Source organism: Psittacula echo, assembly GCF_963264785.1.
Source record: "Psittacula echo genome assembly, chromosome: 7".
Classification (NCBI taxonomy): Eukaryota; Metazoa; Chordata; class Aves; order Psittaciformes; family Psittacidae; genus Psittacula; species Psittacula echo.
This window is the reverse complement of record NC_137740.1, coordinates 51,072,479-51,143,739: the sequence shown is the minus strand read 5'-3', so window position 1 is coordinate 51,143,739 and position 71,261 is coordinate 51,072,479. Positions and strand designations below refer to the sequence as shown.

The 71,261-nt window shown below is 45.7% G+C and overlaps 3 protein-coding genes across 3 annotated transcripts; 1 reads left to right on the top strand and 2 right to left on the bottom strand.

Moving 5' to 3' along the window:
* Positions 1-23,297: 23,297 nt before the first annotated feature.
* Positions 23,298-30,037, top strand: CLDN18 (claudin 18; the record flags this gene model as incomplete). Its single annotated transcript, XM_080624316.1, has 5 exons — positions 23,298-23,517; positions 27,261-27,425; positions 28,664-28,772; positions 29,139-29,249; positions 29,860-30,037. 5 exons carry the CDS (start codon positions 23,298-23,300, stop codon positions 30,035-30,037), a joined length of 783 nt encoding a protein of 260 aa, XP_080480442.1.
* A 5,277-nt stretch (positions 30,038-35,314) lies between these two features.
* DZIP1L (DAZ interacting zinc finger protein 1 like) lies at positions 35,315-53,948 on the bottom strand (the record flags this gene model as incomplete). The annotated part of the gene is made up of 17 exons (XM_080624034.1): positions 35,315-35,478; positions 36,257-36,308; positions 38,254-38,393; positions 39,532-39,600; positions 40,424-40,507; positions 41,003-41,195; positions 42,355-42,491; positions 42,950-42,994; positions 43,772-43,802; positions 44,330-44,464; positions 45,519-45,635; positions 45,853-46,014; positions 46,387-46,511; positions 47,158-47,242; positions 48,072-48,605; positions 53,822-53,872; positions 53,943-53,948. 17 exons carry the CDS (start codon positions 53,946-53,948, stop codon positions 35,315-35,317), a joined length of 2,130 nt encoding a protein of 709 aa, XP_080480160.1.
* A 150-nt stretch (positions 53,949-54,098) lies between these two features.
* A4GNT (alpha-1,4-N-acetylglucosaminyltransferase) lies at positions 54,099-56,988 on the bottom strand (the record flags this gene model as incomplete). The annotated part of the gene is made up of 3 exons (XM_080624033.1): positions 54,099-54,716; positions 55,662-56,111; positions 56,872-56,988. 3 exons carry the CDS (start codon positions 56,986-56,988, stop codon positions 54,099-54,101), a joined length of 1,185 nt encoding a protein of 394 aa, XP_080480159.1.
* Positions 56,989-71,261: the final 14,273 nt, after the last annotated feature.

Below are 71,261 nucleotides of genomic sequence, written 5' to 3'. Positions count from 1 at the left end.
ATGATGATTAACCCATCTGCACCACAAATAGGGTACAATGAGGTGCTAGAGGTGGAAACTGCTTGGTGTAAAGGAGAGGAATGCGCAAGGGTTATTCTCTTATCTGAGATCTGTATCCTTCAAGGCTCAAATTGCCCGGGATCATTAGTGTGACTTTGTGATTAGCAAGAGACAGTAAAGGGCTGGGGGGTGATGGCGTGGGGAGGTGGAGAAGGAATAGCTTGGGCTTGATTTTAATGTGGCTGCCTATTTTCTGTATTGAGTTTTGCATTTAGTGCCTATCTGGTGGGTGTGTGGAGCCAGGCAAGGGAAGCTTTGTTTCAGTACTTGCTGTGACCCATTGCAAGCATGACTCTGTGAAAGCAATGTATCTTTGAAATCACTGCCTAGCTTATTACTGACACAAGAATTTTAGCAAGTCTTTACATCCAGGATGTAGAGATGGCTGAAGTGGAACTGAGGTTGATGAGAAGTTAAGCCCCAGGACCCTGGTCCTTGGACTCCAACACATGACAAAGGCTGGAGTTGTTCTTCCATACTTGAACACTTGGGTAATAGCTCAGATGTCAGCTGGGAATCCCCAGGCAAGCATCTTCTCTAGGCTTCTTTCCAGTGCAACCCCCAAGCCCTGATGTTCTCCCCTGCAGTAATTGTGTTTTTCATCAGGGCCTGCTCAAAATCTATGGGCTCTTTTCACTTCTGCTTTCAGCACCAATTAGAATATGCATTAGCAGGTCCAGGTTTTATATACTAATTATTGAGCTTTGTACATGTACAGTATTGGATAGCATCTATCTGAATGCGAATTATCTACTCTATACTAGGCTCTGAAGTTATAAACAACAAAGGAAAGCGCAATGAAATAGGAGAAGTAAGCGTGATCCACAAATTAATGACACACAAGATCCCCAAAGTAATAGACAGGTGTTTTCCTATCGACCATTACAAGGCCCTGAGGATAATTACACTTGGAATGCCAGGGTAAAGACATTGCCACAGCAGCCTCTAGGTATGTGAGCAGTTATAGCACTGCAAGTGAAAGGCAAACATCAAAACTGCACAGGGGAGATGCCTTCAGTGCCACCCATGTTTACAGCACACTGCACCATCTCCTGTTTTCTCTCACCCTTTTCTGTCTCTTACAGTGGGGAGGGACTAAAACAGGGTCTGTAGCTCTGGATGTCTTTTATCTGTGTCTCAGCAGCAGCAGCATATTGCTCTTTGGTTTACATTTGCATAGCTATCCCTCCTGGTGTTGTAACTCTTGAAAGTAATGCCCAGCTTGAGTTTTGGACTTATACTGAGCTAGTGTATACAGAACTGGTTTTATCACTAATTAACATGTCTTGACACTTTGCTATGCAAATGCATTTAAAAAAATCTAGTGAAGATCCTTGTTTCAAAATAGTTAAAAGCACTTGAGCCTCTAGTTCTATGCTCCTGACTGCATTTGGTTTATGTTGCATTGCAGTCACCTGGATGCTTGTTTATTGAATATTGTATTTCAGAAGCAGTTGCATTCATTGCACTTTTGATGCAGTGCTCTGGATACTTGGTCTATTCTTAGTTTGTTTGGTTTTTTTTTAATCTCTGGCATTGGTATTAGCAACCATCTTTTGTAATGCTGTGACAGGTCTCTCTGGGAGATGCTCCCACTGTGATCCTTGAGGAGTTAATTCCAGCTAACACCTTCTGGACCATTTCACCATTGCTCTTGCTTTTCCCCAGAGCACAAGCCCGAGAATGCACTAATGCCAGGCATGGGAGAAGCGTGGACATCATGGCTTGGAATCTGGACGAGGAGGTCTTCCGAGTGGAAGAGCCAACATTTTGGGCCACCAAGGTAGAGGGACAACTACCTGCTGGTTCCTTCTTCATGACATAATTCCTGCTCTTCCACCCTTCTCACATCATTCCCCTTTCTAGGTAAGCAAACTTCTTCCAGAATGGAGCCATAGAGGCACAAACAATTTTTTCCGCCTCTTAAAAAATAGCCACTGGGCAATATCACCTTTCTCATAAGAGACTTAATGGATTCTCTGTTCTTGTGTGGTTTCAAGGCAAAGGAAGAAATGGAGCTAGAAAAGTGGGCTGATGTAAAGAAGTGAGCTAATGAAGTGAGATCACAAAGTGTGCAACCCCAGCCAGTTGTATCTTTCTCTCCAGTTACCTTGGTAACTGTGTAGTGATATGATGTTGCTTGGTTTTGTATCCTGCAAATGAAAGAAGCTCAAAGTACCCACCACTGGCAAAAATATTGGTAAGATATCATATTCATCTACAAACTAGAACGATTAAGTTACAGACTCACTAGATACTCTATTGAAAGGGGAAATACATCTCCCCCAAAGCCTGGGTAAAACAACTTCTATTTTATTATTTATTTATTTTTTTTTTTAATGAGCCAGCAATTTAGTGCATCTTTTGATGGGATTTCTTAAGACCAAATCAAAGGGATCACAATAGGGCCGCTTTTTTCAGTGACATAGTTAGCTGAATCTCTACATCCTTTCAGTATTAGGTCTTTCTGTTGGTTATAATGTTGGTTAAAGAGGGATATGGACTGCTGTTCAATAGAAACAGACTTTCTTAAAGGGGAGTTGAAAAAAACGTCAGCTCACAGTGGTGCAGAAACCTCTTTGACAAATGATAGATGTTGATTTGCATCAACAGTGAGTCTGGGCAGGTTCAGAACCGTTGGCTGCCTGTCATGCCATTGGTAAGGGGATGTCATGGATTCTCTGGTGGGAGCTTTAGTGGTAGAGGGGAATGGTTGCCGTAAGCTCATTCTTTCCCCCATATGTCAAATATTGAGGCATTTCTTCTCTCTCAGGGTGGCAGGGGTTACTACTGCATCCCGGTTACTTTCCCCATCACTTCTCCAGCTCTATGGCTACTCAACACCACAGAGTAAGATAGTTTAGGGTGGTCATGTGGGGAAATAGACCTTTATTTGGTCACCTTACCTGGCCACCACCAGCTTTTTTTCCTATATACCTCCTTTCCAGCCACATTTGTGGCCCTCAGCCCTGAGGTCTGTGGTAATGGTGTCATGCAGGCACAGTGTCTGTGGGGCTACTGTTTATATGGCCTAGAGAAAACTGTGGCCTGCTTCAGACTTCCTTGGTCTTCTCTGTCCAAGAGTTTCTTTGGTTTCTTTACAAAACCTGCAGTAAGCTATTAAAATGAAAGGCTCTATGTAAGTTGAGGACTTGAACAGGAAAAGGAGATGGGAGTAACTCATCTGGGAAGAGTGAAGCAGCACTCCTCCACTTGAGGGATGGGGGTGAATGCTCAAATAGCTTATTAAACATTGAATGTATCTCCTTTCTATCCTCTGCACCTGCAGGCATTGGAATAGCACAATGAAAGTTGGGCTGTGGGAGTATTGTCAGCTCTTGATGCAAAATCTGAATGGCCAGGATTTTGCAGGTGAATCTGGAGCCTCTCTGGGGGAAATGTGAACTTTATCTTTGCTCTGGCCTCTTCCCATGCTGTTTTCAGTGCAGTTCTGCAAAGCCCTGGGAGTTGACCTGGAGAGTTGAATGCTCAGAGCTGGAGGAGAGGTGACTGGATTTAAGAGCAGATGTCATGGAGAAGAGCAGGGCTGGATACAGAGCATTGTCTCCTTGTGCCTCCAGGTAGTGTCAGGAGCCCCAGTAGGGCTGGTGAAGGTCTTTAACCACAAAGTCCAAATCTGGCTTCAGAAAAAGCACCTGGCTTGCCTTTGTCAGTACTGTGAAGCAGCTAAACTAGAACAAACAAACCAGTTCTCTGTCTGGTTATTAGTCTAGTGGCTGATCAGGGGAGACCTGTATACGTAACTTCTGTTTTAGTTCACTGGCTGAACACTGACAGTGAGGCTCATCAAAACATGGAAAAATTGTCCTAGGGTTACCAACCTTAATTGCCTGCATAAACATGTAATATTTGCCTTTTAAAGGAAGAAACATACCCACGTTGGTACAGAGAGAACAGATAGAAAGATCAGGGCAGAGGTGGTAGCACTGGTTTGAAGTTTATGAAGTCCCTTCATTCACTGCTCAGACCTAGCTCTTCCTGTGTGGTGAAGCACATGTAAAGGAGGAAATGCAAATCAGGCATGAATAGAATGCTATGGCTGAAAACTGGTCCCTGCCCTTAAGAGGAAAGTTGGAGGATTACAGATAGATGGACAGGCAGAGGAGTGGAAGGGTGTTTTTCTTTTCCAGTGCCCTGAGCAGGCACCTGGCTGTGAGTTTCAGGGCTGTACAGACAACAGGATGCTATGAACAGCACTGCCTGACGAGTCAATAAAAAGGAGGGAAGACTAACAGCAGCAACAACGCACCTGAAATGGGCTGGAAAGACTGAAAAGCCTAAGTATGTAAAGGTTGACTAAACAGCATCCTGGAGGGAGGGAAGAGTGAGGAGGAGGATGAAGGTGGAGGAACTGCCTTTACTGTTTTATATATATATATATATATGTGTGTGTGTGTGTGTGTATTCTATGTTCAGTGATTCTGCAATGTCTCCGATAAAGTAGTAGAGTCCTCCTATCAATCAACCCACCAGCCCTTTGTGCTATGCCCTTGAGAGGTACCAGCATCCCACTGGAGGAAACCTGTATGCTGCGGGCCATAGGACACATGTGCTGGGCACCGTGGCCCTTTATCTTTGTACCATCTCCTTGAACCACCTGGATCTCTGGATAGAAAACTGCAGAAAATTCCTCCAGACAATAACGTGATTGAATTTACTGCCTATAACATAGAAAGTCCATCATGGTAGGGTGAGAATACAGGCCAGAACCGGATCGACGAGTTTCTGCTGCCATCCTGTGGCCACGGTCCGTGTTACTTTGCTAGAGCACGATATCTCTTTTTGAGAGATTCCTAGTTTGAGGAAGGTGGAAGCAGATATCCTTCATGTCCCACAGGCAGCTGACTGCACTTACAGCAGCATGTACTGGGACTGCTCCTTTTCACAGTGCTGCTGCCATCTCTTTGCCGTGTGCATTCAACAGTCGGTGCCTTTCCCCTGCCAGCCTGACACTTTTGCAAAGATATTTTGTTGTGAATGTTTCCCTCCAGGTTTAGATCTGCAGGGTTAATCTGTGCATTCTTCTCCACCATAATAGGTCCATTCTTTATAAGTTGAGTAGGTGTGTTCCCATCACTCCTGCAGAATCATGAAACCTCTGGAGATTGTATAACCTCCAACAAGACAAAGTAATTATGAATCTTTGTATATTCAAGTCACAGCTCAGAGATTTCTTTTATTCAGATCAATGAAGTTTTACCCTGGTTTGCCCAATGAAGAGGAGAAAGGTAATTTGGAAGAGAGCAGACTAATGCTGTGCACAACACTTGAAATTCCCGTTCAAGAGGTGAAGCTTGGTCAATACAAATGCAAAAATTTGGCACTCTTATATATATATATATATATATATAAAATTTCTTTTTTTTTTTCCCCTGAAAAATCGACTTCTGATATGCATTAGACACCCTATGAATCTGAAGTGTGGTTCATGCAGCCTTACATTAAACGGCATTGCACAGAAACATCTACCCTCTGCATACTAGAATTATGTGCAAGCTCTGCTTTGGTTGCTTTTCTAACAAAGTTTATCTAAAAAAATAAGTCGCAGTTTTTAAATAGAAAACTGAGCTTTTTATTATAAAAAAGAGAATATCTGCTCTGTTGTTTCTTGAAAGAACAAGAGATAGCAAAGGATACAGACATGACAAAAGTAAGTAAAGTGTGTTTTTCTAGAGTGAAACTGCACTTTTCTTTGTTACTTTCTTGTGTAGCCTCATTTAATGTCAATGGGTAAATCTGAATGCTTTTGAGTTAAATCATTCATGATGAATTTCAAGTACAAATACACAATGTGAAGAATCTGCAAGCACATCCCTTAATGGGCTGGTGACTTCTTTCCTTATAAGGGTGTTCCCTTGCAGCACTGGTGGTTGTGCCACTGTCAAGCACACCTTCTGGACAATGTGAAAAGCTTTCCTAGAGAGGGAAAATAAACCCTGACTCTAAATAGTTATGCTGAGGATGGTGGAAGTGTTTATTCCTCACCCTTGTCCCCAGTGGGCTCTGCTGGAGCCTTGCAGGGATATCTGCCCTCATTTCTTACATGCTGTGTCTTCACTCTTTCATTCATCCTAAAATCAGAGACTTGTGAAAACCCCTCCTTGTTTCCTTTCTTCTACTTAGAGCACTGTAAAACAGGCTGAAAGGCACCTTGAGAGGTCTTCTAGTCTGGTCCACACAGGCTTTCTTGGAAGTAAGCCTTAAGCACAAGAAAAAAAAAATGAAACAGAAGATGATTTAGACAAGTGTCTTAGGCTCTTAATGCCCACCAATGCGAAAGAGCGCTGCCAAAGTAAATTTTGTCTTTCCAAAGAAACTGAAGGCAGACACAATTGTTCTCTTTAATGCCAGGCTTTAGGTCTTGAGAAAGCTGGGGCTGTATTATTTGCAAGCACAATTCCTAAATTTCCAGAGGGAATCTGCTGATGTCAAAGCAGTAAGAAGGAAACAAAGGCTTGGAGAAGAAAGACTTGAAATGGTGTTTGTGACAGATGCATCTGAGCCTTTAGATTCTGGCCACAAAACCTGAAATAGGAATTTGCCATCTGTTTGGGCTTTAGATGTTAAAAATCACCCTCCCCACTTCCCCCAAAATTAATTGCTGTTCGTGGAGAAGGTTTAATATAGTTTTCCTACATAGGAAAAATGATGTGGTTGGCACATGTACTGATGATATTTCAGTAACTCACCTGCTTGTGCCTTGGGGACCCAATGGCTGTGAGTGCATCATTTCAGTAGGTGGGATGGAGCTTCATGGGGTCATGCCTCCTCTAATACAATGTGGGAGCACACAAAGGTGATGTTCTTGGCTCAGAGGGAACGCTTATCCCTGTTGGGGTTCTTGCAGATATGTAAGAGGTGCTGAGGTGTAGTTGTGTTCCCCTCTGGTTTCCCTCCAGTTACCTTGGGTCACTTCCCAGGTAACCTTGCCACCCCTCCAGACTTCTTGTTTTGGTGGGCATCCATGCTGCAAGGGGAGATCTGGGAATAGAGAGAGTTTGCCAAGAAGGCTTAAGATTGGGATTCGAGCCTGGGATACACAGATGGCTTGTAAGGGTGAAGTACAGCTTTTCTGGTGATCAAGAGGTTGAAAAAACACCACGCTTTTGGTAAACCACAGAAGCAGGACACCAGAGCATGCTGATGAGAACTGATACCACAAAACACTAAGTTATGCATTCTGTGAGCAGTGGATTTTGCACCATGAAACCACTGAATGAGAATATCATCCTTGTGATAACATTCAGCGTTAGCTATATTTGTGTCTTGGATACAGCAACTAGAACATGCCTGCTCTGGTTTCCCTGCAGCCTGTGTGCAATCTGGTGCTCGCTCGGTTAAGTGCAACATTGACTTCCAGAGCCAGTTACTGAGAAATCTGATTGGTGAAGTGAATGAAGTTTACCATTGCACATGCAATTTATATAGTATATAAATACTTCCTGTCTACCTCTCACAAGCAGGAAACTTTTTCATGGATTGCTTCCAGTATAGGAATAAATGAAACCAGCAGGATTCAGTAGAGCACATTGCTTTGAAATGTTTGAGCAGCAGCATGTCACCACCTCTGAAGTCCTTATGCTTGTCAAACACCCTGACCTTTCAGGCAAGCACTCATTAATCGAAGACGGTAGGGGCTGAGTGTGTCACAACATGCATACAAGATATTGCAGTTTTATTGTACTTTTAACCTCAGTTTCTGCTTTACTAGGCTTTTAAGTAGTTAAATATGCAACCTCAGTGTTGTATAAGCACAAAAGGGTTTGTAGCTAGTTGTAAAAATAATAAAAACCCATTGAGACACTGGAGGGGTCTGAAGTTGTACAGGAAATACAAAACAAGATTAGAGAATATGATTCATGTAGTGAGATGAAGGGGTAACTCCCATGCCACCTAGAAGGAAGATAACCAAAGTGGCACACATGACATTTGTATACAAATGCATGTGTGGAAACAACACAAAGTGATCAAGAAATTATTTAAGGTGGGAAAAGAAGGCCTATTGATCCAAATCTGGAAAAGAAAAAAAAACTAGGCTGGCTTGTCAGCAAGAGCATCGATTTATGGACAAGTGCATTATGAAAAGACACTGCATGCTCATAGGAGCTTGTCCTTGGGGACCACTCCTACCTGCCTCATTGAGAATACCTGTGCCTTTTGGCTCACACTCCTTCACAGTACAAGTTTTTGTTGTCACTCAAGGCTGCCAAGTCAAAGCTAAATACATTCATTAGTCTGAGCAGTATTCAGATTCTTCCTTGCAAAACTCTAATCCAGGAAAATATCCACTGTTCAGGAACGTATTTAATTGCACAGTTAATTGTCCATGTGCTTAGCTTGTATTAGTGTCAGTGAGACAAGATCCTGTACCAGCAGCCTATTGCTTGTTCTTTCTTGCTTGCAAAAGTCTCTGGCTGGGGTCCCAGGCTGAGCTTTTACTGGGTCATGTCCCTCCAGGGACTTGATTTAAACAACCTGCTCCCAAACATTAATAAATCTAGAGAAGGTGTATTTGCAAAAACCCTGCCAACTGGGCTCATAGAGGTGTCTAGGTGACAATAAAGGGTACTGCAGCCCCTGTAATACGGGGTAATGTCATTCACTTGTACTCTAGACCCACTTGAAGGTCCCAGCTCCTGTGCACTCGTCTGGTCTTTCTGCTTCCTTTGACAATAAGCTTCTCTGAGGATGCTTTGGTGGAGGCTGGTTTTAAGACCAAGAGGTTAATGGTATAAAAAAGGAAGGCTGTTGAAGTAAATTGAGATTCTGTAGCCCAGAAGGCTACGAACACCCTTTCTTATCCTGCTCCTCTGAGTCACCATCTCCACCCAGCCCTCTCTGGCTAATTGCAAAATGTACTCTATATGAAGTTTCCTGCTGTGCCCGGCATTTCTGGACCAAAGCTTACTATGCCATTCTGCGATAGAGGCAACTGTCTGATGGAAGGAGTGACTTCATGTTGTGGCTTGGCAATTTTGGTGGTAGCTGTCTTTCTTACCTGATGACTAACACTCCTTAGTCAAACATGGCAATAGAACTCATGGGCAAGTAACACTGTGAGGGGCCTCTAACTTCATATAGGTAATAAAAAGCATAAATATTTTTGGGTGGCATGTGGTTAAAGAAAAAGAACCAAATCAAAGGAAAATGTATTTTGGCTGGACCAAAACGTTTCTCCATTTTGCATCTTTTCTTTTTTTGAATCTTTTTATGTTCTTGTAAGTAAAGTTAGAATCAGGAATGTCATTTTGAAATGAAAATTTTTTGCTTTGCTCAATTTGCATAGGAAGAGCTCAGCTTTTTCTCTCCAGGTTAGTTTTTAAAACCTGGAAGAAACCTGACCTGAGCTCATCTGTTGCCACACTCCAGTTCTGTGCGTTCACTCTGCAAAAATCCCTGACAAACTGAGTCCTCTCAAGCTCTTCCACCTCTTTGTAAGTAACAATTACAGCACTGCAATGCCTAGCCTTGAAAATGGCTAGCCCACTGTTTCACTTGGCCATACCTTGTTTCAGAGAAGCAGCTGAGGCCCGTACCACTTTGCAAGTTCATTTTCATTAACCTCTGGCAGGTACTGCAAGCGCTGTGCTTGGCAGTTTATCTCCTTCACCATGTAGGAGTTCAGTGAGGCCGGGAAGGAGGGATGCAAACAAAAGTGTTATTAGTCTGTTATTTGGCTCTTAATGGGTAGAAAAGATGTAAGATTCTTTTGGCACAGTGGTACTTTTTTTCTTCAGAAAAAAAAAAAGGGGGGGGGGAGGAAAAAGGACTTTAATTGAAGCCTGCAATGTTGTATAAATGGAAGATCTAAGTTTTAATTGAAAAATAATTATAACCACTTAATCATTTTAAATGAGGGCTGTAATTGCAGTCAGTTCATAATAGCCAAATACAGACACTTAGATTCCTGCAATAAAGCAGGGATGGTACAGCTTGATTTGCTAATAGCTCTTCCACTTCTCTCCTCTTTTGTCTCAAAGATTAATTCAGGCAAGGGCTATTAGTGCCGTTAATTGGTTCTGCAATTTAGACCTTGTGCTTGTGAATGAGTGACTGATGCAGACCTATCAGCCAATAATGTGAACACTTTGTCAATGTGTTTCTCATTGTCCAGCTGCACATAACTCCCCGGCAGCTCCTCTGCCACCCAACCCTGGCTCCCTGGAGGGATCAAGAACAGTGGGTCTCCTCTGGGGTGAGGGATTCACTTAGCTTTAGATAGGTCACCTAGATGTCTTTGAAATTATGGCTGGCTTATGAATAAAATAATTAGACAGTCAAGGCGTCCTCATTGGGAGGGACAAATCCTGTATTCAGGAGAAATCTTCTCCACTGTGCAGGCAGAAGGAGGTTCAATGGGGTTATAAAGTTGGTGAGGAGATGTGCTAGATGGAAAGCAAACATTGCTGATCAGAAGGGGCTGATGGCTCCGATCAGGGTGTTATGAGGGTCCCCTTCCTAGGGGCAGTAGCAATGACTACAGCCAGTCTAAATCAGCAAAATCACAAAGAACACCACAAACTCTACTCTCTGACAGAGAGTTTGTCATTGTTTTTTTCTTTCACTTACGCAGTGACAGCATTGGTGGTGGGGATTGGGCACATCTGGTGGGACTTCAGCCAGAAGGAACAACTGGTGGCATCCTCCCTGATGAGGTCCTTAAAACCACACCCAGGGAAGACTTTGCCCTTGCTATGTCTAATCTGTGGGAGAGAACTGAGAAGAGACTTAGTCTTTACTAGAAGTAACTGTCATTTTAGGCCCAGCACAAGTGAAACTGCAGGTCCATATTCCTTGCTCCATCCTTTTTTTCTGTTCTGTTTATTTCAAAGTTAGTCTTCTCACAGAAGTTTTTGTTTCTAAGTTATGTGTATTTTATTGGTTTTTATTATAATAATATATTGTTATATTGCAGTACACTAATACAAATCCACGATATTTATGTACTCCATTATTTATTATCTTTAACAGTTTATCTCTCTTTTTTCCATAGCTATTCTGAGGCTATTTCACAGAAAAAGCTAAACCCTCCACCAGCACTAGCTGAAAATCACACTGGTACGAACAGTGTTTGCAGGTTGCTTTCCTCCAGGGCTGTTTTATCAGCATGAGGAAGCTTTTCCTGGTTCCACTTCAATCTGGAAGAAAACATGAGGAAGAAACAGAGCCAGCAAGTGGCTTGGCCAGCATGGGCAAGCATCACTCAGCAAGCATTAGGATGTCTATCTCAAAATCTATCTATGGGTATTGCCCTGAAAAGAGGTAAGAAGTCCTCTCTTCCTTTAAACGTCAGTTCACGTGACATCTCACATAGTATAAAAGCCATTAACCCCTGTAAGACAGACAAACTCCAGGTCATCTGCCCAGTGTAACATCTCCCTCACCTTCAGCATCACTTTTCCTTCCTCCTAAGCTGTAAGTTTGAAAAATTCATATGGGTTGGAAAGAGTATGAAAGCAGGGAAAGAATATGAAAATGGGGTGTACTGGCATGAGTGTTGCCTTCCAGTCGCACCACCTCTCTGCAGGACCATCTGATCTATTTGAGGTGGAGGCTGGGGAAAAGCGTCAACTTATTGCTGGGGTTTAGTGATGCATGCTAGGCACGTGAATATTCACAGGAACATCTCTATGCTTTAATCTTATTTGTAGCATCAAGAACACATTTACAATTATGCTTCTGTAGAGTTCAGCTCTGGTGCAGTTCTTTTTATCCTGTGAGGAGAAACTGTACTATCTTTGACGCTATGGAGATATTTTCATCTCCTACTGTTTTGGTTTTTGTTGTGTTTTTTTTCTTCATATCAGAGGTGGTAGCTGTTCAGAAGGGGTTTTTTTCAGGGTTTTAGAAATTAAAAACAGAAATTTAACAGACCTAAGGATGAGACTGGGGAGAGTTTAATTTTTCTGTTTAAGATATTAAACTAAGTAACATAAGATGAAGGAAAGCCACCCTTCACCTGTCTTTTTTGCCCCCCTTTTTTTTCCTTTTGGTTGTTTAAATCTACTCCCTTACAATGAACAAATCCTGCTGATTAAAAGCACCTGTATTTCCTACCGAAGCTTATTCTGACATTTTTCGCTGGAGAGTGAACAAGTTCTTGCTCTGAGGAAAACCCCAGTGTAGAAATAAGCTTTTACAGAAAACCTAAATGGGGCAGGATGCATTTTATTTCAATTCTGGGAAATCAAGGAGGAATTGCTCACATGAGAGGCACTGCAAAAGGCAGGCAGACAATGGGAAACAGCAAAGGCAAGAGCCCAGGACGGTGGCTGATCCTCCCAGGTGACCTGGGTGAGAGTCGCAGATTGCACATCAATGAAAGAAACAGCTGCTAAAGGTGAGTTTTGAATAAGGGAAGTAAGTGGTACTCTCACATCCAGTTGGTAAGTTATGGTGGTTGAAGGAGTTAAGTCCTTGATTATTTTCACTGTGAAATGTCAGTAGGTAAAACTGTCCTTTTGGTTACAGCTAAGAAATTTTTGTGAATGATACTACTTGTATACCAGGACCTTACTCTTCTGGCGGCTGTTACATTGGCAGAACCACTGAAATACACACAGTGATGATGTGGCTGAGATCATGAATCCCAGACTGGTTTGGGTTGTAAAGGACCTTAAAGATCCTCTGGTCCCAACCCCGCTGCCATGAGCAGGGAGACCTTCCATTAGACCAGGTTGCTCCAAGCCCCGTCCAACCTGCCAGGGATGGAGCTTCTCTGGGCAACCTGTCCCAGGGCCTCATCAAACTTACAGGGAAGATCTGTTCCTTTGCACAAATAGAGCACTTCCTACCCAGGGATCATGATATACCAAATGGAGATGCCTTTTCCAGGCCTCTCAGGTTGATTGAATGCAAGATGAATTTACCCTTTCAGTTAATTCAGTGAAAACAGTCCTGGGTTGTCATGAGTCTTTGCTGTTCCCAGGTGATCCTGGTTGTGACAAACAGAGGGAGTGTATTTGCACTCTAGTCTTAGGCTCTATATTTAGCTATGTGATACTGGGAAAGCTTTTTGTGATTAAGGGATGTTGACCGATACTGAAAGTAATTACAGCCGTGACATGCAGAAAGTGAGGTGTGTCACTGGGACTGGGCATTGCTGTGTCCAAAAAAGGGTCTGTGAGAAAGAGTGAATTATGGAAGTGTACATGAATCACTCATATTGTTCTTTTGGAGAAAATGGGGGAAAGATATGTTTAAACCAGAAGGCTGTTGGTGAGGCACATGGAGTTATTTTTTCCTTGTTTGGTGTTTACTTCTAGGCGCTACTTTCCAAATGAGGCATAACAAACTTCAGTATCAGGCATAAAATTTTTAGAATTGATTTTTGAAACTCTGGGATTAATTTATCTTGAGTGAGGGCAACATCTCCCTCATGGATGCTCTCTTATAGCAGGTCAGAGCTTTACGAGAAGTAGAGTTGCTCTGCTTTGGGTGTGGACATGGACTGGATGACTTTCCAAGGTCCCTTCCAACTTGCTTGGTTCTTTCAGAAAGATGCAGAAACCAAATAATCTCTAGGAGACGACTGCTGTGTTCTCACAGCAGGTTGGATCTTCTTAAGAAGCAGCTTCACAGGCAAGTCTGTCTACACATGAGACCAAGCATCTGGGAGAGACCCAAAGGTCCTTCAGGATGGGTGAATTTAGCCAGATGAGAGTGGTCCACTTCTTTGTGCTCCCTGATGTCCTTCCACTTCCACCACCTCAATGCCACCCCACTGGGCTTCTTCTGAGAGTTCTTTCCTGGACCCTCCATATGCCCTGCATGAGTGTGGTACTGCCGAAACAGGGTTCATCATCCTTGATGATGATGGAGGTCCACTTGGAGGTCCACTCTCCAGCAACATCCATGTTTACTTTCCAACTGCAAACAGGTTAGCACCAGTGGAAAACTGGGCTAGAAAGGAAGTGGTGAGGGATGTAGCGGAATGGGCAAAAAAAGACATTACCCAAAAAAGAGATTTTCTGTGACAAGTTCAGGTCTTTTAGGTGCTCTTGCCTTACAGCAATAAATAGCAACATGTCTGCTTTGCTGTCACTCTTTGTCCATCTAAACAAGTCCAAATTCGTATTTGGATGAGGGGTATAAAGTAATATCAAATGAGAATGTACCTTTGCTTCTATTCATTTTTCTTTTTTTTTTCCATGATTTGCCTGCCAGACTTGGTCCTCCCACAGCAAACTGGAGGTTCACACCTTTCACTCTTCAGCAACTGTTGGCTTTCTTATGGGCTGCCAGCCTGACCTCACCAAGCAGCAAGGTAAGCAGCAAGGTCTATCTGAACATTGGTGCACTGTCCTTTGCTATACACTATCCTCTTTTATGCACTATCCTTTCCTTAAATGTTTTGGTTGAGCAAACAACCTCAGATAGAGATATGCTAATAAATGCCTCTCCATTTGGCTCAAAAGTGTCATCCCTGCTAGGAAAGGATTAGGGTCCCTGTAAGTTCTGTTTCATTCAATCGAAGCATGTCTATGCTTGGTCTCCCAGAGCGTGCAGTCACTTCTGCAGGAGCTCTCCCCACGCTGTTTCAGAGGGACCTGCTGGTCCCCATCTGACCTGTGCCAGCTGCACCTCTGCCTGGAGGGAGAAGGTAAACAGAGAGCGAGGCGTTCACGCTGTGTGTAACAAACGGCTCTTGGTACCGAGAGAGGAAAATTATCTCACTGAAACGGATAAAGGGAAAGGGTAGGTTTGTACGGTGCAGACCAGACCTCTCCTAACTCCCATCTGTGACGTAGGCTGCGCCTCCAGCTAAAAGTCCCTTCTACCCTGGCTGCCTACCCCAGACCTGGCTTGTAGAGGCTTGTGCGCACCGAGGATCTGCCTACCGATTGCTTGGCACCATGTCGGTGACAATATGCCAGTCCATGGGCTTTGTGGTGTCTGCTTTAGGAATAGGAGGCATCATTGCATCAACATGCATGGACCAGTGGAGCACCCAAGACCTGTACAATAACCCGGTGACCGCAGTGTTCAACTACCAGGGCCTCTGGCGCACTTGTGTCCGGGAGAGCTCCGGCTTCACCGAATGCCGTGGCTACTTCACCATCCTGGGGCTACCAGGTAGGGCTTGCTGGCCACAAGGGCAGAGAGTTGGGAGGGCAGAGCCACGGGCATGTGCCAGAAGCCGTGCATGAGTGGTGGTGATGGGTGGTTTTCGGTGCAGGGTGGGAACTCAAATTTTAGCCAAAAGGGACCTCACCCTGTTTGGATGACAGATCCCTTGAAGGTATCTCAACCTGAAACCCCCCTTTTGCCGAGGTTCAGCAAAACTCGTTACATCCGATTATGCATCGTGTTCCTGAGGTGTTGTCCAGGTAATACATTGGAGCAGTGGCTGCTCTGCAGGGTGATCTTCCACTGTGCTCTGGATGACTTGGGCACATACTCCTACCTCAGCTGCATGGCTGTGCGTGGCTTCCCACCAGAAACCACTAATATTCTTGGCATCAGAGAAGATCCTTTTCTAAGAGGATATGTCACAGTTCAGCTCACTGTATTTCTTGTATAGGCTAATACCACCAGGCTGGATTTCTTCCTAATTCTCCTTTGGTTCCACTTTTTACTTCCATGAGTATCATTCCTGTCCTGGCTGTGTACAGACTATCTAGGGGTGCAAACAATTAGGTTACAACAGGATTATCTGGGTTTTCTTCTCGCCTTAATACAGTAAGAGAAAAAAGGCACTTAGACTATTATACCCATCCAGCCTCTGAGCTTTGGCACAGCAAGAATGGAGGGAAGAAGCCAATTATATCAGCAAATCATTGCAGAAATCCTGCAAAATGGCATTTCCAAAGTACACAGAAAAAAGCATTGTATGCAAAACCTTCTTCTTTCACCAGTAGCCTGTCTCTGCACAAATCAAAATGGTATAACCTGGCCTCAGACACCACCAGGGAAAGTGATTAATCTCCTGAGCTGTATCTGCATGTCACTCATCTCTGGACCGTTGATCCCAGCTGGTGTCTGGCATTAGCTGTACTGCAGCATTGTCATGCATGTGCCAGGGATGCCTGTGAGCATCTCCTTGTTGGAGATACTCGTAGGCCTTTGAATGGCCTCATTTGTTCACACAGACTCCTGGTTGCAGACTTATATCCTGTTCTAGAAGGAGCCTGATTCTGCCTGGGCATCCAGTTGTGCAGCCCCTGACTAAAAGCTGTGTGCTGTATGAGTGAAGAAAGGATGACATCCAAGGAAGGATGTTTGTTCAGGGCTTGTATTCATGCATTGCTGCTAAAGTCAGAAAAGCTGAGCAGTTTCACCAAGGGGAAATGTATGCAGCAAGGGGCAGAACGGGTTGGTAAAACTTGACTCCAGCAGGCTAATTGCTTACAAGGAGAGAGATTAGTGTTGCCATATGAGGAACAAATAGGGGTGTAAAAAGCAAACCTTCTCCACGGACACATACACCCATAACACAGTGCAGAACTCCCTCAGTTCTTCAGCTCTAAAAGCTTAAAATTACAGAATATGTAACTCTGTAGAAGAAGCAATTAAACTTTTCAAGGCTTCAGCTCTGGGGGCTACTTTAATATTTGAAGAAACCAGAATGCTTGAGATCTTGGAGTTTTTTTGTTCTCTCAAAATACCTCCACCACTAACCTCAGCATCACAGGAATAAAAAAGGGCAATTGCAGTTCCCAAACCTCCAGATTGGTGTCTGTCAAGCAGGCATCTGTTTCCTAAAATGGAAATAGACAGCAATCTGGGGGGGATTAATTTCCTTCATTTAGCAAGTGGGCTGGGGGAATTGGGTTTACCCTCTTCTGCTACACCCAGCAAACTCTGTGTCTCCCTCCCAGTTGCAGACAGAGAAAAGCATCCTATCCTAAATGATAGGATTTCTAATGGACCCATCACCTTGGAGTGGAATTAACATGAGTGTTTGCTGGGTTTCTTGCTGTCTCCTACGCACCAAAAAGAAAAAAAAAAAAAAGGATTAAAAAAAAAGCCCAAAGAATAAAGCATAACTTTTAAAAATAAAAGCGGGTGGGATGCTGACCCCTCGAAGTTGCTGCTCTTATCCTCAGTGGTGTTGGAGAGTTGGTGCCTTCCCTGCCAGTGTGTAGGTATATGAATATTTACATACTTTTTTCCTAGTGAGATGCTCTTTGTGACTGGTGCTATGAGCGCTGCCCTACAAAGTAAAGTGGATTTTCTTTCCCTTTCTTTTTAATGAACAGGGCTTGCTCTTCTGAAGTCACTCCTTTGTTCTCCCCCCTGCTTTTCACTCCTGTTATATATTGTCTGACACTTCCACTCTCTGGAGAAGCTGGTGCAAAACCAAGTGCCCCGCTGCTGTGCTTTATAGATGGGCCCTGTCTCCTGAATTCATCTGCTCCTATGGGCATTTCTTCCCACCCACCACCAGCAAAAGGCAACTGTATCCCTATCGAGGGGAGGAACAATGCTAAAAAAAATATCAAATTATTAATTTGCTAAAGGTATTATTAAAGTGGATCATCCCAGTGTTTATTTCAAGGGTGCTGCCCCTTGATCTCCATTAAACCCCACCTTGCTAACCACACTAAAGTTAATGGTTTGTCAGCATTTCCATTATAAACCCCTATTTATTATTCTGACAATGGCAATTTATATTGGGAACAATAGTGCCGGAGTGAATAAAAATAATAAGACTCTAGCAAAGCAGAGAGGTGACCTGAGTGCATCAATGGAGTTCTGGTTTCTGAGGACTTTTTTTCTCAATCCCTTGCTCCCATAGCAAAGATTAAACTTGTCTTGCCCATCATCGATCTTCAATTTAGTTGTAAATTTTAATTTCAAATAGATTGAGGAAAAATCAAGATAACAGATGAAAATGGGAAATAATACAGGTAGCTTATGGCTCTTGCCCTCGCTGTTCAGCTATAAACAGCCAGTCTCCGGTGAAATATGCCACTTGAGAACTAAGGCTGTTTGTTCTGATTTTGCTTTCTCTTATTATTTTTTGCTACTTGCTTTGGTGTCTTGGCACACTTTACTGTGATTGTCTGGAGGACGCAATCTGAATTTGAACACACAAATAATAGACAAATAGCAGTAGCTGAGGTCTGACAAGGCTGGTAGTTTCACCTAGTGCGGAAGTCACAAGGCACTTTATGCTAAAAGAAACATTTTTCTGTTGCCTTATAAGTTTGCTAAACTACAATAACATGGGCAGTAATTTTCTTGTTGTCTGTATTGGTCTTTATTTCCGGCCCTCTTCAGCCATTTTTTGAAAGGACATTTTGTTCTCAAGTCAAACCCTTTTTTGACCCTTTCGGAAAGGCTGAGGCATCTCTCTGCTCTGGAACAAAAGGCTGGTAGCTTGAAATATAGGAATATTGTTGCTTTTCCAACAGCAAACTTTGAAAGTCTGAGAGCACCCTGTTAACCTTCTACAACTATTAAAAGGTTGTATGTTGCTAGAGGGGTCAGACTAAATATAGCCCATGGGAATGTAATCATGACTGTCCAGCCTTTTGCATAAAGCCAACTGCTTTCAGTTTTGTTGGTGCAGGGTAGCAGAGATGCATACATTTTCCCTGAGGGAAATCTTAGTTTGGGAAGTCTTAATGTTGGCATATCTGGATTTTTTTTTCCTCTTCTGTATCAATTCTGACCAAGGTTTTCTTTTATTTCATACAATCAACATGTGTTTTGTGGCATAACTCTAGTAAAACCCTTGCTTTGAGGATTTTGGAGACAGGGCAGCCCACTGGCTGAGGAAGAAGCATTTCTGTTCCCTGGAACAGTTTCGTGCCTGAAGCTTGCAAGGGGACTGCTAACTGCCATTTCACGATCCTCCACTGGTGATGGACATGGCAAAGTCTCTCTCTTCCAAGTTCTGCTTGCTACTTGAAATCCTTTAACCCAGTCAGTTCAGCTCCACATTTTGAAACATCTGCAGGCAACCGCTGTAACCTGCTTAAAACTTTTGTGCATAGAAGGATTTAGGTGGCCCATGTGGCTGGAGACCTGATAAGCTACCAAGAGCATATGTGAGGTAGGGATAGAGCTAATGTGAGGCTCTTAGAGTGGTCTTGGGCACCCCACTCCCAGTGACACTCAAGGTGGAGAGAGGTGTCAGAGAGCCGAGCAGGAGATGTCAGGAATTGTATCCCTGCTGCTGTCTTGTGCCTTTACAACATAAAAGGGTGAGGGACAAGGAAATATTCCTAAAGGATCTGGGCTGGGGGCCATAGGAGAAGCAAGGCAAGGGAAATGACAAGAGGCTGTGAAGATTTGGGGCTGGGCTACAGCTCATACACACGTAGGGAAGGATGCAGCTTCATGCACCCCAGCTTCGCTGAGGGACCTTGAAGGCCCCTCTGGACCATCTGAAGACCAATGGAGTAGAGTGAGTCTGAGCAGATTCTGTGCTTCTCATGCTGTGGACTAGTGGGCCACACTCCTGGAGGCTGTGGTCATCACAGCGATAGAGGGACAGAAAGAGAAGGGTGGGTTTGCTTTGTTTCAGTCTGAACAAGCTGGGACTGGCTGGCAGGGTGTGAGCTATATTTGCAAATTTTAAAGTAAATATGAGCTGTAGGTGATTTTTTCTGGGAGAGGTGGTGATAACATTCAGGAATTGCAATGGGCCCAGTGAACCGTTTTGAGATAATATAGAGTCAACGCCTGAGTAGATAAAGCATGTATGAACTGAAATACAGGTTGCAGAGGGGAGCGGTCACGAAGTACCCTTCCTTTTCCCAGTGGGGTGAACTGCTAGAGACGTCCCAATACTCAGAATGGGATACCTGTTCTCTGCTCCTTGGTAAGGAAGCTTGGCCTTTTCAAGAGCTGTCTCCCCACTGAATCCCTTCCTTAGATACTGCTTAGCCCTCTGGCCCCAGCATTCAGCCACCTTGCTGGAGACTGACCAACAGAAATGTGCTTGGAGAAAGATTGCCATCCTTCAACCAATCCTGGCTCTAGGCGTCTCCCAGGGGTGGTTGGAGATGAGCATCAGGTTGTGGCAAAGATGCTTAGGCGTGTTCTACAGCTATTTTATCACCCAAACGCTTTCCAGGTTGTGTTCTGAGCCAACAGTTCAGCTAAAAACTCCCAGGTGATCTTGTGCTGGGAAAATGAGGTGATGAGGTGTTTTGCAAAGGGAAACATGTTTTCCCCTATCATGAGTGGCTCAGAAACAACCATTAAAAATAAGAACATTTGAGAAAGGCAGAGAAAATGGGCTAGGGGAAGGGTTGGGATGGAAGCAAGTTTGGTTTTTTTCTCCAGAACTTCTCTTTGACAAACCACAAAGTAAGGTATCTGTGGAAGCTTTGAGTTTTAAGGGTTTACTAGTGTGATACTAATCAGAGTATGATAAATGGCAAGCAGCTAGTGCTGGGGTGCCTGCATAGCACCTTAGGAGATATTCTTAGGGCTGAGCAAATGGAATCCTCCAAAACATAATAATCTGTCAAAGATGACAACATCTGGAGTGCAGAGCATGGTTGAGTGTTTGTTTGTCTCTTATCCAAGGACTGCAGCATGACCTCATCACTGAAATGGCTTTCTCAGCTCCATTTAGGGGGGAGCATGCATAAGGTTTCAGGGGGTAATATGCAACCCTGTGCTGATTTATCCCTTTTCAGAGATATGATTTAATCTGTCCCCCAAAATCAAAGACAGACCGATTCAACTGAGCTTTCTTGCGTACCTGGAGGCTATCAATGATGTTTTATGATTTCTCCATCATTGCTCTGAAGTTTTGATGCCCCTGAGTAAGAGGGTTGATGATGAGAACTGACATCCCCCATCAGCAGAAGAAAATTATATCCCCAAGGAAAGGTTAGCGAGGCAGCACTACCCTGCTGGTGGACTCCGGCTCAGGGTACAGCTAAGAGCAATCCAGGGGTTAGCCTTCTTTCCAATAGATGTGTGAGGAAGAACAATGGGGCTTTGGGGTGTGAAATGGTGGAAGAGGAGAAGAGAAGGTCCCTATTGGCTTAAAGAGCTGCTTTTGCCGCTTTGTAGCTGAAACCAGCAGAAAGGGTTAGAGGAAAGAGTGCTGGCTCCCCTCCTGGCAAAGCAAACACATGAGCATGGTGCATAGGACGGCCACCTTCACTGGTATTCATGAACCACACAATTAGCAGGAAAAAAAACCCCGTAATTTAAATAGTGATAAAGTTTTTTGGGAAAAAAAATAGGAAAAAAATGTTTTCCCTCTGTATTCTCCACCTTCCTTTTCTTTTTCCTCCCCAGGGCTTATTTTTAGCCCTGCAAGTTGTTATACACTAATGAAGGGCCACACAACCCTTTGGCGTAGGGGTTATGTCCCAGAGGAATTGTGTTCCTGGGAAATGGTTTGAAGTGGTCTAGCCTAGAAAAAGTGATGTGATTTCTTACCACTAGATGGCAAGAAGGCAGCAAGTCTTGGGCATGAAACACAGGAGTTCTGGAGAGCTGCAGAAGAGCAACACGGCTTGAGTGCAATCAGCTTTTCAGGACTGGGGCACAGTTCTGGCTGTGGGACAGTGAAGGTTAGGATGGAGAGCTGGCCACGTTACTTGTTTCAGCACTTATTGTCCTCCCAGCTTCTAGGTCCTCTCCAGCCTTGATTTATCACAAAGAATTTTCCAAGTTGAAGGATGTTAGTCAGCATGCCCTTTCCTTCACTGAGGATGAGCAGCTCTTACCACCTCTGGTTCCAGAAGGCTTCATTCTGTGGTTTTCACTCATGCTATTATTATTGCCAGAAACTTGTGACCTTTAGATGTGTTGGAGATGTGTTGTTTTTTGATATAAACTTGTCAAAGTCAGTGGAAATTACTAAATTAGAGTAAAATTTATGGAAGCAAAAACGTCTTGTGCCTCCCTCAGGAGGGCTTTGGTGGCTGTGTTTTCTGGCCACTAAACATAGGATTGTGCTCTGGCTGCTACAGCAGGGTCCAGTGCAAAAGCGAATCTGTCTGCTGCCGAACAGCTTGCTGGCATAGCTGCAAAAGCAGAAGAGGCATCCTGAGTGGTCGTTCTCCAGAAGCCAGGAGCCCACTGTAACTCATCCAGACACAGAAATCAGCCTCTCTTCTCTTCCTGGTGGCTTTCACACTGTTCACAACCAGGCAATGATTTGATAGTGGTTGTGGTGCAGAATGTATGGGGACTGGTTAAAGCAGGAACTTGCTTCTAGATCATGGCTGAAGTAAACCAGTCGGAGCAGGGTACTAGATGAGAACAGATGAGCATTAAGTCTGGAAGACCCTTGTAACTCACTGCACTCCATCAGCAGAGTGGCACAGTGAATTTATGTTGCTCCCCTGAGTCCAGCACTTCTCCTCTGCGCAAAGAGATAATTAATTTCCTTATTTTTATATTCTCCACCCCTTTTTCCAGGACCATTCCCCCAACCAATACAGACAAGCATCTGTAAAAAGACACTTTCCAAATAGCTCCTGAGCCCTCTCTCTCCTTGTCTCCACACAGGTTTCAGTGGGGCCACATGACAGATGATTGGGATGTGGGCAAGGGAAGAACAAGGTTGCAGGAGCTTTGCTGGATCAGTATGGGGCTCTTGGCTTGGTGTCCTGGGTTGTGCCATGGTCAACATCTGAGGCAACCTCAGTGATGCTTGGAGTGACTGCAAGGTGTGGCCATGTCCTATGTTTCTTTTTGTTCCCTGGGTGGAGCTGGTGGCCCCATATAGCTCACCACTGCCATCCTTATCTGTCTCTGTGCCTCTTGTGAGGATACCTGCAAGGGTGGCCAGGTGCAGAAGTTTCACTACGTTGATCTGATGGTAGATCTACTCTCCTTTGCATAAGCAGAGGGCCATGGAGGTGGTGACCTGGGCTAAGTGCTGAGTTCACCTGGGAAACATGGTCCTTCCCTTTGCCCCTGTTAGCATGTTTGCAGTGTGCCACGCACGTAGGAGAAGCCCAAGAGATGGCAAAAGGTTTCGGTGTAGGGACGGCGCATGTTCCAAGTGGGTTGCCCAACACTCCACGAGCATGGCTGCTTAGCTGGGGAAGGACAAGCACTTCTAAAGGACAAAAGCTAATACCATGGGCCCTGCCAGCACAAACCTACCTGGCGAGAGTGAAACTGGACTATCTTGCAAAAACACTTTGAGTAAACATGCTGCTCAATGGAAAGCATCTGATAAGAGCTGCAGTGTTTCTGGTGGCTCAGTCAGGAGGACTTGGTGCTCCCATTAGGTCTGTGGCTTCATCAGGGAGGTCTCATCTCCTCTCTCTGAGGGACCCACCATGTCCACAACCATCTGCCAGGTGATGGGGTTCATCATTTCGTCGCTGGGTGTTGCGGGGTGCATGGTGGCCACTGCCATGGATATGTGGAGCACGCAGGACTTGTACGACAACCCGGTCACGGCCGTCTTCCAATATCAGGGACTGTGGAGGAGCTGCGTGCGGCAGAGCTCCGGCTTTACAGAGTGCCGACCGTATTTCACCATTCTTGGGCTGCCAGGTAGGGGCAAAAGATGCACCAGGTTTAACCGAGCTATCCTGTAGCTCTACACAGTTTTCATCCAAAAGTAGGGGCAGATATCTTAAAGCACTTTGCAAGGAATAAAATTTCCTAGCTTCCCAGCTTATGAGTGTAAAGATATGTGCATATTTTGTACCAAAATAATACCTTTATTCAGTGGAGTTTACCACTTGGGAGTGTGTGTAGGTGAGCTCTGGATGAGCATCATGGATTCGGCCCCCTTGCATGATAAGAGCATGATGGGGGCTTTCAGCCCTGGATCCTTAGGGATGCCAGCGTTGCTTCCTAACTGTGAGGTAGGAGGGAGAGTTTTGCTGAAGACCACTGTGTTGTTTGCAGTGGTTCCTTTTTGACTGTCCCGAGTGCTGTGATAGAACAAATGTGTTTCTGTGTAGCCAGCTTTAAGATTGCTAGGTGAGTTCTGTTTCATTTGGAAGAGCAAAACTGATGGTTGAGGTACTTCTTCTATGGGACCACTTGTTTTGAATAGAAAATATATTTATTAAACTATATATACAAATGTTGATCAACATATATATACATGTCTGTGTAATGCCATATGTAAGTGATTGTGTTTTAAAAGAGCAATGAGGCAATGGTAACCATATTTTGATGCCAATTTATTATAATCAAGATTTTACTTTTAATGTTATTTTTAGATAATATAGCAATAAGGAAATGTTTAAAGCAGTCACAGTCATTTTCTGTTGTGTCTGAGAGATCGTCTTTCAGTTTTGTTCTCTTTATGTGTCTGTTTAGTTGATGAGTACCTTAAAACATAAAGATGGAATGCCCCTGCTTGAATCTGGCTAATTTTAAACCCTCATTTTCTACCTAAACTTTTTATATTCCATAAATCATAACTAGTCATAAAGTTTGATTTCCACTTTTGTATTTTGTATTACTAACAGAAATGCATATGATGACTTTAAATTGTTTTACTTTGCCCATCTCTCACTACTCACATCAACAGTGAGAAAAATACAGCTTTTCAGTTTCACTTAGATCAGACAAAACACAGTGATGCAAACTGTGGTTTCAGATCACTGACATTTATTTTGGTGAATAAGCTTGCATTTTTATGAATTTCTGTGCACATCATCTGTTTGTATGGAAATCAGTTGTGCAAAAGAGCAATCGGATGTGTGCAGGTAGAAGCAAAGCTATCCTACAGCATGCAAAGTGTGTATGCAACAACAGCAAGTAGTTTCTATGCTTGCTTTTAACTATAGGGCTGTTTGTTACCTAGTGCTCCTGATTCCTGACGCATTTTTTTTCCCTTAGTCTCCTATTTTGTTTGTCTAAGCCCTTCCACTCCTTCCTTCTAGGGGAGGTCATTCACCTCTGGAAAGCTGCTCTATTCAGAGGACTTTTGATGGATGCCAAAATTCACTTGAAACTGCAGTGCTCTCTTTCCAAACAGCTCTCACTTTCATTCCCATGAGCCAAGTGAAGAGGCCTTTTATCACAGCAGACCTGGGAGCAGTTTCTTTTCCTTTCTGTCCCTTTGTGGACATGGTGCATAAGTCAGCTTCATGGAGAGAGGAATTGCTGATGATAGCTATTTTGTGTCTTTTCTATTGTGTCCTGTTGAGTTCCTCCCTTTCTCCTTCCCAACGGCATTGTTCCTTTTCACTGGAGATTCACTACACTGGGACTTCAGTGCTCCAGGAGAAGAGCAATGTCCTAGGAGCTGTTTGGCTTGGCCTGCTTGTTTTGTCCTTCCACAGGTGCTTAAGGCACTGGGAACATCTCTCCTGGGAACCCACAATATCTCTGTGAGGTCTTAGCTTAGGGTCACTTCTTGATTGTTTGAGACCACCACAGTGATGTCTGTAGGAAATATCTCAAAAATGAAGGACTGTCTTGGGGACAAGGACCTTCCATCGTGATCTGTAGTGTCATATGCTGCCTTGGAGTATCTGCCTCTCCTGACTGCCTGAAACAAAAGCAATTGCAAAGAAAACTTAAGTGACTGTAAAGACGAATGTTGTGATTATGTTTTCTTTGCAGCTTTCTGCTTTGCATCGGGTGCTGTGTGAACAACCTTTGAGGGCTGATAAGACATATCCACCAGCTTCTTGTTCTCTGATGAATAACTAATGAGCTTGCACCTGGGGGCTGATGAATGGGAGATTGAAAACCCCAGGCTCGTTAGCACTTGTTATCAGCTGATAAGGACAAATTGAGTCATAAGAGCAGCAGCCCCAGTGGGACTGCCAGATGGGAGAAGGTGGTATATTCCCAGCCTGTGGGATGGCAGACTGCCTTCTTCCTTGTGCATCAAGGTGCCAGCATGGTTCTGCTCAAGTTTGTGGTACCCCACAGGCAAGGAGACCCACATGGGCACCCCAGTACCCACACTCGCCCTCCTGGAAGGGTTTATAGACTATTCTCCCAATCTGTAGAAGGTCAGAGGGGTCTGCTCCCTGCTCTACAGCTCCAGTGCCTCCTGCTGCAGTTGGGCTATTATATGGGACTCTTGGGCACCATGATGATCCTGGCCATCCCATAAAAACAGGTGACAGGCAGGTTGAATGAAGTCCCTGGGGCTGTAGAGTATGTTGCCTGACCTTCTCAGTTGGACATGAGCCCACATTATCTTCCCTGAAGATGGTCAGTCATGTGGGGAGCATCAAAGCCAAACTCAGGGCTGCTAGTGCTCATGGAACAGCAAGAAGAGGCTGCAAAGTATCCCAGCCAACTTGCAACAGCCCTTGAAATACTTTTGACCATCCTCTCCTTGTGTTCTGCCAACACTGGTGCCTTCTGTCTCTGCCAGGTACACGTGCACAGGCAGGGAGGAGAAATGTCTGGGTCCAGCACTGAATTTCAGGCAAGATGGGACGTGTGCCATCTTATTAGAAAATCACCTTGGTATTCAAGTGCATGGCCTTCTCCCTTCACTTCTCCATTTCAAAAGGTGCAAGTTTCCCCTTGCTTTTCCCTCTACTTTTCTCTATCCAAGGGGAGTCTGGAGGATTTTTGCCACCTTCTGCTGACTGACAGCAGCACTCAGCTCCCATGGATATGACCCATCAACATCACAGCCTGCCTCCAACAAAGCATTCCCGCCTTGATGGCAGGCTACTAAACAAACTCGGGGCTAGAGCATTTGTATATTGTACTAATGAATGTAGACAGATTTATACAGGACTGAGATTACAAACTACATGGAAGTGATATGCTGGGGCAGGTCATTGCCAAAGCTTTGTTGCTATTTCTTGATGTATGTGTAATGTTTGTCAAGGTGATATTCCTCTTCCTCTGTGCCATGTGCTTTACTGTAAAGCAGGAACTTACAGAACTCCATTTTGAGTCAAACGTTAGTTGAAATATCATGGATAGCTGGGTGGAGCTGCCTGCTTTCATCACTGCTTGGGGAGAATAAAAAAAGAAAGCTTTCTCAATCAATTTGGTTATGAAACCATTCTTATCCCAAATGTACACGAACTCCCCTCCATGAATTTCAGCTGAATAAATCACAACTGTTGCCAATGAACATTTACAAAAATTTATGTCTAAGCCATCAAACTCTTGACAAACAGCCACATTTCCAGAGATGCCCCAGATAACCCAAAGAATAAATCCAGTGCCCATTTCCCAAGGTTTTCTTCTTTAATATTTTCAATTTTAGACAGAAACAATGTTTTAAAACCTCCTAGGCTCTGACAAATGTAATTTCAGACACTCAGTGTGACCCTTGTTAATTTGTTTTGCAGCAATGTTCCAGGCTGTGAGGGCCCTCATGATCGTGGGTATTGTCCTGGGCATCCTTGGCCTCCTTGTGTGCATTTTTGCTCTGAAATGCATCCGTATTGGCAACATGGAGGATTCTGCAAAAGCCAACATGACTCTGACCTCTGGCATCATGTTTATTGTTGCTGGTAAGTGGGTGGTGGTGTGTCCTTCATGTGTGAGGCATTGCAGTTGCCCAATACTGAGGATTGGCCAAGTCTTTATGCATTTCTGGTCATAGGCAGCAGATGCTCTGGAGCAACCCAGAGCACTGGTGCTTGCACGAAGTTATTGGTATTTGTCTTCCAGCCTGACCTCCTGGGGTCAAGTGGTTTCTACCTCTGTTTAGTAAAAGAAAACCAGAAGTTTCTATGTGACAGAATGCAGAAGGTTGAAAAAGCAGCCTACAGATAAAAAAGAAAATCTGTCTCATTTTTTTGTTGTATGTGTACTTTTGTCATGTGCTAATATATCCTTTATTTATATATAATGTTTTTTTGAAGAGTTTCAAGCTTTATACATAGCAATTTTATGAAGACTCTCAGAGTTGCAGTAGCTTAACTTGCAATTTTTAAATACCTTGGGTTATCAGGAGGGCTACAGGAACGTCCAGTGTTGCCCAGATACCTTGAAATTGCAAAATGCTTAATACATCACTTACAGGTTTTCCCACAATTTTTTGCAGATGAGTAATCAAATCCATATCCTAGTTCAGGGAAGGAGAAAGTCCCTATTTGAAATCCTTATAGTTGAATGGCTCTTAACATTCGTTGGGATATGAGACAATGCAACTTTAAGATGTGCAGTAAGCACAAGTTTGAAAGAGGAAACTAAAATAATAAAATATATAATATATATATTATATATGTATTATATATAATAAAAAAATAAAATAATAATAAAAAAAAAGAATAGTGAAATAGCAAATAATAATGCCATTGCTGCCAGGCTGGGCATCACAATGATCACCTTTGCAGATGAGTGAAAGAAGTTCCTGCTTCTTCATTCTGGTCTTTCAGGCTGCCTGCTGCCTGCAGACATCACTACCTAGTGATGAAATAAATGTATCTCCTCTTCCATGTGAGAGAGGGGAGGGTGTTTTCCCAAGCAAAATCCAATTTCTGTTATGGAATCTTTTGGCCATATTTTTCACTGTAAAACAATTTTCTAGAACTGAACTAATGGGTATTTTCAGCAGCTAAAATCATCAGTTTGTTTAACTCATTTTATGTGAGAAAACACATTGTGGGTCTCCACTTATGCTGAACATGCTGGGACACAAAGCAACGTCTCAACTACCCTGCCAGAGCTTTAAGCAATTTCTTCAAGGCCAAAAGTGACTGCTTTAACTACGTGGGTCTCAGTCTGTCTTTCTGTCTGATCTCAGGTCTTTGCGCCATCACTGGAGTGTCAGTGTTTGCCAATATGCTGGTCACGAACTTCTGGATGTCCACAGCCAGCATGTACCAAGGAATGTATCAGAATGTCCAGAACAGGTAGGTGGTCAACTAGCTCAGGGTGCTTCACAGTGCAGATTTCCCTCAGGGCCAGGGTGGGCTGCAGCTTAAGAAAAAGCAAACTCTGGTTGCATATTAGTCTGGTCCCAGGACTTCGAAGATTTATTGAGTTTCTTTCTTATCTGCACTGGAGATAATTTGTCCCAGCAAATTGGCTGGGATTTCTCTGTTCACACAGCTCAAGAAGGAGGTAGAGAGTCCACTGAGGATGAGCTGGCAAGCGAGATGGTGCTCACAGGAACTTCTGCAAGGCCAAAGGGAGAATGATAATGTTCAGTGCATTTCAGAAGCAGCAGACTAGACCACTGTCACAGTCCTCATCAGCAACATCTCTGTGTTTTGCAGGTATACCTTTGGCTCAGCCCTCTTTGTTGGCTGGGTGGCAGGTGGTTTGGCCCTCGTAGGAGGCATCATGATGTGCCTGGCTTGTAGAGGGCTGATTCCAGAAGAATCCCGGTAAGCTTATTTGTGGCAGACATGGGAAGGCACTGCAGGAAACCTTGGGTGTTCAGATCACACACAGCCAGCATGCCACAGGATATAGCTATGCATAATACCCCTGCTGCAAGAGTCATCATGATGATGGTCCTGTATCATGGGCCAAAAGTAACCGTTTCCTTTCCCTGACTACATGACTTGTAAACAAATAGAGAGGGCAGGAGAGATCAACCTTAAAATCAAAATGTGCAGTGTGCTGGCTTATTCATGCCCATTAATTGCAGCTTTGATTGTAAATTGCATAGCATGTCACCAGCAGGTGTAGATCGCATCTGCTGAGCTATGATTTACATCAGGTAGGCCTTTGTATGCCTATGTAGCTGGTTATTGTGGGTGGGTACTTCAATCAAGGACTTACTCATGAGAAAGAAAGCATAAGTTTATTAAAAAACTTAAAAGAGACTTGCAGACTGCCATGGATGGTTTGCTTTGAGCTCATGGAGTGTCTCCAAGTTACGACACAGTACAAAGTTGCCTAAAATCCAGTGGCAAACAGGAACAGAGGATGCAACACTGGGTAGTCACAGACCTTCCAGATGGCTGATCCCATCCTTTGTGTCTCTTTTAGTTACAAAGCAGTATCCTACAATGCTTCGGGACGGAATATCTCCTACAGAACAGGGCCGTATAAGGTTGCTTCAGGGTATGAACCTGAAACGAAGACTAAGAAAGGTGCAGGATATGAAGAAGTTGCTCGAAGTGAGGATGGAAGACGCTCGTACCCTTCAAAATATGACTATGTCTAGTAGACATTCTGGGCTTGATTTGCGCTATCTTTTATAAAATATTTTTAACTTCAGAAGCAAAATGTACACGCAAACAAAGCAGTTTGTAAATACGATTGTGTTTTTTATTGTTTTCACTACTCTGAGGTTTTATCCTAACTTGTTATGAACATCAGTTTTATTTGACTGCCTACTAGTTTCCCTACTATAAGGAGGTCTATAAAAAAAGTAATGCCTTTTAATGCTCTCAGAGTAGAACCGTTTGCTTGTATTTTATGTGTAAACTCTGATATCCAGGATGAGGATTATCCCTTGTGCTCTTCTCTAATTCTTCTAATAGGTTGAAATTCCCATTTAATAATAGCCCAGATGTAAAAGTGATGCTACCCCTTTGATCAGGCTTTCATGCAATTTTGCAATGTCATCCCCTACTTCCTCAGAGTCTAGAGACATGAACAGTATCCTGTGACCTCAGTGTTCTCCAATCATCAGAAAAAACTGTTTTGTTGAAATGATAGAGTACTCTAATCTGGTTTTGATACTTGAGGTTTTGGCTTTTGTTTGGGTTTTTTTTTTAGCAGGTTGAAAAGCAAAAATTATAATGTAGTAGTCTCCTATATTATTCTGCTGCATATTTATATTCAGTTGTATCCCTCTGGTTGTGGTGAATGCATGCAGACCCCATAGTCATAGCATTTTCCTCCCCAGTGACTCTTTCTACTCAGACACACCTTTGCTTTGCTGCTTGTACTACAATGCTGATCTGCTGTGATATTTAATCTGATTTATGTTACTTAGATGTTTGCTAAAACCTGTGATACCAAAGTGTATTTATTTCTTCTGATCTCTCCAGGGAATATGTATAATCCATTGTTATTCTCATGCTAGATATTTGCTGTAATAGCTGAAAACCTCTGTGTGTGACTGGTGTTCCTGCAGATGTCATCTTTAATGAAGCCAGAAGAATTTCTCATTTAGAATTAATTACAGTTACATTTGGAGCAGAAATCCCAGGGAGCATTAGATGTGTAACTCCACACTGACATCACAACTTTCTTGCGTTAATTCTTCCCCCAGTGATGTGAAGATTAACTCTTTAGTGGGACATTGACTTTTCTAGCCAATCCATCAGAGAGGAAGTTAATTTGAAGAGGTCAGAGGAAGAAACACAAGAGCTTACGTGGGAAGGGAGAACTGTGTGCCTTTAGCATGTCCTCCCACATAGCTCCCAAGTAGTTCTTAGTGAAGTTCTGAAAAGTGCCTATGAGCAGAGCAAAAGGTACTGAGGGATAAGATGGAGAGAAAGAAGAGGTCCAAAACCTCCAAAGCAGCCATTTTTGATAGCTATCTGCAATAGGTTTTAGTCCTAGTTGTAATAATTATATGTTCTCTGCAGGAGTTCATTGGCAGAATTGTTTTGGTGAAATGCTGATAATCCCTTGAGTGGTTTCATGTTCTGAAGGAATCAGAGGTAGAGCTGAACATTTCTTCAGAGCTGAACCTTTGGTAGGTCAAGCTACCACTCTAGCTGGCATCTCTGGTGGCTTGTATGAATAAAGGGAGCAGGCTGTCTCACTGAACATCAGTGCTCTTGATGAGGGTGAACACAAACCATACCAGCTCTCCATAACCGTCAGCTCTCCTGATCCACTAAGATGCACATTTCCAGCGCAGGTCCAGGAGATGTGGATTGACTGCACTTTGGGCAGGTCAGTGAGAGAAGAAGGTAATGCCTGGTAAGGTGCAGCACCAGGGGCTGATAGCTGGAGGAGATGGCCACCATGGTGAGAAGAGTTTCCATTCAACAGAAACTCTTGGTCCCATCTCAGCCTGGATGTTTGCTCCTGCTGCCAACATGGGGAAATCTCTGCTGAATATCAGTGCTGACTCTCCCTTTCATATTAGCGAAAGACTTGTCTTAAGGATCTGTTTTTAAAGGAGAACAGTTTAGTTTTGCAGAGGTAAATCCTGTCTTTTTTTAAAAACACTGGTATTCTGTACAATGGTTTTGTCCCCATCTCTCAGTGCAGATGTAGCTTTTTTGTCCTTTTTGCATGCTGGATTTATTTTTTGTTTGTTTTTAAGTATTTTTTTTCTTTTTTACATTAATATTAAAACCAAAAAAGTCTTTAAGACCAAAACCACTGTTTTCTCTTGTTCTTTCCTTGTCACAAGCAGCAGCTACTGACTCCGCTCAGCTAAACTGACTCCAGCTTTGGGTTCTGCAGGTTCTTGGGAGCAGTTTAGGCAAGTATGTGTGGTTGAGATAAAAAATAGAAGACATTTTTTCTTCTTTGTGAGACATAGTTAGGTATATGCTGAGACAAGACATCAGACAAGCAGATGAATAAGCATCAGGGGACCCCAACCTACTGATGCAATGAAATCAGAAGTCCTTGCTTGAGACCCTGGGCTTGCTGAGGAATACAGTTCAGCAAGTGCATGGCTCTTTTTGGGTTTGAGGCCACTTTGGTCAGGCCAGCTTCCACCTGACTTTCAAGGTAGCAATTAAACACTTGTAAATACTTCTTTGTTCTTAGGAGAGCAGAAAAATTGCTGGTATGCTCTCACTCCTGCCAGCCTCCACTGAAAAGGGGCTGAAAAGCACAGGATTGTTTAATTTAGATAGGAAACACGTAAGTGGTTGTTAGGTAAAGGTACACAGCGTAATGAAAAATACAGAAAAACACCCAGAAAAACTTGAAATCAGGTTTCCAACTGCATTAGAACAAAAAAAGGTGCATGCACAAAGTCACAAGTAAGCACCTTTGAAAGTTACATTTGTTTTATATGCAACACAAATACTCTGACAAACTCATCTAGTCAGCTGTCTCTCGGTTTCACTTTGATGTGTGCAAGTGTGTAGATGACAAGATTGGAGGCAGGAGCATTATGGAGGGCGGCAGAGAGCTGAAACAGAGCTGTAGCAGGAATTCTTCCCCTCAGTTGATTTCTGATCTTCCAGCATCAGTTTTCATTTCCTTACCTCTGCCGAAATCCTGCAGTATTAAAAATATAATGCAGTGAACTTTACTGAAAATAATAAATCAGATTCCAAAGCAGAGAATAATTTATGAGCCTGTTTGCAGTGTAACAACACCTGATATTGCAGCTGCTCCCCCCTGTTTGTTGCCATAATGGACCTTATCTTGTGGTGAGTAGTACTATGAGTGGTGAGCATCGTGCACTGGGGGAATGACAGGGTGAGGAGAACCAGCATCTGCAGCCACTGAGCTATGATTCCTGCTGCAGAAAGCACGTGGTGTTTCCCTATCTTGGGACATGGGCCCAAATATCCCCTTATCAACTGCACTGATCTGTGATCTGAAAGCCCTGCAGCTGAAACCATCAGCTTAGGGAAAGCTCTGGGTCTTTACTGAGAGCAAAGTTCCCTTTTCCAGGCTTTCTTCTGCAGCCCTGCAGGCCAAAGAAGTATGCAGATACCCTAATAGTTTATTGGACTTCAGGAAAAAAGAAGCTCCAAAAGTCCCACAGGATGACTCAGCATTGTCTTGGAGACAGCTCATTGTGTCTCAGTGCTGTTATGTCCTAATGCCCACATGCAACGGACACAAAACCCCATGCCACATCCACAGCCCACGGTGCTAAGGGCGAGCTGCATAGGGAGACAGGATATACTCAGTCTATATGCTGGCTTGGGGAGCACCCTGGGGTCACCCACCCAAAACACAGCCTCTGCACCCTACGCTGTGCACTGCAGGGAGGCATTTAGGGATGAAATTAGGCTCAGAAACTCAGCATCACATACGTAAGTGAGCTGCTCAAAGGAGAAGCATGCAAGGCATGCAAAGGAATGCCATCTTGCTTTGCTGCCTAGCTGGAGTTTTGGTGGAGCAATTCAATATTTGCTATGCTGGACTGGGCTTGCTGGCTTGACCCATCACACAGCAACAGGAGGTTTGTGCCTCTAGAATTCTTCAGCTGAGTAAAACCTGGAAATAATTATTGGAAGCCAGATATGGAGATCTCTTGGCCCCATGAATAAATCCAGTATTTCCTCCTGCTGTTGCTGATGGTGAGGAAGGAAAGCTGGGCAAAGGGTGCGTTTGATAGCTCTTACAGAGCCAAGGAGGATGAGTCAGGGAAACTGTGACTGGTGATGTGTGTGGGTGCATGTGTGCCCGCACTCAGAAATAGGTTTGTTTCCATAAATTTGATTGTCTTCTGAAAAAATGTATATCCTGTTTCAGAGGAGCTTATTAAATATAGGCTTGTCTACTAGAGCAAGTTCTGAAAAGGCTGTATTATCTGCCAGAAGAGCTCTATATAGATTCTTTCTGAGCTTCTGCAACATTTATAAGTATGTAAGAGAACGGTAGACTTATGTGGACTTTGACCAAGTGAAGCAAAGACACGTATCTGAAGCTACAAATTGGACTAGGAGATAAGAACTCTCCTGAAATCTATATGCAATTAAAAGCCCAATCTTCCTTCCTATAGTGACAAGGTTATTGCTTTTATATAGCTGAACAGAGATGAATGAGTCTACGGATTAATAGCACTAAGATTTATGACACTGTGCTTGCCCCAGATATTATGGGAGAATAACTCTCTGGGTGAGGTATTCTAGCTGAATAAATTTGACATGATTTTTCTTTTATTTTTTTTCAGCTTGTCATTATTTGGGAGAGTTGCACTGCATTCAGAGATCGTTAGTGCTATGGTTTGAATATCTACTAATTGTCCAATATATATCCATGCTTTATAGAACTATTACCAATAACTACAGCCCCACAAAGACAAATGTCTTTGATAAAGACAAAACACAAAGTATGGTATTTTAAAGACCATGACACTCTAATGGCATTAAACTCTTGGTAAGGGCCTGACCTTGCAGCATGGATGAGCATGTGTGCTCCAGCCCATGGACCAAGCCTGCGTCACCACCCTCTTCACTACCCATGAGCAAACGGCAGGCTGGTGGGCTGGATTTGACCCGAGGAACAGGCGTGAAGACTTGAGAGGTAAGGGGATGTGCTATCAGGCTCTGAGAAGCACTGGCAGCATGAGGGCAGGGTGCCTGTGGTTTGCCTGCTTTCACTGCTAACAAAGCCGTGCTGTCTTGTGGCATTGCAGCATCCTCACAGATTGAGGGAAATGAATTTTGGAGGCGGCTCTTGTTCCATTGTTGTTTTCCTGCAGGAGAAGTCAAGTTTGTTTCCTTAATTCAGTCACAAAGAAATCTTTGTGCAAAGGAAACATCAGGACACCCATCTGCCTATTTAACCTCGACTGCAAGTGAGAGTCCCCGCTTGCACTTCTGACTACTTTTTTCCACTATGTGCTTTCTGTTGGTTTCATTTTATTCTGCTTTGTTTTGCATTCAGGATGCAGTAATCCACCTGATTGGGGAGCATCTCTGCTGCTCTCCACTGGTTCGGTATCGTGCAGCCCAGCAGTGACAGCAATGTGGTCCAATTTGATGTCATCAAAAAAATATCCTAAGAAGGGGTATACAAGCAGTTGCTTTATCTCAGAAGGAGTCCATGAGGCAACAGGGGAAAAAAAATCAGAAAATTTAAAAAATTGAAAAAATATTGAAAAAAAATTACTTCTTTGCTGGACAAGGCACAGTGATGATGGAGCTCATCTCAGAGTTGCTTCTCCCTTTCTTCTTCTCTTCTCAGAGCCCATCACCTGTGATAACCCAAGGTGAATCTTCAGGCTCTCCCATGTCCACTGCGCATTCTCTGCCACGTGGCTTTGTCTATGTCTGTATTTACTTATTTGCAAGAGTATGAGTGTCACCTTTCCTTTAGCACAAGGCTCTCAGCTATTTTTGGAGTTTCCCAAACACAAGGGACACTTTTCCCCCACCATTCTGTCACTATATGGGCTTGGTGTTGAGTGCATGAAGCTCATTGCAATGACTCAAAAGCACCTCAGGTGTGAAAACTGTTGGTAAAACAAAAGTAAGAGCAATTCATGCGCTGGTCAGCAGGAGAATACGTGCAGGAATAGCAAAAGCAGTCAGACCTGGGGCTGGCAGGGTTTGATCAGCAGCTGGGAGGATGGGTGTGATTTAGATTTTAGTGCTGGGCAGGGTACCTGCCTTGGCACCGAGTTTGCCACGTAGTCAAGGCAAAAGAGCTTCTGCTTTCTGCCTTTTCACTACCTGTTTGCTGGTTTGAGCAGAAACTTCTTTCCCCATTGGTTTGGGAAAACATCCCTCCTTTATTTAATTCATTAAAAGCAGTGTTTGTTATGATCAACACTCACCAAAAAGAACAGCCGTTAAATTAAGCATGAAGTAACACATCTGGCAATAACACTGTAAGCAACAAAAAACACAAGCCAGGTATTGTTCTTAAAACTTGAGTTATTAAAATGGAAAATAACTATTTTCAAGGTATGAAGCTAAAGAGCCAGCCCTGTGGGCATGTATAAGCACATACCAGGAGACATGGGGATTTGTAAAATATGGGGAGGAAATGGGGTCTGGATGTTTGTGAACAGTTTGCTGAAATCATATTAATACACAGTGCCCTGCTTAGCTCTGGTTGCGCTTTCTGCTCCCTAGCATTAAAACCCACATGCAAATGTTAGAAATAGGGAATAGCAGAAGTCTGAGCCAGCAGTGGAATGGGTTAGAAAAGAGAAGATAAATTGAGAAGTGATAGTTTTTCCTGTTGCCTTTTCCAAAATGTCATACTTTTAAGGGATCAGGATCATAAATCCACTGCTCCAAACGTACAAAATACGGAGAGGATTAGGAAAATGAACTAAATCTACACAGATGAGCACTATCAGCAGAGTTTAGCGTATGTGGTCATTTTTAGAGTGCAAAAAATTATCCTTTGAGTTGGAGTTTCCATCTATTCAAGAAGGAAAGGAAGAAGGAATTGGCAACTTGTGGCTTGCTACTCTGTCTGTCCAAGTGCATTCAGGCCAGGTTCCTCCTAGAGCAGGAAACAAGACCCTTTTTATCACCCTCAAAGAGCACCAGCAGAGAGAGGCAGCAAGAAGGAAACCTGCTTTCTCCCTTTCCTGTATCTGTTTTCTGGGCTGCTTTAAAGAATAAAAAAGCCACACACAAGTGCTAGGATGTGTCTGGTGCAGAGAGTTAGACTCAGCCTGTGGGAGGCAAAAGTCATGGCTTTTGGGGCTCCAAAAACCTCATGGCACTGTCAAACATTGTGTTACTGCTTAACGTGCATGATGAAGGGAGAGCAGAAATCACTGGTTTTCAGACCACGCAGCGTTTGCCCTCCCTGCTATGATGCACAGTGGCTCTCCAGGGACCACACAACTCCCTGTGCTGTCTAGGAAAGCCCCAGTATTGGGATATTCCCCGAAAGAGGGACAGCCCTGGGAAGGCTGCAAAGCAGCTCCTGTTTCTTTTCTGGTCTTGTGGCACCATCCAGTGGCTGCTGGCAAAGCATTGCCACTTGCCACTTCCCTGTCACCTCGTGTTGTTCCCTTGCAGCCTGGCTCTGCGGGGCCCTGGGCACCGAGGTGGTTCCCAAAATAGCAGTGATGGCTTGGCTGGGCCTTTTTTCCTTCCTGAAAAAAGCAATATGATTCTGATACTGCCACCAATTTAATTACATCAGCTCTGCCTCATAAATTGAGGTTATGTTTAAGTCTCGTTTTAGTAATTTAATCATTTTGCCATTGCATCATTCCAATTATCACTAGATTTGTTCCAGAGACCTTCTCTCAGTTTGATTCTCTGGCTCTTACTGTTTTGCTCCCAATTATGTGAATCCTGATTTCCCCCCCACAAAGAGGGTGAGTGAACAAACATGTGCCAAGGTGAGTAGCACCAGAAAGGATGCCTTCAACATCAGAGCTAGAGGAAACACAGTGTCCAGGAGCCTCAATTCTGAGCAGCAAGAGCCACCAAGGGAGCCTCAACCAAGCCAAGTGCAAGGTCCTACACCTGGGTCGGAGCAATCCCAGGCACAGCTACAGGTTGGGCAGAGAAGAGATTCAGAGCAGCCCTGCAGAGAAGGACTTGGGGGTGTTGGTCAATGAGAAACCGGACATGAGCTGGCTTCAATGTACGCTCGCAGCCCAGAAAGCCAACCGTATCCTGGGCTGCATCAAGAGGAGCGTGACCAGCAGGTCGAAGGAGGTGATCCTGCCCCTCTACTCTGCTCTTGTGAGACCTCACTTGAAGAATTGTGTGCAGTTCAGGTGTCCTCAGCATAAGAAGAACACGGAGCTGTCGAAGGTGATAAGAAATTGTCCCCATGGCCATTTGCACAAGATACCTGGAGTTTCTTGGTGGGCTGGCCAGTGCTGGGGGATGCCGAGCTCCCATCTGGGAAGAGTTTCACACTGCTGGGCGGTCCCTGTGCCACTGCATCCAGGCGTCTCTCCAAAAGCCTCACCATCCTGGACATGGTTGCCCCTATGCAGGGCACAGCTGGTTTAACAGGGAGCACCAAGGCAAGGTAATGGTACGGGTGGGTGAGAAGGGAGGGGACCACCAAGTACTCCAGGGTGAGCTGCTTTCTAAACAGCTTAAACTCACTAGCACTGCCTGGACCCATCCCAACGGAGCTGTTTCAGGAAGCAAATGTTTTGTGCATAGGATAAACCATGGGGGTTTCCCTCCTTGAGCAAGCACTGGGTGAATAACACCCCTGTGTGAGAGGGGATGCTGGATGAAACCTCTGCACACGCAGCCCAGGTTAGTGGTGTGTGACACAGTACCATTTCTTTTTTGGCCTAGGACACACCAGAGCCATGTGCAAGGAATACTTGCTGATGCCTGTGGTTAATGCATAGGTGAGAGGTGCCTGCCACTGCTCCTCGATTCCCTGAGGGGCCACAGGACAGTCCCCACATCATCTCTTGGCACACAGTTCACAACAGGTTTTACAGCATACAGCCAACTGTTAGAACAAGCTTTCCTTCTTATGTTTGTCAGCCCTTCAGGTCTTGTGGGGTTCCCTGCATCCTCTAGACAGTTCAGTTTCCCCCTGTGGCAAAGGAAGAGCTGCAGATTTACTGTGCTCTAGGAAAAAAGGGCAAATGCCAATATCTGAAGTGGGCTTTTGTCACTACAAGGGCACTACAGGAAAAGGGGTAATGGCTTTAAGCTGAAAGAGGGGAGATTTAGATTAGATATTAGGAAGAAGTTCTTCCCTGTGAGGGTGCTGAGGCGCTGGCACAGGGTGCCCAGAGAAGCTGTGGCTGCCCCATCCCTGGCAGTGTTCAAGGCCAGGTTGGACGGGGCTTGGAGCAACCTGGTCTAGTGGAAGGTGTCCCTGACCGTGGCAGGGGGTTGGAACTGGATGAGCTTTAAGGTCCCTTCCAACCCAAACCATTATAGGATCCTATAAAATACCCTGGCAGGGTTGGGCACAAAAGTTGCTGATAGATAAAGCCATCAGTGCCCTATTGACTGGCTGGGTATGGGTGGGGTACAACTTGTTCCACTTTAGCCTCAGGAAGAAGGTGACGTGGTGGCACTGATGGTACTAACCTGGGCTGTTCCCACCCCTTCATTGACCCACAGCAGTTGCTAAAAGAACAGGCGGTACCTGAACCAGCCGTTTCCTCCAGCGAGTCCAGGTCTGACCCATCGGAGTCAGCCTCATCACCCGGCATCACTGCAGAGAGTCCCCACTTCACGGGGGACAGCTGCTTCCCTCTCAGCATCACTTCTGAGCTGGAACACAGACGGATGGGTCAGATGTGGAGTTGCTTTGACGTCCCTCTTTCCCACTCCTGAAGCAGAGGCAAGGAAGCTCTGTGATGTTCTGGACTACAATCCAGCCCTGAGGAGGGCACTCCATGGAGAAACCTCATGGTCCCCGTGGACTTGGACAAGTCCATCACAACCACCGACTGCAAACACATTGCTGCTAGCATCTCAACAAATACACCCATACCTTGCCTGTGTTTGCTATTGTTTTGCTTGAGTTTAAAACCTCAATCTGGCTTTCTCTTGCTCTTGAAGCAAATAAGTAATTTCTTTTCCTCACCTGCTCTTGGTCACAGATGACCTCCTCTTCTCTGCTGCCAACTCATACTCTCTTACAGTGTTTCTTCTGTGCATTGTCTGGAAGCTTTTATTTTACAACTTTACTGGTTTTGCTCCAAAACCCCAAGAGAATTTGTTCATCCCCTTGCACAGGTTCTGGGAGGGGAAGAAGGAGCCAAACACCAGAGGGAAATGCCCCGTCTGTCTCTAGCACCACATGGTGGGTACAAGCCCTCAGATCTGACTTTGCTGAGTTGTTTGAGTCAGTCCAAACAAGCAGGGAGACTCCAGTTTGTTTCCAAACAAAACCCTCTGTGGTGCCACATTGCCCATCACTTGGCATTTTCCAAAGGTGCTGCTGTTTGGGAAGCATGCAGCATACTTAGGGCCAGATTTAGGGTCCTTAGGCACTGCCTGCCTGGGCATCAAAAGGAGATGGTGGGACTCACCTCTGTCGTGGGACAACTCGGTGGGGTCTTCTGGTCCCCATAATGCCCCAAGGAGTCCTTGAGGGGCTATGCATGGAGAGGGCTCTGCTCCAAGACACAGGGTGAGAGATCACTGTGGCTTCAGGCTCTACTGCAGCTGGTATACTCATGGGCTTTGACCCACGAAGGGACCTGGGGGTCTTCAGGCTTTGAGCTGGAAAGCAATATTAAGAGCAGGGAGAATCACCACCCATCTCCTGGTAGTCCTGTAGGCTGGCCTTGGAGGAGCCATGCAGCCCACCCAGCATGGGGCTGTGTAGAAAAAGAGGGCAAAAGGGACTTGCAAGCACTGCCAGACCTGTGTTTCACTCTGCTGGGGCTTTTGGGGACAGCTGATGTTTTTTCCTGAATATGTCAGGACAACCCACATTGGTCAATATGCAGAGAGCAATTGCAGAGACTTGCATCACCCAGAATGCCTTTTCCTGCCCTTCTCTGTCTTGTTGCCCCACTGGGTAAGAAGACAGCATCCCATGGCCATCGGTGGGTGGCCACAGGTCCCCACGGTTGGTACCTAGAGGGGACAGGAGGTCACTGTACCTGGGATGGCAGAGAGCTGCCGAGGCAAAGCACTGCTGGACTTCTTGCATCGCCTGACTTTCCCTGTCAGTGCTCGGACCAACTCATCCCTCAGGTGGAGGAGACCAGGAAATTTTGCAGCCTTCTGTTGCTGCTGAAGCCTCACCAGAGCCTGGAGCCTTTTGTAGGTCCGAGTGGAGATTCCCTTTGCAACCTAAAGCAGAGGGCAGCTGAGGAGCTCGGCATTGTCCTCCCATAGCACCGGGGGGGGGGGGGGGGGGGGGGGAGGGAACAAGCCCTTGGCAGAATTACCCATATCTCAAGAGCATCCTGCAAGCTCCAAGCCCTGTCCAAAGCCCAAGGAAGCTCTCACCAGGCCTGACACCTGTCATTTCACTGGCACAATGTGTCCTATGCAAGCAGCCCACACTTGCAAAGCCCTCATCTGCTTTAGTAAAAGACTGCTGAAGAGTAAATCTCAGTTATTTTGGGCAATTTCTAGGCTACAGGGTAAGTAAGTGCAGCATGTTCTCTTGGCATGTATTTACAGGAGGTTTTGTGACCATGAATGTCCTGGGCTTCTAGAGTTGTAAAATGATGAGAAGTAAAGGGTGAAGGGGGGTGTTAGTTTGTGAGTCTGGCTTTGGGCACCTATGCTGCTTTAGATGCCACTGCATCTGTTCTCCCAGATAACATGCTGGGGAAATGGGGGACATGCCAGTGCTTCAGCCTATGTGAAATGAACCCAGGAGTGCTCCTTAAAAGCACCTCCAGAAAACAATCACACAGGAAGTCATTCAATCACTGCTTTGTCTTTGTGCCTTCAGGACCTAAACCCAGAAATGCTGCCTTGCTCAGAAACATGGGCTGATGGATTAATGTGGATCTCTGCTGCCTGCCTGCTCCCTGCCCTTGCACCTGCTCTGCAAGGTGCTAGGTGGTGGTGTTGCATTGCCAGGAGCTCGGGAAGGAGGTACTATTTAATATGCTTGGCATGAAAAGGACTTGGACAGTGAAAGTCCCCTTGAAATCCCCATGACAGGGGCTGCTGTGCCCTCAAACACCCTCCTTCCCTAGAAGAGAGGGAGGCCTGGGTAATTTAGCATATGAAAGGCTGCTTGTGAGAAAGATTTGCTGGGGAGATACTAATAACCAGCCTCAGAGATGGGAGCACGGTGGTTTATTCCCTGTGCTACTGTGTGATTCTGCCTCCACCTTCCCATTTGCCTCTCAGGGGACTACTGCTTTTTGTTTTACAGTCTGTTAATGTTTCAGTTCCTCTCCTTCAAAAAATATTAATCAGTTCAGAGCAGTTTTTGTGTTCCTGCACTGGGCTGGCACTGCAAACGCTGGCACTGAAAGGGCAGACTTACCCTCTTGACCCCCATGCCCTCCAGCTTTTCCTCCAGCACTTCTTCCAGGATGTGGCGAAATTGCTTCAGGAGGTTTGGGTTTCTCCGCAGAGCTTCCAGCAGCCTCTGCTTCCCGCCCTGGGCGGCCTCCTCCCTGCCTGGAGTAAAGGTAGGTGGTGCTGGTACCAGTGCAATGGTGCACTGGCTGTGCCCTGGGAATCGGGTTGGTGGGATCCTTCTCCTCCTTGCAGACATAGGCCCCATCAGTCCCAGAGCAAGCAACTGATTGCTCTCAGCAAACTACATCCCTCTGAAAAGGGGCAACTTTCTCCCCTAATTTGATTAATCCCTGTCCACAACTTCTCTAAAATCCCACCTGTGGCCAAATAGCTGCCTGGGACAGTTTTCCCATTGGCAGCAGGGCTGGTCACGGTGCTGTTATAGTCTGTACAACTGAGAGGGGAACAGTAAGCTCACCCCTCTGCCTCCAGCCCACCACCTCATCACAGCCAGCTTTGCACAGCACTGCTTGTCCTCCCTGCACAACACCTGAAGCCAAACACTGGTTTCATCCTGATGCTCTCAGGATAGGGATGGTTCAAACTTTGGTACTCACCTGCTGACTCTTCATCAGCTTCCACTTTGGTCACCTCCTGGGTCACTGCAGAGAAGAAAGGAAACTGAGAGTCAAAGAGGAGCTGAGGTCCCAGCACAGAAGCAAGTGTTGATTGCCACCCGCTTTTCCTATACAGAAAGTATGGACACAAGTGTTCCTTTCGCTCAGGTCTGGCACCATTTCTTGGATACCATCTCCAAGGGAAAACCCGGGGCACTTTCCCACCAAGGCTGCTGACTGGATTATGTCAGTGGGCAAATAGCCATCTTCAGGACTGGGGTCAGTGATGTACCTCTTGGGTATTTGCTAACAGCCATCCTGGTTTATGTTTTCTGAGTAGCAGCACCTGGCCAGGTTTGCAGCTGTGCTGCAGGCATGAGGAAGCGGAGAAGTCCCCGCTTTCTTTCCCTGGCACTTGATTATAGAAAACCCAGACTGTAAAGAAGAAACCACAACATGCCTCAGCTCCTTGTTTTTATGCAAATAACGACCGGCTTAATTTTGGAGGAGGCAAGGTCATCTGCTGTGAGTACTTGATAGAAATCTCATTCCTTTGGGGTATAGCTATAATGCAAAACCCACCCAAGAGACAAGTTAGTTTTGTGCAAGCAACCAGAGCTGTGGTGTATGCTGTTGCAGCAAATCGTCAAGGGACTGAAAGGTGTCCACTCCATGACAGGACATACAGCCAGCTCCCTGGAGAAGACTTCATGGCACACTTTCGTAGAGAGAAATAGAGAAGCAATTGTGATCTGAAGGGTTGTTAGCTATGAAAAGTTCAGCTAGACACAAATTGATTCACTTTAAAAGTGCAGTCATTACCTTCAGGTTTTCCTGCAGAGAGCAGCTTGATCTGTAAAGAAATAGACTGGGCATCATTCAAAGATAATTTCTTTGTCTATAATTTTTGGGTAATTTTTCTTCTCTCTGCAAAGTATTATCATTAGATGCATTCAGAAAAGCAGCAGAAAATAGCAAAAGCCTAAAACGGGCACGTACACTCCCCAAGAGCTATTCCCCTTAAGGAGACCACACCTGTAAGAGGTCAGCTTAGGGGCTTTCCCTTCCATAATACGATCACTAGCGCATCAGATGCCATTCTGTTATATATATGCACTATCCGCAGATCTGATGCAGTTGTGATTCAAAGTGTTGCTCTGGTGACCTACACCCTGGTGGGCATGATTTGTGCCAATGATACTCATGTCATGCTTCGCGTTTAATGAGTGCAGAAATAGCCGAATGTATTAAGCATTACAGAATGGGGTTGAAATTAGGCTTATTCTTGATTCAGCAAACGTTTTAAGGTTGCTTAGAGTTAAATACCTGCTTAAATCTTCCTGAAGAACCAAGACCTTGTTCTTTTTTATTTCCACTTGCCTTCTTCTCCTGGGACTTGGTGAGTATGGGCTGCTCCTTGAGATGGGTGCTGAAGGCATCCATCTGCTGATGGACGTGGTCCATAACTGCCCACTGGTCCTGGGATGGGGCGTCACGGTGTGCCTTGTTCTTTTTCTTCAATTAAAAGGGGCAAAAAATTAACAAGAAGATTTGAACATGGTAAAAATGGGTCTGGAGCCACCTCTTCCCTTCTCCACCAAGGGCAGCTCTCTGGATTTTTCATTCATAATTAAGATGCCTTCCAAAAGACAGATCCGGCTTTGCAGAAGAGGAACGGCCACCTTCAAAGTCTGCTGGTGGCAAGCTTGTGTCTTCTCACCAGCTGGGACAGGATGTGGCTTTGGTCACTGCATTTCTTTTATTCTTTCCCCTTCCTAACATGGCTTTGAAGTCCAGCCAAGACTCACTGGAAGTGTGTAGCCCTGCTTTTTCTTCCTACCACTTACTGGGGTGATCTGCAGAGAGAGCATCTCCAGTTCTTCCAAAAAGACCAAAAATTCTCTGGATTTGAACCATAAAGGAAATGAAGCCTTTTCTGAGTGAGGTGCTTGGGAGCTGCCAAAGACATTTGGCACCTGTCTGGACTTCCTGTGTGCTGTTCTTCCTGTGCAAGTCCTTCAGTGCCTACCTCTGCTCTGCACTCTGCCAAATTAAATACATTGGCTTTTCTCTCCTTGGCTTGTGGACAGGGGGCATCCATGCTCAGAGAAATTCAGCTTCCCTTTGGGTACTGAAAGAAGGCTGGCACCATAACAGCGGTGCCGTTCCTAACTCACTCCATGCTCAGGGGTACCATGCACAGTAAAGGCTTCTTCAGATCTTTCTAGACATCGAGAAGGAGGCTCATTGCTCCTATTTATGTAAATAAATGTATTTTGTTTATTTAAGTGCTTTTCCATATGGTGAACTTCTGCAGTGCTCTGGTGAAGATGGGTTTCCCTGCAATAAGCAGGGCTGACCTGGGACTGTGACATGCCATCTGCACCCTTCAGGACCCATTTCTGAACTCAGACTGTCCATGCTTTACACATGTGGGAGGCCTTTGCTACCTGAACCTGAGCTAAGACCGGACAAAGCAGACATACACAGGTGCATGGATGTGGGTCCCCCTCCATCCAAATGCACCTCTTGGGATGTGCAGTAAGGACACAGGTACAGAACTACTCACCTGCACCGTCATCCTCTCCTGTTCTGCCCGGCCTGATGCCTGCCACCATGCCTCCTTGGTGTCATCATCCCGCAGGGTTCCCAGGTTGGACTTTCTGGCATGAAGCTCCTGCAGTTTCTGGAGTGGGGAGAGGAAGGAGCTGTGTGTTGCACAGGAGGCTTCTCTTTCCTCCTGGGGAACCCAGCCTTGGTCAGCCACTGCTTCTGACCCCAAAATGCTTGCGTACCCCAGGAACTAAGAAATGAGGCCTCTTTGGGTTGTGAACCTGTGATGCCACCTAGACCAGATGAAGCAGAAGGCTTGGATGTCCCCTAGCCTGCTTGTGCTTGCTTACCCCCTCCATGGCACTGCTCCTGCTGGCCATGTCTTTGAATGCTGTGAGGAAGAGCTGCTTCAGGCCATCTATCTCTTCATGGAGCTTTGTCCTCTCCTCCTCTTTCCACCTTTGCAAATATTTCCTGCCTTCCTCTTCTCGCTGGCGAGCTCTCTCTGTTTCCTAAATGGAGTGGAAAAATCAGGGTAGGACATGTCCTGGCTGCAGAGCAGAAGTACCAAAGGCTGGAGCTTTTGCCCTGGTGCCAGTAGGATGAGTCCCAATGCTCTCATTACTCTCATTGCTTCTCAGAGCCTGCCTGCATGCCAAGGGGAGTTCGAGGCAGTACAGCCTCCCATAGGCAGGCATGCTTACACTGTTCTTATTTCCATGTAACATTTCCCCTAGGAACTGGGGGGAAGGGAGCAAATTTTCCAAAGAAATAAACACAAGACCCACCATAAAATCACCTGTGATTTAAAAATGTCCTGCATTTCATCACTTCTCTTCCCACCCCATCTTTTCCAGACAGGCAGCAGTGCCCTTGCCCCATACCTGCTCCCTGTGCAGCTTCTCCATTTCCCTCTCTGCTTCCAGCTGCTGCTGCATCTCCCTCAATTTTGCCTTCAGCTCCTCCACCTCATCCTCCATTTGCTCCACCTGTTTCATCTTCCTCCTCTCTGCAAAGCTCGGGGAAACAGAGATGCTGTGAGCAAGGGTGTGATCTGTCAGCTCCTACTGGGGTTTTGGTTTGGGTAAGGTGGAGAATCCTACCGAAGCAGTATAGGGTTTCGAGGTGGAGAAGCAGGTAGCTGAGCTGCAGGCTGAGCAAATAGCAAAAGGTGGCTGAGCAAATACCAAAAGCAGCTCTTTTGTCTGCCAAGTTCAAGTGCTGGAGGCAGGTGAAGCTGTAACGAGGCCCCTTGCCTCTCACACATCATGTTGCACTTGCAGTTTTCAATGCATTTTGCAAACGAGTGTCAATTTCTTGCCAAAAAAGGGGCATGGGAAAGGCAAACCCCTCTCCCATTCCAGCAAAACACTCTGCCAAACTCCCCAGAGGAGCTCTATCCCATGGAATACTTGGGTGTAGAGGATCCTTGGGGAAACCGAGGCGTAGAGATGTAAATGCACCACAGTTTTGTATTTGACTGTATGTCCTACCTGTGCTTGAGGGAAACGCAGTAAGCAGAAAGCATTCAGTCAATGTTCACAGAAATGCAGAAGAAGAAAGGAGTTACAAGAAGTTATCCTTAACCTCCTATGGTCACTCTGGTGGGAAAACCTGCCTGGGAAAGAGAGGACAGACTTTGTCCCAGTGCTTACCCTTCTCAGTGGTCTCTGTGTGCCGGCGCTGCACATGAGCTTGCAGGAAGGAGCCGTTCACGAAGGCTTTATCACAGAGGTGGCACTGGAGGAGGGGAAAAGTCAGTGGAGGGACTGTAATCTGCAGAAAAGGGCAGTTCCCATGTCCCGTGCAAGGCAGGCAAAGCTTTGCTGCTTTAGAGCAACAGCATGTCGAGACATGGCTGTTGTGTTGGAAGCACATAGATGGAGGGTATTAGGAGTTTCTTCTGTCTGAAACCAAAGGAGAAGGCAGAAGCCAAGATGGTCCTGGAAAAATTGCTGTTTTGCCCAACAGAATAGTGCAATAAGGGAACAAAAGCATCACCAAGGCCCTGGTTATAATGGGGTCATTTGCTAGCAGGGATTATTGGGCTGTATGAACCTACATAATCTGGTTTGTGTGCTTTAACTCTCCAGGAGTGAGTGGGTTGATTTGGTGAAGGGGAAGCAGCAGACACAAAAGGCACATCCAGCAGGCTCCCTGCTGAAAGGGTGGGAAAAGCTGGCTGGGGGTTAAAAGCAAAATCACCACCAAATGCAGGAGCATCCAGAAATCTTTCACTGGAGGATGCTTAAAGTCTGCCTGGCATGAGGTATTCTCCAGGACACATGGATCTCCCGATATCTCCCTATACAGACCTCTTCTCCCGCATCCTGTGCAACTCTAAGTACCTGTAGTTGTCACCTAATGAAAGAAGAGTTTCCTTCTCTGCTGGAAGTGACTTTGCAATCTCCATGAAGGAGATGAACCAGCACTGGGGAAAGTAGCAGGGCCAGGGAGAGCACCTTCTCTGGGGCCAAGGTGTAATCACAGAAGGGTACAAATACAGCGTGCGACAAAGAGCATCCTGCATGGGGACATGCTCTACACCCCTTACACCTTTCCATCACACCTTGCAATAGGTGTTAGGGCCAGCTTGCAAAAGGGGCTGCTGCATGGCAAGCAACTTCTTCCATCTTCTGCTCTCCTCTTTTGACACTTGGAGCTGCACTGCCTGCTCTGCTGCCTGCTGCTGGGTGGAAGCCAGCTCGGCACGAGCAGCTTCCAGGCGCTGGGTGTGCACGGCCAGCCTGGTCCCCAGGCACTCCTGGCAGTGCAGCAGGTACTCGATGCTCAGCTGGGCCATCCTGAGCACCTTGAGCAGGATGGGGTCTGCCGGCTGCCCACAGTGGGGGCACCGCTCCCCATCCAGGTTACAGAAGGTGATGCTGGCAATGTGCTCCTGCAGCACAGCCACGTCCACCTCTCGGGCCACCCGCTCCACGTCAAGGGCACTGAAGCGACGCCAGTCCACACTGATCCGGCGGGGCTGGAAGTGGAAGTGGGGAATGTCCACTGGGATGGTGAGCCCTGGGGATGCCCCCGGCATCCCTGCAGCCCCAGGCACCAGCCGGTGCAGTGGGTGGTAAAAGTCTGTAGAAAAGTGCTGGAAGGCAAAAGGGAAGGTTTGGTTAGGTTAGGGCTGACCTCCCAGGTCCACAGCAACCCCTACCAGCCTGCATACACTGTGAGAACTGGGGAGAGGGGTAGGAACTGAGGAGAGGGTTGGAGCTTACCTTATGTAGCAACAAACAAAAAACCTTCCTTTTCTATTCCCATCCTTACTACCTGCTGCCTTGCCAAATTCTGAAATACAGAAATCCTGCCAGTTTGTTCACCATCTGCTTTTGGTAAGGGAGACTTCTAAAACTGCCAGGTTGGAACTCCTTACAATAACCCATTCTGAAGGAAGCTGTAAATCCCCCCTGAGGGTACCTGTTTTAGGGAAACAGAATTAGCCTATTTTGAAAGCAATACACGATGAAAACTGGACATGCTTTAGTATCACAACAGTCTGCTGCCTTCTGTGGTGTCTTGCTCTGACCTAAACCTAAATCACTGCAAGAAGCAGTGTTTGCTCATTTTCCTAGTAGTGTCCTAAACAATAATTAAAAAAATATTGTAAAAATACCTAGTTTTAAATCTGTGAAATAGACCTATGTTGTTCTTAGTCTCTAGACAGGGATTTGCTGCTGCTGTTTCTATTTCAGCTCTGCTACACCCCCCTGCCACCTCTAAGATACTTCATTTTTTATTGCTGAAGGGCCACTTACCATATTTTTGGGTGCAGATGGGGCTCCCAGACAGGCTGAGTGCTCCAGGATGTTGAGCAAAGCAGCCAGGACAGTGCTGGTGTATTGGTGTGTTGCTGGGTGTGCTGTGTACAATGGTAACAGGAGTCCCAGCCAGCCCACTGCTCTGCAACAAATGTCCTGCCCAGCCTGCAGCTACCACTGTGCTTCCAAACAAACAGGGTCAGTCAATCCAAGGAGGTGCTGAGTAACTGCGTGCATGGTGCAAGAAAGCTAAGCTTTCTTAGGCTGTCCTCTGCTGACTCAGAGGAAGAAGGGGCAGCGGTTATCACTGCCTGTTCACAGCAGGAAGAGTGCCCAAACCAGCTTTTTTACCCCTAATTTCAGTCCTCAAAATGTTGTTTACAAGTGGGAGGCTCCAAGGCTTCCACTTGCCAGCTTTTCTCCAAGGCTTGGCCATACCAGGCCCACAGGGTGCTGGTGGCATAAGCAGAGCAAGGGCAAGGGGCTGTCAGGCTGAGCCAGCCTTCCATGGGTTTACCAACTGACAGCCCAGCAGAAACACTTTCCATGGTGCCTGTGTATGTGCTGGGATAAAATGATCCTGTTCCCAAGTTCTTCAAAGTTCTTTGATGCTGGAACAGCCACAGGATTTCCCAGGAGTTATCTGGGGTTGCACAGGGTGGAGCTACTTAATGCTGCTACTGCAGCCAGTGATGTCTGCAAGCCAGTGAGCATTTTCCATCCTGCAGGACTGTTTTTCCACCCCTACCCAGGGTCTTCACTATACTCACTGCTGGGATTGCTTCATCTGCATGGTACTTGCCATGTCCTTACAGGGCTGGTTTGCTCAGTCCAGCTCAGCATCATTCAAATCTATTGCAACTCTGCAAAGTCCTCTGTCAGGGACACAGGGTCTGCTCCTGCCCTACATAAGCTCATTCACATCTCTGTCTCTCTCTAGTCTACTTTGTCAGGTCATCAGGTACCTTTTTGCCTCTAGTCCCATCTCCAATTAGGGCTTCTCCCTGTTGCATGTAAATACTAGGGGCCAGTGACTGCTCTGAACAAATCTGGATCAACCTGTGTGGCTCTCTTGAACACTTTTTAGCTCTACACTAGTTTTACGGGACCCTCTCTTCTTTCTCAACCTTCTCTGTCGCATGCCACTCCTAAATATGGCAGGAGACTGGAAAGCCTCAGTTTGAGGCTGCAGCTAACCCGGGAAGAGGTCACATACCAGTGCAGACAGAGCATGAAAGCCTCTGGGAACAGCTGTAGACCAGTGTGACATTGTAGTTAACCATAGTTTCCCTCTAGGGGCTGCTCAGTTAGTTTTCTTTTTTGGTGCCTACCCAAAAACACCAGCTTAGCAAGCCCCTTCCCTTCCAGGTTTGTATGGCCAGCAAACATCATTATTGTTGTACCTGATGTGATATATATATACGGTAGCAGCACTACAGTTCAAACAACCCAACCTATTGCATCAGGCAAAGTGAAGTGTACATATATATATGCATTCATATATGTATATCTGTGTGTGTATGTCCAGGTTTAAATACAGCTCTACTCATAGCTGCATGTTACGTAGACCTGTTGGGTAATGGTGCATGGCCCTGCAGGGAAGGTTTTGTTACACGAATTAACCACTCCTACAAAGGAGGGGTTTGCAGGCACCATTAATTAAAAATCCCCTAATGCATCCCCCAGGGCTGTGTTGCACAACTTTGTTAATATTAACGAGGTCTCCAGGCACAAAAGCCAGCTGTGTTTCACCCAGCCCTCAATGCCAATCAATCACAGCAATCACAATTACTCAATGCCCTCAATCGCAGCATTGCTGTGATTGCCCCATCACCTCCTTCAGGTGCCTTCTCTTACAAAATGCTATATATATGAGCCCTCAGACAGCATAGCCATGGCTTCAGCAGGAGGTTGGTTGGATGGTAAAGACACTGCATTAAGGAATCTGGGAAGCCAGCTCTGAAGATATTTTTTTTTCCTCTTCAATCTTTGCCTGTGTTTGCCTAGGACAGTACTCTGCTGATGTAAAGTAGTAAAAGGTATTTTGACTTCCATGCTGTAATGTAATGCAATGTCAGCTGGTGCAATGGAGCTGCTGGCAAAACCTGTCTTAATCACCCACAAGGGAAATGTTCAAAGTATTCCTTCACTAGGACTGAGATTTTGCTCACTGGGTGATAAAGATACCAGCCTTGAGGGATGCAGGTCCATTACAGAGAGAACAGCTTGCACCACCCAGCAGAGCTTAGAGCTGAAGGTGGTCACCTGCACTGTTTCCACTTCAAAGTGCAAAAGCCAGCTGCACCATAGTGCTGGAAGAGCTGGGTTTCAGAAAACATGATGGGCTTTCATTGCATTCCAGGCTGTAAGATGGTGAGTTTTCAGTCTCAGCTCACAGCTGATGGGCCAAGCTGTTGGGTGGTCCTCTTCTCTGCAAACCTCAGCCTTTGTCAGAGAAATTTCTCCTCATTCCCTTCTCTTCTGCCCTTCCCCACTGCCACCTTGGGGCTTTCCTCACCTTCCTGAGCTCTTTAAGGGCTTCTTTTTTAATCTGCGAAGTCTAAAGGTGCCCCAGGTGCCAGCATCTCTCTGCTGACCTTGGAGCCTGCAGACTTTGGGAGGCACCTTACCACAAAGGAGAGAGTTCTCAGGGGACTCAGACTCACAACCTGCTTCAGCAGCTTCCCCACCTCCTCCAGACCCTTCCCAAAAAAGCCATCATCTCCCTCTCTTTCTCAGCTTCTTTTCTTGCTGAAAGGTAAGCTCCTGGGGCTCATATAGGGTGGGTGCAGGAGAAACCGCCGCATGCAAGACCTTTGGTGAGGCTGGCTGTGCTTGCTGCCATAAGCTGTGCTTTGTTAGAATTCCTGGCAGTGCACGCAGGCAGGAGGGAGAAGAGGGAAGGGCTCGGACCTCATCTGAGAGGAGCCGCTACATAACACAGCAGAGCCTTGGAAATACTTCTCGCCTGAGCTCATCTGCAAAGGGAGCTCCGGTGGGTCAGGTCTCTGTCCAGCCCCCAGCCCTGTCCCTCCCTTCCACGGACACAGCCCATGCCCAGAGTGGAGTGCCTGGAGAGTCGAGCCACGGGGCAGAAAACGGCCAATACTCACTTCTTGCTAACCTGAAGAGGGGGGTGAGGACCGGATCGGAGCTATGGCTGTGTGCAGTGAGAAGGGCTGGGAGCAGCCGGGGGCTGTCCAAAGCCGAAACAGGAAGAACTTCATGAAGTCATTGAGACGTGTAGATGTGGCACTTAAGGACGTGGTTTTATGGTGAACTTGGCAGTGCTGGGTTAATGGTTGGACTCAAATGATCTTACAGGTCTTTCCCAAGCTAAACAATTCTATTATTATATGACTTTATGGGCTGAAAACTTAAAACTCGTCCCCTGAATCTGCTCAGCCCAGGGAAGTCAGAGTCACAGAGGAAAAGCAGCTCCTGATGCCACAAGCAGGCGAACACCCCTGTAATGGGATGTGGGGGGGAAGCTAAACCAGTGTGGGCAGCACCAGGGTGTGAAATTGATGTCCCTGGGCTGAGCCATAAGAGCTTCACCCTAGGAAAGGGAACAGCAAAGTACATATGCCCTTGTGTGCAGAGGGCTTTCTTCTCCCAATTAATCCTGCTGCCATTTCTAGATGCAGAATATAGGCTGCTGATTGCAGCATGCTCATTAGCTGCAGTGTTTACAGAAGATAGCATTGTGCAGATGGCAAACATTCCATGACGGGCAACCGATCCACCTCCGCCTTTCTGTTTCCGAGCTAAAAACAGCTGTTCAGGCAGGCTCAGAAGAGATTTGCAAGCTGGCCTTCTTTATAGGGGGTTGGGTGGATCTGGAATTACTCTGGGAAAAGAGTAAATGCAGTGGGATGCATTGCCTTCCAGCAGGAGGTGGCCTGTTGGGTTTAAGTGGGAGGGGTTTGTACAGCTGCACAAGGGTTCAAGAACTGCTGCACCTCATTTCCCGGGTGGTTGAACTCCATTTATTTCAGAGGGGTTTCGGAGCCCTGAAGGGCCATCTCTGCCCTTTCTTGGTGCCTCAGCACCTCCCTTCCAGGGGGAGATGTGACTCTTTGCAGCCTGAACTGATGTCAGAGGATGGAGCAGTGCAGCCGCTGACTGTAAGGAACCCAAATCAAACTGCAGGAGCACAAACATTGCTAAAATTGGACTCATTTTCCAGGGGCATGCAGGGGAAAGCAAACCCAGAGGAGTGGTAGTTTAGTAACCATTTTATTTTCACTAGCACTAGTAAGGTCCCTCTCAAAAACGTAGGGTGAAAAGTTTGTGTGAGAAAAACACAGATTAATGAAAAGACAGGGATTTGGGCTTCTCTTCATTAGCAATTGCTGTCATCCATCCTCTGCTATTACATTTGCATTACACTTGCCTCAGAGGCTTCAGCCCAGCTCAAAGCCTGTTGTCTTTGCAGCTTTTCTGGCATAGGTAGGTAGCCAATATCGCCAAGAGGTGCAGAGATAGAATTCTTCCCAGGAGGCTGTGCATCTCTTTAGGAACTTTTTCCCTTGGAAAAGCTCACTACTAAGGCCTGTAAGTCCATTTGATTCAGGAAGGTTTGGTTCATGAGCACCTGTAAAGAGAGAGAATTGAGGCAAAATTGTCCTTAATGTCACTGGAGGCTATGTCTGATGGATACCCACCACCATTCTGCCCATGCATCTTAGTGTCCCAAGAGAGTAGTGATGATGGTTAGGAAAATGTCTGTCTTTCTCCTACAAAGCCAGCTGCTGACACCAGTGGTAATTGTGTTTTGGCCCCAGGATGGGGAGCACTTTGAAGGATCACCCCCTTCCTCCTTACACCATGTCAGTGTCCTCATAGAATGTGAAATTTTCTAGCTCTGCATTTTGTATCAGGTCCTCGTATGTGGTAGGGCAATAGGCTTTGTACAGTTTCTCAGCCAAAGTGTTGCTGCCTGCAATCACAGCTTTCCGGTTGTGGTTCATGAAGTTCCACAAGTGCAGAGCATAGGAGTGGCTGAAATTGGGGCTTTTGTCCCACACCTCATAGTACCGGCCCCAAGCTGGGTATGGTATTGGGTAGAAACGCTGGGGATTGAGGAAGGAGATGTTCTGGCATCTGTGGTCCTCAGTGCCTTTGAAATCCGTGAGATTGCAAATGGCCTTGAGCATCCGTGTCATTAAAAAAGGCCCCTGGTTACCCCAGATGTTCCCGTTGTACTTGAGAACGAAGTTTTCCATGCAGTCCCAAATAAATTTGTGGTGGGCAGGGAAGCCAAAGATCCCATTGCTGGAGAACTGTGACTTCTGTGCTGCTAGGAAGCTTTCCTCAGGGATGGGCCTGATGGAGATTACATCTGTGTCCATGTAGATGCCCCCATACTTCCAAATGAGTGCCAGTCGGCTGGCGTCAGAACTGACGTGGACCCAGTTCTTCTCCAGCTCTGGGACTACCTGCAGAGTTGGAAAGGTAAGACAATGACGGCACTGGCAGAGAACAGACCACATCCATCCATTGGGCTGCAAATGTCACCATAAAACTGCACCTGGACTCCTGCAAATGTCACTCACTGCCTTCTCTTCCTCCAGCTATTGAATTGTATTGGTATAAGATAAGGGGGCAGTGCAGAGCAATGCTTTGTTAATATAAATGAATGCAGGAACTTTTCACATGTGTTTTGTGGGACCTACAAGGTTAAATCAATGATACGATGATTCATTGCCTGCTATTTCAGTGGGACACAGCCCACTTAACACACTCCCTGATCACTCCTAGCTCTTTGAAACAGGCTGGAGGGTTTTCATTTGCACTGTTGGTATTTGGAGTTACTTTTTCTAAGGAGAAGGAAGAGTTTGGAGGAAATATGCCTGCCCCGCACATAGATCAAGTCAAACTAACATGACAAAAGCTACTTGCAAGCAGTTTCCCAGGAACTTCTTTTCGGAATGCAAGATCCCACCTTGGTTTTGTATATTGCGAGTACAAAAACAGAAATCTCTTCCTCGTCTACCTATTGTGAGCTTTGTCAGTGCGTGACAGCATTAACAAGTGCTCAGGCAGCTCATTTTGTTTAACCAGCTTCTGTTGAAGCAGATTATTAAGCGTTGTTTTATCAAAACACGTATGCAGTCTATTTTTACCAGTGTTTCTTTTGCCAAAAAATCTGATTCTCCAGATAGGGCGGAGGGGAAATGCTGATAATGTGTTCAATAAACAAATCAATGAATACAGTGCAAAACATGGTCAGAGTGTATCTATTCCAAAGCAAAACATAAAACTGACTAATTTTACAAAGCCAGTTCTGATTTTTATCATTCATTCGAAGCCTGCTTCAGGCCTTCCCCCTTTCTCTCCCCATTTGTAAATGTTTTCTATTTCCCCTTCATTATAGAGCTCACCTGGTTGTACCACTGGAGCAGAGGGGTCTCCTGGAAGACAGTTTCCATCTGGAGAGGAAAAATGAAGACATTCTTCATAGAAGACAAAAGCGAGAAGGCTGCATAGCTGGAGTTCAAGTCCAACGCTGTGTCATTTGTGAGTCCCTTCATGAAGAGGATGACGGGCCGGTCCTGGTAAGTCCTGGCAGCAGACTCCACGGAGCAGGATACCAGTGGGGGGGGCTCCAGGCGCTCTGTTGTCTCCAGGAAAATGATGCTTTTGCCAAGGTTCAAGACCTGCTCAGGTGTCAAGAAGTGCTTGGGCATAGGCATGTAGGAGAAAAAGCAGCTGGACAGCAGGGAGATCTCGTACAAAATGCCCGAGACAAAGAAGAAGCAGAGGCATATCTGTATTTTCTTCAACATTCTTGCTTTCCCTGGACCTTTGGGGTCATGCCTTGAATGTGAATTCTAAGGAGAGACAAGAAACAGCAAAAATATATGCCAGTGTTATTAATTAACAAGGCTGGAAAATTTAAGACATGTCTTTGGACAGCATGTCATGAAGGCAGTTTGGTGAAGCTCATGCCTTTTCTCCAGGACAAGCCTGGAGAGATGCCTCATGGTGCAGAGGGCTCTTCCCTTTGGGGTAAAGTGCTGGGTTCCCACCTCCTCACCCCCAGCCAGACAGGAGGAATCAGGAGAACTCTTGGAGAAGGGACTTGCAGCTATGTCTCATGGCACAGATATGCTTTCATTAGGTTGGCAGAGAGGGAAGAACCAATGGAGAGAGCAGGGAGAACAAGGTGAGAAGGATCACCTTGCCCAATGCCAAAGCAAGGATCCCCAGGCCCATCCCTGAGGCTGGGTGGTATAGCAAACTGTTTCCAAGCACTTCATCATCATGCCAACACGTGCTTGTCCACAAGCTGGAGAAGTCTAGGGGATCTGAGGAGCAAAATGTGCCAGTGGAATAAAGTGGCCAAGGGGGCTGTGAGTGACAGTGAGGGGAAGGTCATGATTACAGTTTGGGATGTGTCAGCCAAAGCTAAAACACTGGCACGTAGGCACCAAGTCTCTTTCGTGGTCTGGCCCTTCTGCTCACAATTGAACCCTAAAGGCCACAAGGGACTTGGGTTCTGCAGGGGTGGGTGATGGAGAAAGACCAGAGAGAAGTAGATATAAGGATGGAAAGTGGAAGGTTTTGTACAAGCAAGGAACTAGGACCTACCTGGATTATGGTTCTGACAAATCCACATTTCCAACTTGTTTCTTTGCAAGCACAGTGGCAATCAGGCTGCCTTAAAGCCCAGTTCCTTGGTGGAGACACCCAAACTGTATGGAACATGCAAAGGGATTTCTGAAGGCACAGGGGAAAACTGGCTGTGCTGCAAGCTAAGTCTCAGTCCCAGACACAGTTTGGTACCAATGGGACCCACCTAAAAGGACAAAGAAAGGAGAGGTTTTAAGAGAGACCTGTCTCATACCTACATCAGCCTGGCCTAGCTCTTTGTTCCTTGTCTCACCAGGAATGCCTGGCGAGCCTGTACAGCACTGGGGAGTTCCTGCTGGTGAGAGGCTGGAACTTAAGCATTGCACTGTTTGGCAGGTTCATGAAGGAAGGAAATTCCTTTCTGAAATGCCACCTGCTCGCATCTGAGTAGCCCACATTCATTTTGCAGAGATCACGTGCCAGGCTCCAACACAGGCTAGACACTTGGAATGACAACCCAATGTCCAAGCAACTCCTGGAAGTGTTTAAAACCTGCTTAATGAAAAGGAATGGAAGGAAACAGTTCTGTGTGCTTGGATAATTAATGAGATACATTATCATGTCACCCAGGCAGAATATAGATAAGTCCGCAGCACTGCAAACCCTGTGGAAATTCCCCTGCAAGCGCTAAGCATGCACTTGAAGCTGTGGCAGCTCCTGATCCATTTCTGAGCACTAGATCTCATCAAATTAAATATTAAAGCAATGACTGTTCCCATCAGTACAGCTTTCCATGCCGCATAGCAGATTCTGTTATTTTCCATTGCCACTGCACAAAGTTTCTCATCACACCCTGGGTGAAGTGGATGACAGTGCTGTAGCCACAGGTACCAATGTGGCTTTAGGTACGTCATGCTGGTCACAGCAGCATGCAGTGAAGGGAATGCTGCTTTTTAATTATTATTACTTTTCACATCGTTTTCCCACTTTCTGTCAGCCCCAGCACTCTGCAGAGGAGCCCCTGCTGTGAGAGGCAGCACCTTGTGGCCAGGGCCTCCTTGTAGAATGGAAAGCAGGGAATGGAGAGCATATACAAGCAGTTCAGAAATGACTTGTTCCTAAGCCTGAAGATAAACCAGCCCCAGTGATGCTCAGGTGCAGTGTGAATAGCTGCTGCTGAATCCAGCAGGAGTGAGATTAAAAACAGCTACATTGCTTGAATAACATTTCCTTCTACAGTCCCATCCTGCCTCTTTCTCAGACACGTTTCTCACTTACTCCAGCCATCTGAAGATAAAACAGAAAGAAAAAGTTGCCCCCTCACACCTCCCTCACCGGTCTCAGCTTTGCCAATTTTCAAGCTTGTTTGTTTTCAGCTCTGACCTAAACCTGCTGCTGTTCTGTGCTGTTGCTCCAGTGCATTCCAGGGACTGGAGCTCCCTCCCTCTTTTCCTTGCAGTTTTAAATATCTTGATGCCACTCTCTTGACAATGTTTGCTTGAAGCAGAAAACCCAGACTTTGCTTTGATTAGAAATAGGACCATCAGGACATTCCCATTACTGTATTAATATTTCTCCTTTGATGGCCTAAAGACCCGATGTCTTTATGAGCAGCCTCGCAAAGCTGTGCTCGCAGTAGTCATTCGAATTTAAAATAGTCCAGGAGGCATTTTATTTGCAAATTGTGGGGAGAGAATGAGTAGACACTCCAACACATCCCAGCTCTGTGTATGACATCGTGAAGAGAAACACAAGTCTTCATCGTCTCATTCTGGGAAATTGTTTTGCTCGGTTGGTTTTCCAAAACCCCTATGTGGCGGGTTATGAATTCTCATCACATTTGACCTGGAGGCTGCTGTTATCAAAATGTTCACTTCCCTGCTCAAGTTAAAAGGACTGCAGAACCAAATGTTAAAAATAAATCCCAGCCATTGAATAGATTACCTTGCTGAGTGGGTTGCTTTTCTGGATGCAGCAGGCGGCATGCTGGCTTGACGGCCCATCTTGTAAAGATTTTTCTTTTCTCAGGGCAATTTCAGTATTTCAAGTGCAGGATAAAAACGGGTGGGAGACTACAAGAGAGATTACTACGAATGCCAGTGCACTACAGTACTGTTACTGCCGTGTGATGATTCCTCTGAGGTGTTCACAAGACACGTGCAGCTGGAAGGTACGGCTGGGTTTTTTCCAGTAAATGCCACCAAAGGATGTAAATCAGTGTGCCAGGGTGCTGGCAGCCCTGCACACACCCTGCATATCACAGCCTGACCCTACAAATGGTGGGGTCCCAGCTGCCTGGGCATCCCTCAAGATTCAAAAGAGAAACTCCCATCCTCCTGTCCATCCCAAACACTGCGTCTTTCGTTTGAGAACCAGCTGGGTTTGCATTTGGGTCTGCACCCATTCAGCTGGGTGACTGTCCCTCTTTCTCCTGGCAGAGAATAACCCCAAGGCAGTCCAGGTTTGTAACACACACAGCATCCCTTGAATCTACATAGGCTTATTTTCATGTCTATACAGAATCTACTTGAGTAAATTACAGCTAGAATCGAGTTAGTGCATGTGTGTGCACTTCAAAGCCAACTTCCTTATGGATTTAACACCAGGCACATTTGGAAACCTCTTTCAAATGGAAAACCTGTCAAAGAATATATCACATTCGTTGCAGACTGTAATTAAGCAGCCGTTCCGACCTCCAGCAACGCATGCAAATGAAGGGGCTTCTTACCGCATAGCTTCTCACCTGCTTTCTGATTCTACAACCTGACATGCTTAGAGATAAAGCAAAACTCACCTCTTGGCTGCAAAAAGCTGGCAAAGTGTGTAGTGTGTTGGGAAGTAAAGCCAAGCTGAACCACACTGGAAGGTATCCACAGCCTCTGGTAAGCCCTTTGCCTGTGCCAAAGGAGCTGCGCTGCTTCTCCACAATCTTCTGCCCTGCTGGGGCTTGGAGCAGCCTCATGGCTTGTTCTCCACCAGCTCTGGTGTTTGCATTCTTGGTGTACTGAGATAAGGCTGAGCAAGGAGCTAGGGTTGTGCTTTCGAAGGTGCAAGGAACACAGGAACAGGCAGTGCAAGGTGCTTCGAACAGCCAAATGTGAGCCCCACCACTCGTGAGAGATCAGTGGGACCAAGCAGAGTGGGTCCCTTTTGCATCTTCTGGAGGTGGTTAGCAGTGTCTTTTCACTTTGTATGGAAACCATGCTTCTGGAGGCTACTTTACTGTTCTTTGCCTTATAGCAAAGAAGAACTTTGCTTGAGCATCACTGATGTTCTGAATACTTCCAAAGAAGGCACTGACAGGGTCTCTCACGCATCCCAAATAACATGACACATCCTGAACTGGCTGCCTGACCAGCTTCACATTAGAGATCCCACAGGCAAGGAGGTTTGCTGATCTGTCAGAGCTTCTGCTTGTCCCCACAGCCTGTCCCCAGGAGGATGCCTTGAGGGGTACAGGAGCATCATCAGGTGTCCTCAGGACTGGGATGATCCACCTCAGGTTGGAAGGATACCCCAGAGCTTTCCTGGCCTTAGAGTCTTAGGGGTATGAATTTCAGTGGCCATCCTGTGCTGGGACAGCAGATTTTGTAAGGAAGAGATGGAGCAGTAGCGCCGAAGAGATCTCCCCAGTGCATCTGTCCTGGCAGTGTTCAAGGCCAGGCTGGATAGGGTCTGGAGAACCTGGTCTAGTGGAAGGTGTCCCTGCCTGTGGCAGAGGGTTGGAACTGGATGAGCTTTAAGGTCCCTTCCAACCCAAACCATTCTGTGGATCTATGATGCCTCCTGAAACCCTGACCTGTGCTGAAACAGCACCACTCAGCCCATGCGAGGAGACCGGAGCATCCTGCTAGGATGCAGCCCCTGGCTCCCAGGTACCCACAACCATCAGGCTCTTTGCAGCTCCCCACCAGCTCTTTTTCTCTTCTCCTGATTTTTGGCAAGGCTTTGTATGTAGATCACCAGCAGGGCTGGATACTTCATTCAGCCAACACGTGCCATCAGCCCTGAATGTTGCGCACATGCAAGCATGGCAAAACCACTCAGTGGCCACAGAAAACCACTTTTCTCCACCAACAGCAACCACTTAGTGCTTATAAGCCACCAAAAAAGGACTCAGCTCATCCCCTCCGCAGCTTGTGAGGGCAGCAAAAAGCCAGCCTGCCTGCTCTCAAAAACTAGCTGCTGAAAATGGCAGGGTGTGCCCGTTTGCTCCTGGCCAGCTCGGGGGCACCGAACCTCACCCCACGGCAGGGTGCAGGGGGCCTGCCCCTGGCTTTGTTTGTGCTCCCGTGTACGTGTTTCCTGCTGCAGATAGCTGGCAGAGGATGCAAGAGCAGCTTTGCCGCAACCAGGCAGAGCAAACAGTACCAAGGAAAGCCATCTAGATAATGAGGGCTTAATCATCAGATAACACCCTGGGTGAAAATGCCAGGAGGGCTCCTATTCCATAGAAATTCCTTGGGCAATGACGTAGGTGAGAAGCCCCCATGCCCTGACACACCTCCCTGTGAATAACCCTCTCCTTTGGCAAACACTTGCTCAGGTCCATCATTAGCAGTCTGACCTGCAAGGAAATAGGATGGCCAGTGTCCAACTCCAAAGCAGGGAGCTCCTCCAGGGATGAACATATCCATCTATCTATGCATCCATCCATGCCTTCCTAGTGCACATGCGTAGTGCCTGCTGAGCCTAGAGAGTGCTTTAATACAGGGGCACGTATGGGAGCAGACAGCAGCTGTTATTAACAGTTTCAGCCCACATTTTTTCTTGTAAAACATGAAAGCATCCCCCTCCTGCACCAGCTGACCCCATTGCCTTGGTGTGCTACTGAGACCTTTGCCCTGGAGCCAGGATGAGAGTTTTCTACGCAACCCACTTCTACAGAAGGGATGGTGTAAAGTTATTGCCTGAAGCAGCCTGTATCACCAGCATATAGCAGAGATGATGAAACTATGAGCCAAAATTACAGGCTCAAGGTGCAGCAGAAAGTGAACATGAATACAGGCTGCCCACAGCCCTGGCTGCTAGGTGAGAGCATTTGGGAAAGCACTTTGGGGTAGAAACGTGTTTACTTATCTTAGGAGATTCTTCTATCTACCTCTGCACTTCTACAGGCAGAAGCCCAGGATTTGGCAGGGTCCTGATCTCCTACATGAGCATCTGTGCCTCAGAAACATGCTTTGAGGGCTGGACTCATCCTGTTTTTTAATATGTCAGACGAACTGAGGCAAAACCTCTTTCAACCTTCTCAGCCCCTCACCTGGCTGCCATGAGCTGCCAGCTTCTCACCTGAACTCTGCCCACTTCTTCTGCTCCATGGTGTGATGGGCCAGATGCCACTGCCACGGTCTTGCCTGTGCACTGCCAACTCAGCATATGAGTTTGAGTCCCTGAAAGCCTGCTGGAAAGGCATCGGTGAGACAGCAGGTATGTTCACACTTACCGGTGAGCTTGGTCTGCATGGAGCTAGGGGCTGAGCTGGTGGATGGGGCACTGCCACATTACTTGGGCTGGGACCACTGCTTGCTTCACATCCACACCAGGAAAAAACGAAGTACAGGGAGTAGCCAAAATCCCGGTGGTGCTCTGCATTGCCCTCTACAGGAGCTTGTTTTCTGCTTCGCTGCATGGGGAGCCTAGGTAAATGGGAGTCTGCGGGCAGAATCTGTGCGTTGAATACCACGGGAGACTCATCATGGTTATAAGGGAGATGTTGCACTAGCTTTGACCCCTGGTCTGCCTGCTCAGGTTTGGTTCACATGCAAAGCTGGCCCCTTCTAGTGGCATATCCAGTAGAGATGTTCAACTGTTTTGCCTGGTGCTTTGCAGCAGGGACAGTGCCCGCTGGGACAGCCTGGTTTTCTGTTCTAGAGTCCACCCAAGCCTTCATCTTCTCTGTAGCAGAGACCCAGTGGAGATTTCTTTTTATCCTGAATAACCTTAGAGACAGTAATCCTACAAAATCACCCTTGCTCCACTCAGAGATGAGGTTCATTTTATTCCTGAGCTTGGGAATTTGCTCCATGAAAGGATAAACATCTTTTGTTCTGCCCTGGAGATCTCAAAAATGGAGGTGCATTCATGTGGCTGCTCAAGGATTCTCCAGCAGTGGCTGAGCATTGCTCTCTATGAGTCCAATCAACTGCTGGTTTGGATTTGGCTCCAGTAGCATTCAAAAGGATGATTTCTCACCCATTCAGAAGAGAAGCCAGGGTCTGAAGGCAAGCATTCCTTGCAGACAGTGACATTCCCCTAGAAGCATAATACATTATAATATTTCTGGACATACTCTCAACATCACCCATAACAGGTTATTGCATAATATTAAACAGTATCTCATTTTTTTAATCTTACAAAGGCCTGTTCAGGTCTGTGCCTGTGATCACTGCCAAGCGCAGGGGTTAAATAAGTTCCTCAGAGCTTATCACCCTCTAACACTCCCCATATCTCCCTTCTGAAACACAAACACTTCTTCCAAATGAGGCAGCTGATGCTGTTGTTTGATGAAGTAGCTCCAAAGACCTCTTTCTAGGAAGTTTCAGCCCATCTGACAGCCATTTCAGGAAGTTACAGCAATAAAACTCAGGTACCTGTCACTGAGGATGTGTGGCTGGTTCCCTGTGAGCAGCCCAACTTTTCACCATCTCCTTTCACTGTTTTGCTGTGCACTTCCCTATAAACTCTGCAGCCTTCCCTATAAGCTTTTAAATAGGGAAAACCAGCAACTAGACCTTCTTCACCTCCTCTGTTCTGGGTTTAAACCATGACAGGTTTCCGTACTTACATTTCCAACACTTGCAATGTCCGTACAGCTTTAGAGATAAAGCAAGTGTAATGACTAAAAAGGAGGACACCATATCTGCACTATGAGTTTACTTTCATATGCTTCATTTTACTTTGCTAAGCTTTTTGTAACTTCCCAGCTTGTGATATCATCGCTCCCTGCAAACACATGGGCATTATTGTAGCCTTCCTCTGCTTTAATTTTGTCAGCCTTTGCGATATTATTTTATAAATGGTAATATCTGGGCTTTGGGGAACTAACTCATTTTAAGTGTTTTATGCGTTGGTCAGCCTTTGTTTTTTTATGAGGGGTTGTTAACTGTAGACATGGTGTTATTGGTACAGAATAGGAGGAGATGGTTTAGTTGGGGGTGCTTCTAAATCTGCATTTACATCACGAAGGCCTTTTGTGCTGGTATATCAGTGTGCAAACACCATTAGACCTTGGGGGCCTCACTTGGCAAAAACACTTTCTAAAAATCTGCTCCCATTAGAAACAGCTCTGTTTCCTCTGGCCAGAGCCAGTGTAAACTACCAGTATACATGCTACAGATTATATTTCAGCCACCAAGATTCAGGCTGTGTCAATCCTGCAGGCAAAAACCCCCACCAAGCACAGCCCATCAGCGATTTGCAGGCTGTTCACATGTGAGCAGGTCAGGTTCTACTCACGGCTGCAAGCCTGGTTTTGCTGGACCCCACAGAGCTCCCAGATCCTAAAAAAGAGAAATGTTGGAGAATGGTAAAACTCCAGAGAAGTGGTTGATTTACCTCTAAAAAAATAGGTGGTTTTATAACACAACAAACACTTGTAAATGCTCTGTTAGCACAGTGCCCTGAGCAGGTTGATCTGCTCCATGTTGATCTCTGCCTTCCCCATGCTCTACTCAATGGTAGACAGAGCAGCTGATGCCGTACCCTAAACAATACCAGAAGAAAAACGCTGCCTGCATCACAGGGTGAGCAGGCATGCCTGATCCCAATGCTGTCCTTGAGGGAAAGTGGATCCAAACACAAAGCAGGGCCAGGAGCTGATGGCTGAGCAGCGATAGATGTATGTCTGGAGTAAGTGCATTAAAACTCTACAGGAAAAGTCTATCAGAAAATCCTGCTTGAATTTTATTACCATTTTGTGGACAGCCAGCAACAAGAGCTTTCTATATTCATAAATTCATCAGATTCATATTTCAAAAATAATAAATGTTGTTATTATTATTATTATTATTATTATTATTATTGGAATGAATTTCTCTGACAGGTACTGAGTGATTGTAACTACTTACTGCCTCCAGCACTGGAGCCACCTAAAGAATAATACAAGCAAATAATATTTCTGTAGTGATTGCTACAGGGTTGTGTTAGGGTTTTTTTAAGTGAGAAAGGTATTAACCAGAACAACAGCAACAATCATAACAGAAATAAAGTCATTATAAGGTTGTGTATAACACTGCCAGTTTTTTTCAGGTAAATTTAGTTTGGGGCACATGACTCACACTTCTGTGAGGTTTGTCTTGATTTCTTGGAGCTCTGCCTCTAATAACAGCTTCACACTTTCTGCTTGCTTTATCCTATGTACAGAGGAAGGAAAGCAAAACAAATCTCAGCAGAATGACTTCCTGATTCAAAGATTGCAAAGGGGGATGACAAGGCTGTTTGCTCCAAACCCCTTATCGACACCTCTGAGCCCATTTGTTCCCATGGCCCATGTGTGCCTCTTTGGCTCGTGTGCTTTGGAGGTGGGGCTTTCCCTGTCCATGAGCACCTTCAGTACTGCAGCTTTTATTCTCACAAGCTTGTCCATAGAATGCTGTGTATTGACAAAGAGCAGGGGAGACAAATCAACTGACCATAAATTATGCACTTGCAAGCTAAATCGAGATAACTAGTGGATAAAGTGGATGGGCTGTGATAGATGGCTTTCCTCCAGCTAGCCGGCAGTCTGGAGAATAGAAAGAAGGGGCCACAGAGCTGCCTGGGAGGCACTTCAGTGACTAGGCTAGCATGGTCTGGTCTTCCCTGCCACACAGAATGGTTTATTGTAGAAGTAACGAGTCCATCTTCACTCTAGTTATTTTTGTCTCATTGTGATCAGCAAGTCCACTCTCTGCCTCTGTCAGGCTCCATCCTGAACTCTCTTTTCATGTGACCAACATTGTGCCCCCATCCAAAGAGCTGCCACGGCATTGTAATATATAAAATTAGAAAAATATGAGACTTTCCAAGAGGCCAGATCTAGTTGGCAGCAGATTTTGACATGAGGCCAATAGGATGGATTCAAAAAAGATGGGATCCCACTGTGCCAAAACACAACATTTGACTGAGCATCTGCCAAAACAAAACTAGCAGACTGCTGGAAAGGAAAATGCAGCCTTTCCAGGTGGTTTTTTTAGGCATGCACAATAGTAAAGAGGATCACTGTGGGCATCTTCAGCTCCTCAGCCTATGTGAACAAATACCCATTGATAGCTGGATTACAAATGCTAAGCAAAATTTAAACTTAAGGCTGCTGTGTGATGACAAATTGCTCTGCCGCCACACTAGAATAATCTCAGCATATTCATATCCAGAATATAGGATTTTCCCCTGCATTAACATGGAATAATCCTGCAAGTTGAGACCCTTGGTCTGTTGAAACAGAGCAGAGGAATCAGTCACTTCCATGTTACGCTTTGGTGGCTAGAATTCATGAAGAACTTGCTCTCATTAGCTCTGCTGACCACCTGTGCATCCATGACACCAGAGGTGGTACGAGACCTTCCCATGAGCAACACTCTGCGCTGTCATGTTTAGAGGAGGACCTTTCCTGTCTCAAGGGTAAAAATCATTTTTGCAGTTACTTGGAGTTGCAGAGGTGTCTCTGAGCCATGAAGATCTATTGTGCATGGGCAACTTGCAGCTATCCCTTCTTGCCTTCTGCTTCCACTTATCAGGAATTTGTTCATATGAGGGACTGAGATAGGCTCCAGATCTTGAAGGAATGCTTGTAAGAAAGATGGCAACGGAGTTTCTAATAGAGCCCATAGAGATAGAACAAGGGGAATGGTTTAAAAAACTGAAGAAGGGTAGATTCAGACTAGATAGAAGGAAATTATTTTTGTTTATGATGAGGGTGGTGAAACACTGGCACAGGTTCACAGAGAGGTGGCAGACGACCCATCCCTGGAAACCTTCAAGGTCAGGTTGGTCAGGGCTCTGAGCAACCTGATCTAGTTGAGGATGTCCTTGCTCATTGCAGGGGGATGGACAAGATCACTTTTAAAGGTCCATTCCAACCCAAACTGTTCCATGATTCTATGATCTCCAAATTAGAGAGAGTGGATGGATAGATGGCATGGATGGACATAAATGTCAGGACGGAAGAAAGGCATGCCTTCAAAGTAAAGGGAAGGCTGAGCATGACCAGACACACATAAGGGAAAATGAAAATCATTGAAAGTTTCCTTACTGAAATGTGTAAATGGAAGCAGAAGGAGGGACACCTAGCCAGCAAAAACAGGACCAGGCTAAAGGGTAATCAAAGCATTCCTGCTAAATTAATCAGATAATTAGTTTTTGATGTCAAAGGTGCTGGTGACTGGGGAATAAAGGCAGATATTTACCCGGAATAAAAGGTGGGGAATGAAAGCGGAAAAGCAGGATCCTGTAGGGAACCAAGATGAAGCCTGAGGGGTTGGAGAAATCTCCATCCCATTTGGGGAGAAAGGGCACATGATGTGCAGAGGAGACAGCAGAGATTTCTAATAACTTTTGTGGGTCAAATGGCACTGCTTGAACCTGTACAAGCAAGTGGGTTATAAAGAAAGTGAAGATAAGGAAAACGAAAAGCGCGAGCTAGCCAGCTATGGATGTGTTAACCTGGTTATAGTTATACACAAGATTGTAGGACAAATTCTGAAGGAAACATTAATTAAAGGCATTGAGAAAAATGAGATAAAGTGCAACACAGGTTTACCAAAGGCAGTTTGTGCCAGACTGTGCTGACATCTTCCTTTGATAAGATAATTGGTTTTCCAGACAAGGGAAATTTGGTAGATCTAATCTATCTAGAGTTCAATAAAGCATTTGATATGGTGCCACATGGGAAATTATTAGTGAAGCTTGAGAAAATTAGAATTAACAGAAGAGTTCTGAAGTGGAGAGAGCAGGGGCTGGTGCAGAGGCAGCAGCAGGATTGTCAGAGAGGAAATGGGACTGGTGAGAAGTTGCCGGTGAGTGTCCAAAACCCCTATCTTGAGATTGATCCTGGTAAAGGCCCTCCATCTCTACGCTTGGGAGCAGACTGGTGATTTTTGCTTACTTACCTGGATTTTCTGCAGCTCAGGTGGTTTTTCTGACTCAGGCGAGCTTGGATCACACGACCTTGAATACTGTGAATGGGAATCACTGCAGACTTTGTAGGGAGGCACCTGCACCATGAGATGGCAATGTTGTTCCACCGAAGAGCATCCCTCTCCTCTCCTCTTCCAGCTGTAGTTTTCACTGTCAGGACACATTGCAGTACGTACTCCAAGAAATATCAGTGATTGCAACTGTGAAACAGCGGTGATAGTAGAAGCTAAATCAGTCTCTATGTGGCTCAAGCAACGTTGTTCTGGACAATCAGCCTTCCTGTCTTGAGACTGAAAAGGTGCAGGTGACATGGGACTGAAATATGTTTAAATGCATCAAATGAGAAACAAGGCATTGCTGTCTTTGCTGCAGGTCCAGTCCAAATAACCTTTTCCAGTGTACAACCCCCCCCCCCCCCCGCCCAAGACAACCCCAAAACAGGCAATGTTGCTTGGGGTAAGTACAAACATGTACGCATGTGTGCATGGCAGAGAAAGAGGGAGAGGAGGAGACAATTTTATATGGAAATAAAATATGCTTATCCCTTCCCTGTATTTTTAGCTTAAATTACACCCAAATGCCATCTGATCAATTCAGCTGAAATGAGCCCTTAATCCTAATAAGTCTTCATCACCTTTTTAAACCTTGCATAACAGCAGGGAATGTGTTTGCATTAAGTATTAACACCTTGATTCAAATTTCTTTAGCATGTATCTAACTTACATAAGCATAAACTGCTCTCATTAATATTAAACAAGAAACTGGAGAGGGCCAAAGAAATGCTTTGGGCTACTTTTTCTCCCTGTACATCATGTCTGATCACTCCAGCTCCTTCCTCTCATGGGAAGGTATGGAAGGTACATTTTGAATTCACCAATTAAGGCAGCATTGGGTTGCTCTGCCTTGGTTGAGCTAAATACACCCCATTCAGGCCTTTTCTGTGTACTAGAGATGTTTCGATCTAAAATAAACCAGAGAAGATCAAGCAAACAAAAGGCTTCTGAAGACACCTAAAGAGAAACAACCGGTGCTGAGTTTCACCTGCGCTGCCACAGATTTAACCAAGGGTAGGACTCATGATTTTATTTAATTCTTTGAAAAAAAACCTTGTAGGAGCTCATTATTCCTCCAACCTGGAACAATTCTATGAGTTCTAATAAGCCTTTTTGGGGGGGGGGGGTGTTAAATATTGAACTTGTCGAAGGATGCTCTTTCAGAAAAATGTGGGCATTAGCAGTCAGCTGTAACCCTTCATTCAATCATTAGCCATTATGCCTCCTGAATGTTGAAATCCATGCATTATTCTTCTTACTTTCTAGATTTCCTCCCTGGTTTTAGTACCAGTGCAATCACTTCTTTGCCAGTGGTATAGCCTATGCAATAAAATTGTTTCTTTCTCCTTCTCATTTTGCAGCTACAGAGGAATTTCTTTAGGTCATCTATCTCTTACTAAATTATGGGTTAGAGCTGCAAAAGAGGAAGGACTGGTAGGCAGAATGTCTTTTTATAGTAGTCTTGCAAAAGCCTGGCCCCAGCTGCTCCAAATTAGTGTGGGCCCAGTGGTGTAAATCAAGATATATCTATTTGAATGCAGCTATGATTGTTTTTCCCAGCTGAGTGTTTGATTGGGGCAGGGGGACAGGACATGAATTACCTTTTTCTAGTCACCTGTTCATCATCCATTGGGCTTATCAGGAGACCTGCTGTTGAGAGTGCTTGTGGAGTATGAGATTCCATGGCTCTGACGGGAGAGGAAAGATATGGGGGAATCCTGAAGGTGGTAGCATTTCCATTGCTAACCAAAAGCAAGTTTGCTGTCAGCAGCAGTGACAGCATCTGAAAAATAAAGGGATGGTGCTAAAAATGCCCCATAGAAGTGGGGTCAGCTCTACCAGGGAAGGGGATGGGAGGTATCAAGTGTGCCCTTGAGAGTGGGTGTGAGGATGGTGACGAAATGAGCACTGCAAAACGGCCTGTACTGGGAAATGAAGCAGTGAGGAGAGAATGAAAGTTATCATTGCAGCCTGCTTTGCAGCTCAGTGCTTGAAGGTATAGGTCAGCTAGGTGGGAGACCATGTTCAGGTCTCCAGCTCAGCTGTCTTCTGGGAAGACTGAATATAACCAATAGGGAGCTAGTGTTGCCCTGTGTGTTCACCTGCAAAGCAGGATGGAGGTAAAATTGTTGCAGGATCTCAATTTCTAAGGGGATCCACCAAAAAGACCACAAAAATCTCACAGCCTTGAGCAATGTGAGTTTGAGTATTTGGTCTCCACCTTCTATACATTCTCCTGTAGAACCAGACACTGGCTTTGTAAATCCTCTGGAGCTTCATCCTACGGCATCTCCTTAAACCCAAAGCACTTTAGATCCTGAATGTGGTTGCGTGAATGTCCCTCCTCTTGTCAGCATTTTCCTATCTGGGGCCCTGCAGTGACTGAACAGTTATACAGCTCCACTCTCATTTAACTATAAATAAAAGGATCAAGGTCTTGACCTCTGGAAACTCACTGCGACCCCATCATTTTGCAACCATGCCCAAAACACTGTATTAAACTGGCAGGGAACATAAATCTGGGCAGAACTAATGAAGACCCCTAGGGCCACCGCTCTCCATAGCTGTCTTGTTAATATGATCTGGGAAAGACAGGGGGCCCTTAAAAAAACAAGAAAGCAGAGAGAATAAGTGACTCAACAAAGTCATGATGGAGAGACAGAATATTGTCAAGGAGGTGTTACAGCACAGGATGAAGCATCGCAGAGCATTGCACTTGTAACTGAGCACCACTGACAAGGGGACTGGGGGGGCAGTTATTGCTCAAAAAATTCTGTGACTTTCATGGCCCATCCAATATCAGCATCATTGATAAAGGCAACGAAAGGCCCCATCCTGTGACCCATCCCTCTTCTCACTGTCAAAAGCAGAGTAGACAGGAAAGTCCTTTTGGTTTTGCATTTATGTTGGTAGGGATTGAACAGCTTGTGGACGTTGTAATATTGGGGTCTCTCACTGATTTAAAAGGCCCGAGATCAATGTTTCATGAGAATTAGGAGAACTTTCAAAGGCACACAAGGCGGCTGGAGTAGACGACTGAGGTGTGAAAAGCTGCCTAGGGAATTTGTGTACCCAGTGCTAGATGAAGTGGTTGGAAATCTGGAATTGAATAAAACAGGAAGCCCATGCTTTCCCAGGCAGCATGGGATTGGTACCCTCAGGGGCAATGAGAAAGGGTATGGGCTGTTCTGTTCTAGCCTCTTTCAAGTCCAGAATACTGAAGCTGGAGATGGGACTCGA